Below are 69,939 nucleotides of genomic sequence, written 5' to 3' on the forward strand. Positions count from 1 at the left end.
GATAATTTAGCAATTATATTTAGAAAGAAATGCAGATGCAAGAAATTCTAATGGAAAATGCACCTTCACATGACTATGAAATATTCAAGAGGAAGCATTCAAGGCCAGGTTGGACAGGGCTTGGAGCAACCTGGTCTAGAAGAACGTGTCCCTGTCTGTGGCAGGAGATTGGAACTGGATGAGCTTTAAGGTCCCTTCTAACCCAAACCATGCTATCATTCTATGAAAACATAGACCTGGATATGCAACACACAACTTCAGAGTTCCTCACTAAGCTTTGAACGAGCTCAACCACCAACTCCTCTGCATCACATTGCAGGACTAATGGCTACTTTTGAAATCTCTAAACATAGCAGCTTGTAGGGTAATCTCAACCAGAACCAAGAGGAACTCAGATTTAGGTTTGAATAGTAAAGTACTTTTTAGACAGAAAAAAAGGCAAGGCAACTCATTCAGACATGCAATATACCACTACACTTTAATGGTGAAATGAAGGGAAAGCATGATGTATATCACCTCTGAGCTTTAGGATTGTAATCTCACCATGAACACCTGAATCCACATTTGTTTAAAACTACCTCTAATTCCACACTGTCTGGAGGGGTTAAAGCATCTAAGCTGGTTTCAGAAATGGACACCAGCAGTGAGAACTAGATCCCTAGACTCCTTAGTCACTGATAGTTAATCTCTTGCCTCCTGCCTTTTTCCCCACTTAATTCTCTCAAGGATCAGCTTCAAAGGGTGCAAATGAATAATTTCACAGGCTTCAGTACTGCTTTCTCCACATCAGATTAAAATAGTGGCATGTCAAGAGCTCAGGAAGAAATGTTGTATAACAAGAAAGGGATGCTTAGGCTCTATCGCTACAAGACTTTCTGTCCAGTTCTGAATTATTTTCCAAATGTTTAAATATTTGATACAGCATTAGAGATTGAGAAAAAGAAAAATTGTATAAAAATTTGCAGATTCAGTGGTGTTTTGAAATAAAATTGAGTAAGTGCTTCTAAGTACATTACCATGTGTTTGTAGCACTCAGTATGTAGCATTTCAAAGGGACAATTGAAATATGCAAGAGAAAACAGACCAGCATTTACATTGCTAGTTACTAAGATCCATACCAAGCACGCATGAGTTTCCCACTTTAAACAAAAATTGATAATAACTATAATAATAATAATAAAAACAACAACAACAAAAAAAAACCACAACGACCACACGTAACAAAAGCTTTAGAGCTACATTCACGTGCTTGGATACTCAGGTCACCCTGACCACAGAGCAGTTCAGAGGTTTTCAAACCCAGGTAAAGCCTTATAACAGAATGAGGCTGCTTCCTCAAACACACAACTACTATGTAAGTAACTGAGTGCACTGGGACCGCTTTGGCCCTTTGTTCAACTTGACAAAAGAAGGAAACCTGTCCACATGTCTACTGTAAATATTTACAGAAGGTGCACATTCTGTAGGCAACAGAAACCAAACAATAATTCTGTGATACGTGGCTCACCAAGGCTGCAGACACTTTCAAAGCAAGATTCTGAGAATACAGTTTTTGAGAGATTTGAAGGTATCAACAACCGTCCAACCAATACAGCTTACATGAGAAAAGGAAATGCAAATAGAGCAAAAGAATTACTTATCAATCCTACTGACTGCTTCTGTCTTAAAAATGAATTACCTTTAGGACCCAGGAAGGGTGTTAGGCCAGTTCTGGCACACATCCACTGTGCTGGCCAACTGGGAATTAGCAACATTTAATCATCTACCTCAAAAGCAGGGTTTGTTTTTCTTCCAAAGGTAAGACCCACTATTTAAACAAACCACAGTCACATTTTATGTAACAGTAGTGATGCTGTTATTTCTACCATGTGTTTTTAATCAGTTCTTAGCCTCTTGCATCTGTAAGGAATCTGTAAGGTGATAGCAAGTGATGCTTTCTTGCACATGTAATTAACGAAGCCCTGATCCATCTTAGTTGCAAATAAATATTGTATAGAATAGAGAGTGAGAGTGGAGGAGAGTGAGGAGGAAAGAATGAATTATAAATGCATCTAATTAGGCTGCACATTTGGACTGAGAAGAGTCCATGGCCCACAGCGTGTATGCAATTTGCTAATAATTCATATCTGCAGCCAGCCAAGATGCCACCTACCCAGGTAGCTGTGCTGTGTTCAGACATTAGTTAAACAGCTACTGCTTGGCTTTGCCTAATATGGCTTCTCTTAAAATTTCAACAGTTGGCTGAATGCTATAGTAGGTTTTAACTAAACTATTGCAAGGTTTCAATTTTCATCTTAAGCCTTGCAGGTAGGTACTTAATAGTATTATGCTAATAAATAACCAGTGTTTCATGGTCAACAGAATAAAGGGATCAAAAAATCGTACAAATAAAAAACATAAAGAAAAGTCTTAAGCAGGTGCAAGTTCTAATTTATTTCACATTGATGTTCACTGTTGACCAAATAAAGGCTGCTTTGCTTTCATTTCTACCATTAATTTTGATATCCAGAAGTATTGTCACTAGCAGGAGGAGAACATCAGTTGTGACAGAATATTTGCTTTCTGAGAGCTCTTAAATTCCCCAAATGTCCTCACTGCCTCTGAGTATGCAATGGTAGAGATATACCTGAAGCAAACAGAAACCTCAGAAAAACCTTATATGTTTTCCATACACAACCTTACTGTCTATTCAAACAAGCTAGAAAGAACAAAACATTTAAGAATATCTGGCTGTGAATGTTGCTATGTCAGAATATTACAATAGTATCATTTACAAACATAGATAAATTGATAGATCCACAAAGACCTAGAAACCTAAATATTTTATTAGCAGAGTAGCTTATGTCCCTTCAGAACTTGATGCAACATAAGAATGTGGCTCTTTCTGCTGCAAATGCATAGGACCTGTCACTTCAGTTAAAGGTGGATGTACTTATAACGTTAGAGTCTAATACACACATGTATTATAAGATTCCAGGCAACAGAGGAGAGCAGTATTCTCACAGTTGTCAGCTTACAAATCATATTACTGCCCAAACTAAAAAGCTTTGCTGTCTCTATTAAACCAATGTGGTTACAAATTCTTTAATGACTTTACAAATGTTCATAAGCACAGCTGCTGATTAATAACCAATCTGCTTGCACCTGAGATTTGTCTGCAGCTGGATATGGCTTCCAAGCATCTGGATCTCTATTGGCAGCTTTGAGATTAGGAACTAAAGGTTGCCAGGATTTGGTTTGTAAAATTTTCTCTCAGAAATATTTTAGTTATATTCCATGTCACATTCAGTGCTGGAGAAGAAAATCAAAGTAAGGTACTCAAATGCATGAATCCGATCACCTGATCATGTCTTTTATTCACTGTGTATATTCTAGCTCTATGAAAGTATACACATGTAAGTGACTGTGTCTATATGTATGTATCTAGCACCAGCACTGGGATGGAACTAAAAACTTCAGTTTTTCCTTAAAACTGTTAACAGTAATTGAATCTCGTTCCCACACTGCACTTGTATGCACTCCACTAGGGAACTCAGAATGAAGCAGCATGTGACAGCAGCAAGCTCCAGGGGGATGGGGTTATTCCACTAATAAATCCACCTGGATTTCAACAGATGCCACCTCAAAAGTTATTAGGAAACATTTGATCATTTGCTCCTGTTTTGTTTACCATGTACAGCAGAATCAATAAAATTACTTCTCAAGTAACACTATGATTCTATGATTCTTTAGATATTACAATTTTTATCCCTACACAGAACATTGGCCCTCCTCATTTTAAACACCGCGGGTATAGGAGGAATTTGCTAAACTAACCCATCCAGGCACTAGAAGACCCAACCAACTATGCTTATCAGTCCCATCCAGCAATGGTGCATTTGTTAATCACACTGCTGTCTGTACTTCACATGGTCACTGTCTCCAGATAGCTGTGAAGTATCCATCTGCACACACATACAGACTCACATAGCACATATCTGTGTAGCAGCTGTATAACAAAACTGTGGAGTGAGCTGCCAAAGGTCTCACCGAAGGAGAAACCTAATCTGCTCAGGAATAAACAATACATATACTTGGAGCAAGCACCAAATAGCTACTGCACAGTGCCACTTCAGAGAGCCACTTCCCACCACTCATCTGCTAAGTGAAGACTGCTAATAGCACAAACCCTAGAAATCACAGTGGATGCAGAAGAGTATGAATTATTTTTCACCTGCCCCAAGTCATCACAAATCTTCAATACAAAAAATTCTTCCTATTTTATGAAAGTCAAAGTACACTAATTATGATAACAGACACATTCACCATACACTGTTGCTTTACCTGTCATAAGTTTCTACTCCCAATACTGTATGTTAAAGACATGGTTAGCATGACCACTCAACAAGATCTGGGTGAAGATCCTGACACACTCATTGGGCACAAGTATCATCTGAACAGAAATTTCAGGCACAGAACTCAGCCAAACATGAGTTGTGCCCATCACACTTTGAGCTTGCTCTGTTCAAAAAGACAACATTGCAATAACCTTGGGCCTTTAACACAACAAATACTAATCACCAGCTGACACCAGCAAGTCCTGATTTCTAGCAAAGTGCTTCCTTTTCTGTACATGTCATCTCAAGAATCATCACATTTTTAATTGCTTCATTCACTGCAATGATGGTGCCAAGAATCCTTATATTGAACTTGTAAATCACTGGTCTTGCTATGCAATATCACAAGGAGATGCTGCTAACCAGGGCTAAACACTTCCCACAGTACAGCTGTCAGACAGAAACATCATTTCGATGTTTTATATGAAGCAAGAACAAATTTATTGAGAAAAATTGAAACTGTAGGGCTTTATTGCTTCATATTCATTTTCTGCTATCTGATTCTTTCCTGTTTGACTACACACACAACTGCCTATAAACATCAATGGGAAGTACATGACAATGACTTGAGGAGAAGGAGGAACAACCTTCACTAATCTTCCCAACAGCTTTTAAAGTAAATTTTTTTTCCACTTGCTTTTGGATAATTTATGTGGGCATTAATTATCTGTAAAACTGTAACCTTTAAACTCTCATATTGTAAGCTGGTGTGTATTTTCTTATAGCAAAGGGTATTACCTCACTTAACTAGTTTTTAGACCAGCAAACACTTATGCCAGTAAATATTACAAAGAGGGCAGATGATGCAGTCAGTGACATTAATAGCCACTAGGAAATTGTAAAACAGAAGGAAAGCACAAGTGCTCTAGGATTAACAGTTTGTTACAAACACCTCAATAAGAGATTTTCTCAACTCTGGAAAGCCAGTCATCAAAAAAAGAAAGCCCTTCCCAAGAAAAATCCAAAACCATCAAAGAACAGGGCAGTTGTCCCACATCTGAACTAGACTCAGCTTGATTTATCACAAGACACCAGGTGGCATCAAAATTGTCTAAAAACACAGTAAAAAAATGGAACGGGGTGGTTGGCCTGTGTTGCACAGATGCACAAGGTGTCATGCACTAGCTATGCAAGATAAAAACAGGCACAGGGCACTCTGAAGGCACTTGCAGCTCACAGATGATACACGAAAGGCATCCACATTACTGGGAAAATTATTCCCCAGTAGCTACCATTTCAGATTGGTAACACAGACAGCCATAAACCTCTCTCAGAATTACATTTATCTTTTACATCTCAATTCCAATACAAATAAAAGTTACAGTTTTCTACCCCTGTGACTGATGTGGGTTTCATGTGGGTCCAACACTCTACAAGACCTGACAAAGTGGGAAATATCTGTATCACTTTACAAATATTTTGCATAGCTCTGTTTGACTGTTTGAGACAGACAGCTTGCTGTAGGCAAGATAAAAGAGGAGTGTAGAAGGAAACTGAGAGGAAAGAAAAACTATGACCTAGATAAGAAGCATCCCAACAAACATTCAGACTACAAGAGACAGGCAATTATTAGCTGTGAAGAAACACCCTGCCTGAAGCCAGTAGTTACATAACATAACATTGATCTGTTAAAGGACGGGATGAGCAGAGCCAACACACTGACACTTTCAGAGCATGTAGTGGTCAGCAGCAAATGTGGCCTGCAAGAGCTGGAGTCAGCTGGCATGCAAACACCACAAAGAAAGGTAAAAGATGCAGTAAATGCAGAGGCATTTTTTTCCTTTGGTTACTTTTTACTATTGGGTGAAGAAATAAATCAATGTTTTAGGCTTTGCATGGATAAATCACTTCGTTTTCACTACTGGGAAAAACTGCTCTAGCAACACTTGGCAGGTCACCTAGGCAGATGTGAAAGGTAGTGTTTGCTGTAATGTGAGAACATATTAGCACTACAGACAGCATCATAGCAGCACATTAGCAACCATGCTTGAGACACTGAGGCAGTCTAGCCATGCAGAGCAGAGCTCAGCCACAGTCAGCTAATGTGAAATACTGCCCACACATGCACCAAGGCTGGGCTGTGCACACCAGTCCAACTCACAGCATATCGCAAGAGCTGGTCAGAATCTAAACTGGTTGTAGGCACCCAGTTGGGTCCTTGCAACTCTCTTCATACAAGCTGTCAGAGAAAGGAGAGAGCAACATTGATCTCTTTTCTTACCCATTTCCAAGTAGGTGCAATAAGCATACAGGTGTCAACTGCTCTCTTCCCTACCTGCTTGCCTTCTGCAATGGACAGTACTATGCAATGACCACTTCATGCCTCCCTTGGCTCAGAAGCAACATGATGACTATTATCTGACCAACACGCTTAATCTAGCCTAGAAACCTGTCAAGTGCTTCTCATTGCAGTGCAGACTGATGCTTACCAGGATAGACAAAAGTTTAGCCAGTTTCATGCTTGCATAATACAAATTTAATAAATTGAAATATGAAAAAATAATAAAATTAAAATTATATATATGTGTGCGTGTGTGTGTGTGTGAGGTTCTATTGAAATGTGCTTCCTTGTCATGTACCTCCCCTAGCATTCTCTTTGCTGCTCGGCCCAGGGCCAGAATGGTTCTGCTTTCCAGATTTCAATCTTGTTTTTCTTTGGATGAATATCAGAGTAAGCAGATTGACAAAGGACAGCACAGTGAAAACCTCTTTAGGAGGAATGAAGGTCAAAGCATTGCATGGCAGCAAGTTTTCTGCTCCACCAGCAGTAGTGGAAACATTATGACATGTTCTGCATAGATAATGATTGCAGTTTATATTCACATACTCACATTTGCAAACACTATCTTGGTAATATGACGAACAACATATGTGGTTCCCCTCAATGAACCATGCTTTGAAAGCTGCCTTCTCTGAACAGCTGGAGGAACTCTGGTCTCCCAGTCCTCAGGCTTGTCATAAAACATAAGACTTACTGACAGCCTAAAAAAAGCTCCATTGCTGTACTACACAACAGTCAGCTTCTTACAATCCATTGCCAGTGCCGTGTTGCATGGAGATTTTTATGCTGTCAACTTAATAATGCAATAAAAGGCAGAAGAGAGCTTTAGTTATAAGTATCAAAATATAAAATTCTACTACAGATAGTGCTGGGAAGATAGTCTCTTCTCACAGACTAGAAGTGACAGCTTTGAATTAGAAAGCAGCAGGATATTCAAAAGCTCCAGGAAAACCTGTAGTAAAAGCACCAAAAATCAAAGTGCAGCTGCTCTTTTTACTGTTTAAATCATTATATATTAGCAACAAATCTTGTTGTTGGCCAACACCCAGAAATGGCATATGGCCAATAAAAGGCTCAGTGGAGTTTTCCATCTGTCACTGAAATCAGCTATGGCTCCAGCTCATACATAGTAAGTTTAGTGTCATAATTATTTGTGTACTAGACGTCAACCATTCAGTCTAACATAATCATTTGACTACACAATTTGCTAAATATACTGCCCAAGCAAAGCACTACATAACCACATAACTGAAATGCATGAGATTCATTTATAATATATAACACTAGCACTAACAGGAGGTAAGCATGTGAATAGAGGGTGCTGTCTTGCCACAATAGACTATGCAAATAGAAACACGCTAATGTCTCCTCTTTATATGTAACAAAACCAGCATGAGGCAATGATGCCCTTCTTAAAATCCAAGTCAAATGTATGCAAGACACCCAGTGAGTGGTCACCACATCTTTTTTTGTACCCCTGCTTTTTCGTTACAAACACTAAGCATATGGAATTACTTTGCTGTCTTCACTGTCCTGCCCTCACAAAGAAGGCTGTCAGACTAAGCTTTAAACTATTTTGTTTCACTATAGATTCAGGAAATACCTTAGTAAGAGCACTGTCTGAGGCTTTTCAGAATTCTTTCTACAGTGTTTTCCATCGGTTTTCAGCAACTATGGAAAAAACAATGATATTTTTTCTCCCTCCCCCACAACACTGTGTTGCTATGAATCCTGCACTGATGGGTCTTCAGGGCTGTATTTAGATCTGGATTTTCCAGACACCAGGATTTATATTTCAATCAGCCAAGAGTCACAGTCTGCTTGGCCCCAGATTTGGGTGCAGGCACAAGCATATTTCAATTTTCTATTTCAGTCAGAAAAATGTAGCATTCCCAAAAGCAGAACTTTAACAAAAGGGGGGGGAGGGGGGAAGTGTTTTAAACTGTGCTGGAAGTCAAAAGCAAGAACAATCTTGGTTGTGCAAGTTTGCCACAGTACTCTTTCTGCTCCCTAAGCCTCAGTGCTCTGCACCTGCTCCAAGAAAACTGCCAACCTAGTTTAGGGCTACTGGATCCAACCTGTTGCTGGTTTTTAACACTAAGAACCTGGGAAGCTGAAGCATGATGAAGAGGGATGCATGAATTCACTAAAACTCTTTATAAAATATAATAACAAGCCCTCTGTGGTTTGGTCAGAACTGGCACAACTTCACAGCAATAAGCTCATTTGCACAGCAATGGGCTTATGGTCCCAGCAGATGACAGCAGTTCACAAGAAACATTTTTTTGCTGCAGACAAGGTTCTATCAGTATTGCTGTTCTGCTCATCAGATCATGGAGGAGAGTAAAAACTTAAAAAACAAGCAAACCCACAAAACCACCTCAAATAATGCTAAGAAGTGCTTAAACATCAGTTATCTTGATTAGCAATGGAACATTAGAGTACCCAAGACACTCACATGAGGCTAGCAGATATAGTAGGCCCAATTCCAGAGAAGCAGATGGAGAATAGGTAGGATACCCTCAAGCATCCAAATGTCAAGCACCCACAGTTATGGAAATGGACTGGATTCTGTAGCATTCAAATTCTTGGTCAGCAGATACCCCATTAAGCAGATCCAGTATTCAATATTTCAAGGACAATTAAACTGAACATTTTTAAAGCCTGTTTAAATTTGCATAATTTTTCTTTATTGCCTCTGTAAAGTTGAAAGAAATATTTAAATCAGAAAGCATATGAAAAAAAGCATTTCCAAGCAGGGCTTTTGAAAGCCTTGAGTCTTGCGTTACCCATTGTTCTGTCTTGAAGGTCAGAGATTGTGCAAGGTGTCTTACCAAGAGCATGAACTCATCAGGCAAGCAGATTTAACTAGGACAAAAGCTCAAGGAAGTCCTTCGAGAGGAGACAGCTTTAAACAGATTCCAGAAAGGAACCAGGGAATACAAAGTTCATGCTGTAAGGACAGTATCCCTCACCTCAAATTAGACAGGTTTTCAAAACTAGGAATTTAATAAACTGAGCACAAGAATCAAAGCACATCCAATGGTCACTTCAAGAGGGAAAATCTACTTGAAAATTACAAGTCCTGAGACAGCTGGATATTGCAAATACTCTTGTACACTTCATTCATTAGCAGAATTCAGGTCAGTGCCCCTAAATTCCAAGGGAGCATAGATGTACAATCTTCTCTAGGAGACACTGCTTCCTCCTCCATGTTAACTAGAGGATTGTATTTGACATCTCAAAGTTTTCACAGGAAACACAAGAACTCACCTAAAGCCACTCCTTGATTCCAAGTGATTTTGCCTTGGCTTCAGTGGGCGTAAACACCAGAAAAGCACAGTTAGAAGCTCCACACAGACTTAGCCTGGCCCAAGCTCTTCAAACACTAACAAATAAAGATGTATTTCCAGCTAATAGAAATTATATAGTTGGGGAAAGGGTGGAGGTGGTTCACAAAGCTGAAGCTGTTGCCACTGCTTGTGCTCAAACAGATAGGAAATTAGGGTGAAAAAAATCCTATAAATTTAACCACAAATTCCTCAGTGTGGCAGATGAAATTCAGCAGCAACAGACATGAGAAAGGAAAATACTTGCGTTACATCTATAATGCCCTCTGAACCAGTTATTCAAGTTGAATGTGCAGGGGTTCAGCAGTGCACATTAGAGCAAAAACTTATGAAAGCAGATTCACTGTCTTCACCAGTTGTTACCTACAGAGTGCCTATTCCATTTCTAGCTGACCTGCTTCCTTATTTCCCCACCATTTTTTATTCCCTGCTGGTGGCTTCCAGCCTGTTATGCTGAATCAGCTATTAATTCAGTCAAGTTCTGGCTGAAAAATCTTTGGCAATGGATGGGAACATCTAAAAGTGATCCAGGAAAAGGTAAACCAGGAAGTGCTTGTAAAAAATGTTTATCAGTAAATCAGTCAGTACTGAAACAGCTTTCTTGGAAAGCAGGAACAGGACAGCAGCTGGAGACCTGGCTGCCCTTTCCATCCCCTGCTTACAAGGAGAATGGTCCATGGAAGAAGCCATGTAAATTTGCACACACTATGCACACCATCTCCATGGCTGATGATTATGTTCATTAGTGACAAACAACCACAATAAAATGATGCTTCTAGTGGCCAGGGAACGGATGCATAAGCCAGAAGCTTTTAAAATAGATGAGAAGACCCTAATTCATAGAGTTCATGATAGGCAAGAATATAAGGAACTAGTTTTAGTGACACAAGGATATAATAATTGTTCTACCCTGAGGGGAAAAAGTTGCAGCTCTATCACATCAGTTCCCCTGTCAGCACAACCTGTTTCTTGTGAAAGATACAGTATTATCCATATAGTCTGTGCTAGCAATTAAGACATCAATATGTTCATTTTTTTAAGGTCTGATAAAAACTTAGATGTTGCCTCAGAATATTAAAAATGTTATGTTCCAGCATATATAGCAATGACAGAATTACCATTAAATGTGTGAGGTTCTAATTATTCTACATTTCACAGTGGAGCTTTTTAAAGCTAGCACTGTGAAGGAATAATCAGTAGTAACTCGACAACAGTTTATGTGAGCTTGGGAGAAGCCAAGTCCTCTGGCCAAACACAAACTGCATTCTGGTGATGAGACCTCATGAGGAAGCAGTGGGGGACTGCACCAAAGCTCTCTGATAAGACACATTCTCAGAGTTTGCAAGAATTTTATGCTGCAGTTGACTGCACTGCTCAGTTTGAGCAGTAATAGTTCTGTCATCTCCTCAGCAGAAGCACAGGATTGATTTTGTTCCTTTGTCCTCGTGTAAAGCATACAATGTTTCAGAGAAAAGGCAGGTGTTTGCACACATGTGTAACTGGTATATTAGCCTGGATACAGTATACATGAACTCTACACCAAGTATAAACTGGGAGAATCAATTTATCAAGAAGTTCCAGCTGAATTTCAGCCAGTTTTCATAAATTCCATGTTGACAGAGCTATCTACCCAGACCATCTTTCTGGCATGCAGATGCCCAGCTATGTTTACCAGCAGCTTCTGCTCTTCTATTTGTTGTCCCAACTCTTCACTGCACAAAACACGAGCTTATGCTTCACTGTCTAAATAGGCTGCCACAAAGACCCCTGCTCCAGCGGAAACTGTTCTCCACTCTCCCCCTTTTTTCCTCCTAAGCAAAACACAGCCAAAAAAAGCAACTGAGCTGTTTTCCTCCTGGCTGGCCTCACCCCTGAGGCTGCACAGTGTTGAGGGGAGAAGGAGAGACTTTCCAGAAGCATACCACAACATGCACAAAGTGACAAAAAGTTAGCATCACAAAACCTGGAGATACTTTAAAATGCAAGGAGTTGCCTCCAGACTGATGCACAGTAACATAACCCAACATGTACAAGTAGTATTTTGCAACACACTGTCTTTTAGCAATTTTTGAAACAGAGGAACATCCTCAGATCAACACCTATTACATTGTAAATAACATTAGTACATGCCGATGTTATCTGGTGAAACGACCTTGTAACCTATAACACAGAATTAAATGTGCCTCTTCTCTAGTATGTCAATAATAATTATTTTTCTAATGCTTGTTCAGTTATAGGAATACATGAAAAGAAGCAACTGCATTGGAGAAAGCATGATTTTATGTTGTTTATATAGATACTTATGTATTGTTATGTAGAGTTTGTTTTATCTCCTGAGATATCACTGAGGTTACAAAACTTGCAGGCAGTAGCCATAAGAATAATACCATAATAATAAGAATAATAATTTGCATTTTCTTTATGTAAAATGTAAATTCCTAAGTACTTGCATACTCAAGGTCAGCTGGAAGTTACCAGCGCAGCCAGACTGTTTCATTATCAATGTGATGAAAAACAACAGCAAAACTTCAACAAACCCAGCAGCCTCTCTGAAATCACGGAGGCTGTGACACAGAGCTGCAACACACATCTTGATCTCCCAATCAGTTCAGGAGAGGTACACTGAAAAGATGGCAGGCAGCAGATTAAGCCAGGCCTCAAGACAGCCAGAGTGAGCGCTAAAGCAAAGAAAGCAATAGGAACCCAGACTTGAAAGAATGAGAATAACAAGTGTACACACCAGAGTAAGTACAAGTGCAACTGTTTCTGAACTGTCTGTGACAACAGGAAGAGGAAAGAAAACGTGTGGAAGCAAAAGTCACTGAGAGGCACCAGAACTCCTTGGTGCAGGGAAATACAAGTTTAGAAGCTGCAGGAAAGGAAATAGCTTTCTGCTCTTTAGTCCAACTTTGTCCACAGAAACAAACCCTGCATAACAGGGGGGGAGGACATATGAGGGAATGAGGACAACACACGAGCTTTTATCAAAGAAATATATGACTCATTGCCAGCTTCTACTCTCACATATGTTTTGTGATGTATTTACCTGCACCACCAACATAACAGTGCATTAGAAATAGAAAAGGTGTACGTGTATTTGGTTTATAACATAAATGGCTGAAGGGATGGAACAGAGCAATCTCAAGTGGTCATGGTGAAATGTTAGTATTATCCATAGGACTCCCCTCAGAAACAGAACATTTTGCTCCATTCTTTGACCCATCCTCCATGCAAACACCTGATATACATGCTTAAAGCACATTGGCTCTGTTTGCCAGAGCATCCACAGTTTTCTCTCCTTTTTATAATATGCACAGCCTTCTGAGCTTCACAGCCTCAAGATGTTCTAAAGGCAGTGGGTTTACCGAGACACCAAACAAGAAACATACAAAGGAGTTTCTCTTCGGTATTATTACTGGCTAGCAACAGCCCTGCTCTCCTGGTATCTATAGGTGCAGTTCATATATTTACAAGATATCACAAACACTGACAGTTACAATACATTCCAATTGTCTTAATGAGGACTTTTAACCACAGGAAAGCAGTTAACATGGAGGAGCATTCACATACTACTGGACAGGTTCTTACTTGCTTAAATCCTAAAAGCATTTAATCTGGAACATGTTTCATTTTCAGTTTGAGAGATTTCTTTGCTGTCCTGAACAGATGACCAAACCACCCAGTGAGCAAGCTAAGACCATGAGAACTACTGTAGAGCTTCACCAAAGAGACAGCAGATGGAGTGAGAGAGGTCTTCAGCCCAACAATGGAAGCACAATTCTGTACACTTGAACTACTGGGAAAATAGAAATCCCCAGGCAGCAGAATTAACAGATTGGATCTTCTCCAATCAGCAATAGTACACTGTCCTTTCAGAGGTCATTCACTTGAGAACAAGCAGGCAAAAAATCCTGCCAAACAGTTTCTACTTTTTTTGTCTCTCTGAGCAGCCCTAAGTCAAGTTAATGCCTTTGTCAAGCTACAACCCACACTATCACAGGAAATGAATTTACTCCACAGTTTACTCTAAAATTATTCCACAACTGCAATCCCTACAGAAGAGAGCAGCCTCACAACTCCCCACCCTCACCTGCCTCCCTTAACTATGCAACCTGAAGGCATCCATGGTCTGCCTGCCAAAAATAACCTTATCACTTACTCTTAGTGACTGAAATACAGCTGGAGGCCATCAGCGCAACAGAAAAGCTAGAAGCTTCTTGCATTTAGCTCAAAGATGCATTAACACTGAAGTCTATTTATGGACCATCTAAAACAAACACTATTTACAACTTCACAGTTTAGAGTCAATAAGACCATATCACTGCATGTGCAAAGTTGGGACTTGAAGGCCAAGAGTCCTAGAATAAATTTGACTCACACAAACTACCACACACCATTCCTCCACAGCTCAGCAGCTTTCCTGGTTGTCACCAGCTACTGCAGTTGAGTTGCATCTTCTAATGATCTTCAGAGGTATTCACACCAACAGCATTTGGCTCTTGTGTACTTCAGGGGGTTAAGGGTCAGAAATCAAATCCTTCCATTTAACATTGTTCTAAAGCTATGAATTAACGTATCACCCCTTCAAGTCATGAGATTAGCTTGAAAATAATACTGTCATGTGTTTATTTGCCTCCAGCATTACATGTTCAGATTCCCATTGTCAAGCTTTCTCTGAAACTATTTATTTGAAAGAAAGGGAAAGGAAGCTAGGAATCTTGTGTGGCTAATGTACACCAAGCTGATGCTTGAAGAAAAAGAGCTGCCATCATGAGAGTTGGCAACTCTCAAATTGCTGGTTATGGAGGAAAGAATATAAAACAGCTATCATCAATCTATCTAGATCCAGGAAGTGAGCCATGAAATGCTGACAAAGGGGAATATCTGGTCTGACAATGACAGTATATTTATCTTTTAAATGAAGAATAATGGAGTTACACTGGAGAGACTCATTTTAACTTTGCAACAGTAAAGTATCTATCTCATCACCTTAGGGTGATATCTGAGCACCTCATGGTGAGAGAATTTATTCTATCAGTTCTTTTAGAGACCACCATTTTACACAGATAATTACTGCAGCCTCCAAGGAAGCCATATGAGCAGCATGAACAGAACAAAGGGAGCGTAGAAACACTGACATGAACAGCACTAGCACAACCTCCTGTCGCAGCAGTAGGTCCGTTCCCTTTTCATCCTCAGCTTCTTTTCTGCTAAGTAGGGATAACACCAGATTATCACAGGAATGTTGGAGCTTGGGTTTTTTTTAATGTATCTACACTTATATGGTTTCCCAGCACATTAGGCCTTGTGACTGGGAGCATAAATGGTGTATTGTCATGGGTTCAGCAGTAGCTCATGCTCTGCCAGGGAGGAGGGAGAGATAGGGCGCCTGGTCTGGGCTAGTCGGGGAGGTATTCCATACCACAGCACGTCGTGCTCGGGGAGGGGACTGGAAGCTGGCCGGGAGGGAAGGGGTTAACACTGCGGGCTGGGCTCGGGGAGGCAACTGGAAGCTGGCCAGGAGGGGAGGGGGGAAGCTCTCTCTCTCTTGTGGGCTGGCCTCGTGGCGGCGGGTGGTATTGTATTCTCTCTCCCTGTTTGTCTCCTCTAACATTGATTTGTTATTGGTACCGGTAGTTATTTCTGTTATACCTTGATTGCTGGACTGATTTTACCTCAATCCGTGGGAGTTGTCTTCCTCTGGCTCTCCTTCCCATCCCTCAGGGACTGGGAAGGTGAGGGGGGGAGGGGAAACAAAGGGGGAACTGTGCAGATTTATTTTAAACCACGATAGTTTTTTGGCACCCAACGTGGGGCTGCAAGCCCACGAAATAACAACAAATCTGACAGGATTTATAGTCATTTGTCACAATGCTGTTTTATTGGCTCTCACAGTTTTTTCTCTTGATCTCACGGTTGCAGGACTTTACCAATTATTTTTCATATATGTTAGCTGTGTTAGTGTTTATCAAGTATGGGGTTTGGGCTAAGGTTCTTGTCTCATTGTACTTTATGTTAATGACTTGTAATACAATAGAAGCATTGATCATGAAACTGATCTGGTTTATGCTCCCGGTATGGTCACCAACTTTATATTTTGGGAGGTATATAATAGAAGTGCTTAGGAATTTCTTTTTTCTCCTTCTCGGGTGGTCAACCTGTGAAGGAGACATTCTTCTATCCTCCCAGTGTTCTCTCCAGATGGTCTACAACATCATTTGAGGGTTTTGAAGTTTTTGAATGGCCTTTTAATACTGTTGAGACTTGTATGCTGATTGTGATGGGGATCACCATAGTAGCACGCATACAGAGTGTGTTTTGCTCACAGTTATTTCATCTGATTTCAAGAGTTAAGCGGAGTCAGGTCTGGTCCTGTTTTGGGGTTAAACGACGAAATAGGAGGACCAGGAGATCTTCCCAGAGGCTGGACAGTCATGAGTGGCAGGGTGTGTGGGATAGTATGGGCAAGCATCTAGGTCAGTGGGCCCCTCCAGTACTTTGGAATTTTACTCCCGAACAAGTGAAGAATCCGGAAGAATTAGTAAAACACCTAAATGAGGTGTGTGGTCGTCCTGGCCATACCAGAGATGGACAAATTACAGCAACGTGCTGGGGCTTGGCCTATGCCTACAGAGCCTTGATCAACACTATCCAACACCTTCAAAAGGAAAAAAATGTCCCTGGATCTGAGAGCAACACAGAAGTCAGCATAGCTGTTCCAACTCCAAGTACAGCAGCTACACCATCCCCAGCGGCAAGTACAGTTGCTACCCAAACTTCAGCTGTGACAGACAGTGCAGCTACCCCAGTAACAAGTACAGCGGCTATTCAACCCTCGACTGTGACAGACAGTGCAGCTACCCCAGCAACAAGTACAGTTGCTACTCAAACTACAGTGATTATCACTGCATCTGAACTAGAGGACCAATTCGTACCAATATCGGTTGCTCCTGTACACAAGAGAAAAACCAGAAAGGAGGCAAGAAGGAAGAGGCAGGATGAAGAAACTATGCATCTACTACCTGGTCTAGTATCTGATCAGGGGTCATCATCACACGACGAAGAAGAAGAGGTGACTTCTCGATCTCGGACCTCAACTGAGCTGCGGAATATGTGAAAAGATTTCACCAGTCAATCAGGGGAGCACATCATCACCTGGCTGCTCCGATGTTGGGATAATGGGGCCGATGGTCACGAACTAGCAGGTATAGAAGCCAAGCAGCTGGGGTCACTTGCTAGAGAAGGGGGAATTGACAAAGCAATTGCAAGAGAGAAAAAGTCCCTCAGTCTTTGGAGGCGGCTTTTGGCAGCTGTGAAAGAAAGGTTCCCATACAAGGATGATGTTATGAGTTGTTCGGCCAAGTGGACTACTATAGACAAAGGCATTCAGTCCCTGAGGGAATCAGCTATCATAGAGATGATCTACCACACCAAGCCGAATAATGGGAATGTACCCATAGACCCAGATGAAGTCGAATGCACATGACCCATGTGGCGAAAACTTACACGAAACGCACCGTCGTCATATGCCCATCCATTGGCAACGGTAACCTGGAATGACATAGCACCACTAACAGTGGATGAAATGGTTCATAATCTCCGAGAATTCGAAGACAATCTTACCCCTTCCATCATCTCAGCTGTGGAAAAACTGTCTCATGATCTCAAACAGTTGAGGGACGATCTGTCTGATTTATCCAGCTCCTCACGTGTGCCAATACGCGTTTCAGCTATTAACAAAAGGCGTCCTATTGCTCGAGAGAGAAAATATATAAGATACACACCACGGGCCACCCTATGGTTTTACCTGCGGGATCACGGAGAAGACATGACAAAGTGGGACGGACAACCTACTTCAGCCTTGGAGGAACGTGTGAGGGAATTGAAGAGAGGAGCAAGGGCCATGACTGATTGCCCCAGGAGAGCTGCAGCTTCAGTCTCTGGTGAGCAGGTTCCCAGATGGAGCGGAAGAGCTGATTTTACTCCAGCTCCTGTGATAAAGAAGAATAATCCCTTTCAACACGACTTAGGTGTCAAAGATTGTAACGACGATGACTATTAGAGGGGCCCTGCCTCCAGCCAGGTGGGGGTAGGGGACAATCGTATTTACTGGACTGTGTGGATCAAATGGCCTGGCACATCAGCCCCACAGAGGTATAAGGCTCTAGTTGACACCGGTGCACAGTGTACCCTGATGCCATTGAACTGTCAAGGGGTGGAACCCATCTATATTTCTGGAGTGACAGGAGGGTCCCAAGAGTTGACTGTACTAGAGGCTGAAATTAGCCTGAATGGGAAGAAATGGCAGAAGCACCCCATTGTGACTGGTCCAGAGGCTCCATGCATCCTCGGCATGGACTACCTCAGGAGAGGGTACTTCAAAGACCCAAAAGGGTACCGGTGGGCTTTTGGTATTGCTGCTTTGGAGACTGAGGAAATTGAGCAGCTGTCCACCTTGCCTGGTCTCTCAGAGGATCCTTCTGTTGTGGGGTTGCTGAAAGTCGAAGAACAACAAGTGCCAATTGCGACCACAACACTGCACCGGCAGCAATATCGTACCAATCGAGACTCCCTGATTCCCATCCATAATCTGATCCGTAGACTGGAGAGGCAGGGAGTGATCAGCAGGACCCGCTCACCTTTTAATAGCCCCATATGGCCAGTGCGAAAGTCTAACGGAGAGTGGAGACTAACAGTAGACTATCGTGGCCTGAATGAAGTCACACCACCATTGAGTGCTGCCGTGCCGGACATGTTAGAGCTGCAGTATGAATTAGAGTCAAAGGCAGCCAAGTGGTATGCCACGATTGATATTGCCAATGCATTTTTCTCAATTCCTTTGTCGGCAGAGTGCAGGCCACAGTTCGCTTTTACTTGGAGGGGTGTCCAGTTCACTTGGAACCGACTGCCCCAGGGGTGGAAACACAGCCCCACCATCTGCCACGGACTGATCCAGACTGCACTGGAACAGGGGCAAGCTCCAGAACACTTGCAATACATCGATGACATTATTGTGTGGGGTGATACAGCTGAAGAAGTTTTTGAGAAAGGGAGGGAAATAATCCAAATCCTGCTGAAAGCTGGTTTTGCCATAAAACGGAGTAAAGTCAAGGGACCTGCACGGGAAATTCAATTTTTGGGAATAAAATAGCAAGATGGACGTAGATATATCCCTACAGAAGTAATCAATAAGATAACAGCAATGTCTCCACCAGCTGATAAGAAAGAAACACAAGCTTTCTTGGGTGCTGTGGGGTTGTGGAGAATGCACATTCCAAATTACAGTTCAATCGTAAGCCCTCTCTATCATGTGACCCAGAAAAAGAATGATTTCAAATGGGGTCCTGAGCAACAACAAGCCTTCGAGCAAATTAAACGCGAGATAGTTCAGGCAGTGGCCCTTGGACCAGTCCGGACCGGTCCAGATGTGAAAAATGTACTGTACACCGCAGCTGGGGAGAATGGTCCTACCTGGAGCCTCTGGCAGAAAACTCCAGGGGAGACTCGAGGGCAACCACTTGGTTTTTGGAGTCGAGGATACAAAGGCTCGGAGGCCAGCTATACCCCAACAGAGAAAGAGATATTGGCAGCTTATGAAGGGGTTCGAGCTGCTTCGGAGGTGATTGGCACTGATGCACAGCTCCTTTTAGCACCCCGCTTGCCAGTGCTGGGCTGGATGTTCAAAGGCAGAGTCTCCTCTACACATCATGCAACTGATGCTACTTGGAGTAAATGGGCTGCACTAATTACACAACGAGCTCGGATAGGAAATCCCAGTCGTCCAGGCATTCTGGAAGTCATCTTGGACTGGCCAGAGGGCAAGGATTTTGGAATGTCACCAGAGGAGGAGGTGATGCGTGCCGAAGAGGCACCACCATATAATAAATTGTCAGAAAGTGAAAAGCAGTATGCCTTGTTCACTGATGGGTCCTGCCGTATTGTGGGAAAGCATCGGAGATGGAAGGCAGCTGTATGGAGTCCTCAGCGACAAGTTGCTGAAACTGCTGAAGGAGAGGGTGAATCGAGTCAGTTTGCCGAGGTGAAAGCCATCCAGCTGGCCCTGGACATTGCTGAGCGAGAAAGGTGGCCAGTACTCTACCTTTATACTGACTCATGGATGGTGGCAAATGCCCTGTGGGGGTGGTTGCAGCAATGGAAGCAGAGCAACTGGCAACGCAGAGGTAAACCCATCTGGGCTGCTGCATTATGGCAAGATATCGCTGCCCGGGTGCAGAAGCTGGTGGTGAGGGTACGCCATGTAGATGCCCACATACCTAAGAGTCGGGCCACTGAGGAACACCACAATAACCAACAAGTGGATAAAGCTGCTAAGATTGAAGTAGCTCAGATGGACTTAGATTGGCAACATAAAGGCAAAATATTTTTGGCCTGGTGGGCCCATGACACTTCAGGCCATCAGGGCAGAGTCGCAACGTAGAAATGGGCTTGTGATCGAGGGGTGGACTTAACAATGGACACTATCGCCCAGGTTATTCATGAGTGAGAGACATGTGCTGCAATTAAACAAACTAAACGGTTAAAACCTCTTTGGTATGGAGGACGATGGCTGAAGTATAAATATGGGGAGGCCTTGCAAATTGACTATATCACACTCCCACTAACCCGCCAAGGCAAGCGCTATGTGCTTACCATGGTGGAAACAACCACAGTATGGCTGGAAACATATGCTGTGCCCCACGCCACTGCCCGGAACACTATCCTGGGCCTTGAGAAACAGATTTTGTGGCGACATGGCACCCCAGAGAGAATTGAGTCAGACAATGGGACTCATTTTCGGAACAACCTTATAGGCACTTGGGCCAAAGAACATGGCATTGAGTGGGTATATCACATCCCCTACCATGCACCAGCCTCTGGGAAAATTGAACAGTACAATGGGCTGTTAAAAACTACACTGAGAGCAATGGGTGGGGGAACTTTCAAGCATTGGGATACACATTTACCAAAGGCCACTTGGTTGGTCAACACCAGAGGATCTGCTAACAGGGCTGGCCCAGCCCAGTCAGAACTTTTACATACTGTAGAGGGGGACAAGGTCCCTGTAGTGCACATGAGGAATTTGCTAGGGAAGACAGTCTGGGTTACTCCTGTTTCAGGCCAAGGCAAACCCACTCGTGGGATTGCTTTTGCTCAAGGACCCGGATATACTTGGTGGGTAATGCAGGAAAATGGGGAAGTCCAATGTATACCTCAAGGGGATTTGATTTTAGGGGAAAACAGCCAATGAACTTAATTATATGTTGTTGCTTGCTGTGTAATATTTTTATAGTCCATCAACTAGATGTCTTCTGGTCACCAGCGACTGGCCCTGACTTCCCTCTAACCATCGTCCCAACAGAGAATGAACTTTGAGAGAACCAGATGAGTTCTGCAGTAAAGGGAGGATCAACATCGGCAGGCAACAATCCAGCACTGCACACAGTTTCCTGCTACAAATGACTATTACAAACTTAACATCATGGACCAAATGGACTCAATTGCATTATAGGGATTGGTCCATGTATTAAGAAATGATTTCTTTCTATCTGTCTGGGTATACGTGGATGTATAGATATACAGATATATATATCTATATGATGGTATATTGAAAATGTGGGATCTGAGCATGACGTGAATGGTATGGAATAAGGGGTGGACAATGTCATGGGTTCAGCAGTAGCTCATGCTCTGCCAGGGAGGAGGGAGAGATAGGGCGCCTGGTCTGGGCTAGTTGGGGAGGTATTCCATACCACAGCACGTCGTGCTCGGGGAGGGGACTGGAAGCTGGCCGGGAGGGAAGGGGTTAACACTGCGGGCTGGGCTCGGGGAGGCAACTGGAAGCTGGCCAGGAGGGGAGGGGGGAAGCTCTCTCTCTCTTGTGGGCTGGCCTCGTGGCGGCGGGTGATATCGTATTCTCTCTCCCTGTTTGTCTCCTCTAACATTGATTTGTTATTGGTACCGGTAGTTATTTCTGTTATACCTTGATTGCTGGACTGATTTTACCTCAATCCGTGGGAGTTGTCTTCCTCTGGCTCTCCTTCCCATCCCTCCCAGAGTGGGAAGGTGAGGGGGGGAGGGGAAACAAAGGGGGAACTGTGCAGATTTAGTTTAAACCACGACATGTATACAAGCACAGACCACCAAGGTGCACTCCTGTCAGCCCTGGGGCTCTCTGAGCATACTCATCAAACCGAGTATGGGCTAATTTTCTCCAGACCACTACCAGAACAAGCAAATACAAAAAGCCAAAACCACAAGGAAAGTATGACACAGACACTGAACTGTGACTGAAACAGTAGGTAGCAGCTTGAGTTAGAAGAAAAAAAGCAAGTGCATTTGTAACTAAGGAAGCCAGTTAAACTCAGCATTCCCCTCCAGGTACCTACAATCACCTACACCTACGCTAGCTACAGATCCCTTACTACGATCTCTACTTCACGAGAAAAAAATGACGTTGTTGTTTAAATCTAGCCATGGACTCATCATACCAGCCCCACGTCTTTTCTACGTGAGGACTAGATCCTACTGATACATGGGTAACCAATGTACAGGGGGGTAATACAGAGAAATTGTACAAGGGAGTTAAAGGAATTCCTTTGCTTAAACAAAAGTATTGTCTGTCCTAAGTATCTGCCATTGCCACCTTGCCAAGGCATTGATTACTGCTGGAGGGAAGAAGCAGATGCTAGTTCTGCTGACAAAAGCAGATGAAATGTCCTGCTGGTAAGCCGGGGAGAAGCAGACTGGGCGATCAAGCCTTAAGACCATGACAAAAACACAGATGTTTGTTCCTACTGATAAGTGGCAGGAGAAGCAGACTGGGCGCCAACTAACCCTAAGTCCATGTCTGAAGATTAAAAGGTGAAAAGGTTAAGAAGAGGAAGACTCATTTACTTCATCTGGAAGACCCCTGCCCACAGGAAGAAGACTCATTTACTTCATCCTGAGACCCCTGCCCATGACCAGAAGGGGCACTGCGCAAGTGCAAAGGACCTTCTGGCTCATTATAATACGAAGCGGGGATAGATAATACATATGTATAGGCGGATTGAGCAATCTCATGTCTATGTATACCTTAAGAGAATAAGTGTAAAGGGAGAACAACCCTGAGGCGTGCATGCTTTGCAGGAGCTATCCCCATGCACCTCAGCGCTGAATAAAAGCATACCTACTTTACAACTTTAACTAGTTGTGGAGTCTATCCGCGCATCAATTTGGCGAGCCAGGCAGGAGACCTCTGTCCGGCTGCAGGATCGGCCAAGGGGTGGACATCCTCGGCGCCACAGGCTGTTTGCCTGGAGGAGCTCCGCTTCTCGTCTGCTCACTGCGGGGACAGACAACAACCTGTGCCGGCTGCGGAGAAACGGTATGCTTGGGGTTTTGGTAATTTGGGTTTTGGTAATTTAGGTTTTGGTAATTTAGGTGGCCTGTAAGGTGTACGCGTGGCCCGGGGCTGCTGGTAAGGCGCGCAGAGACGTCTGGCGCACAGCGAAGTTCCCCTTGGTTGGTATGGCTTGTAAGCGGGGGGCTCGCCGACCGATAGAGCGGCTGCTAGCGATCCTGGGAGCGGATCGGGTGAGCCCGGGTTTTCGCTGTATCCCAAGTTTTGGGAGCCAGGACGGACCTGCTAGGGGGGCAGGTGAAGGGTAAGCGAACCCACCAGGTTTCTGCTGTATCTCAAATTCTGAGAACCGTGAAGAGGGTAAGCAGAACCATAGTGTGAGTGGGGGATCCCATGTGTAACTTGGTGTTTCTGTGTGACTGAGACGTAGCATAGCTACGAAGCGAGTGTGGAGTCCCAATCCGCGGTTCCGTGTCTCCGCGAGGAGAGCGGCCGGAGATGGACGAAGTGTCTATGTTTTGTGGTCCTGTGTATAAGATTAAAAAGAGAGAAAAAACACAAACTGGAAAAAAAAAATTGTAAAAAATGTAAAAAAAAAAAATTTAAGAGGCATGATTGCAAAGGTTTTCTGTAACTGAAACTTGTGTAGGTGCTCTCATATTTTCATAAGTGCATTTGCAGAGCACTGAGAAGCTATAGAGATCTGTAAAAGATTGACTGAAATGGGAGCCGGTCAAAACAAGGAAATTCTGAGGAAAAGCCCATTGGGTTACATTTTGGCTCATTAGAAAGAACTGAGAGGATCTTCTGGGGCCTCTGTAAACAAGAAAACGTTGGTAAAATATTGTAACCAATGCTGACCTTCATATACTTTGGAAGATGAAGGAAAATGGCCCAAAAATGGAACTTTGAATTATGATACATTGTTATAATTAATGTTGTTTTGAGGTGACAAGGAAAATGGAATGTATGCAGATGTGACAGTGCAAAATTAATATACCTCTTCCTGATCCCTTCATTTTTGCTTTGGAAAAGAACAGGAAAAACTAAAAGCTAAAGAAATGTTCAGATTGTGATACTGGGGAAAGATGTTTAAAGTTAAGGAGGGAGCTCGAGCAGCTCCTGTGTTTGAGTATGGGATGGGTGCCGGGATTGACAAACAAGTGGAAACAGACATGTTGATAAATGCGGACTGGGAGTAAAGGAGGAAACATGGAAAGTGGATAAAAAGAAAGCGGTTGCTTTGAAACTGGTGGAGAAGGAATGTTGAGCAGAGGTGGGGGAGCAGGCTCTTCTGTGGAACCAGATCGGTGTGTGCTATGGGGAGTCTGGACCCTGGAAGTGAGACTGCCCTGGAGGGGAGTGCCATGGGGTGGCTGCGGTGAATGAATTAGAACTAGAATGACATAAAAGCTGGAAAGAAGAGAGTTTATCCCCTCGTTGGGAGGGACCATTTCTTGTTCTTTTAACTACAGAAACGGTGATAAGAACTGCTGAAAAAGGTGGACACATGCGTCATGGATAAAAGGATCCATAAAAGAATGGAAAGTTGTGACTGAACCCGGAGACACCAAGCTGACCCTCAAGAGGACTTGGATAAGTAACTGAGAGAATTCATATTGACTCCTGTAAATTTGATATGGGAAATGCAGATATAGTTGAAATTATTTTAAGAGCCAAGTGTCCCAGTTGTTTGAAGTATATTATTGCTGGTAGGGGAGACCACGAATAGTTTTTGAGAAATCAATTACAGTTCTTTTTGCATTCGGTGTGAAATTACCACCTCGTTGGAATAGTTGTTGTGGGGTATACCTTTAACCTACCAGAGAGGGCAAGACCGGAGGGAGTCGGTGCTGCAGCTGAAAAGGTCTGCCAAGGGCTGCAACCCCTGGGGCTGTGACCGCTGAGCACTATGATCCTGACTGGACCTCTTTTGGTGTCGGTTCTGATAGGAACCATATGGGAAAATGCCGTGGCTTTTAAAAACATTCACAACAACTGTAGTTGAATGCATTACCACAACTAGAAGAAGGAGGATAACCTCTAAAACCTTGGTCTATCACACTGTTTATTGAATGCAAAGGAACAAAGATAGGCAGTTGTATATATATAATCAAACTCAGTGAGAACAAATTCAGAAGAAAGAAGGTTAATTGGAATAAGTTATAATGAAGTTATAGCCAATTTGAGTACCTCACTGTCAATAATTTTTGATGCATGTGATATTATAGATGATAATTTAGATACTAATTGTGGAAGTTTAGAGTGGAGGTGGTACTATAGTAGCCAACCAAAATATATTTGCCCAGGTGGATACCAATGTCACATAAATCCTGATGATGTACCTAGTCAAACGGCTAGATATCAGTCATCACACCTCTGTGGAAGAAAAGGATGGTCTTGTGTATGCTGGAATACTGCAGGCTGGAGATATGACTATCAATGTAAGACTCTATGAAATTTAATAGCAGGAATAGCTGTACAACCCGTGCCTGCAAGCCAGTAAATTTAACTGAAATTTAACTGAAAAATTGGAAACAAAAAAAAAAGTAACTAAAATTGGACTTAAACTGGAGAAGACCCAAATGTGATTATTAGTATTAAGATCAAAGAAAAATATAAAGAGTCAATACAACATCATGTATTAAACTGGAGTCCAATATGAAATTCCCACAGTTGCTAAAAAAATCTCTTTGTAAAGCATTGAATGTAACTGTTGTGTTTTTGGGGGAACTAACCGGGGAGAGAGATGGCCCTGGGAGGCAATGGAGAGTAATATAAGTGACCCTGCGGTCTGGAAAAATCTAAAAGGGAACAAATGGACCAGGCCAACAATGGCAGATTGACTTTACAGAACTGCCAAGGAAGGGGGGTATAGGCATTTGTTACTAAATTGAATAATAATCAAATGGTTTGCTGTCTTGGATTTAAAGGACTCTTTCTTTGCTTAATATTGGCCAAAGAAAACCAGAATTTATTGGCTTTTGAATAAGGAAAATCCTGGCACTGTAAGGAAAACTCAACTAATTTGGACAGTACTACCTGAAGGGTTTAAAACCAGTCCGACGAGTTTTGAAATCAGTTAACACTGGAACTAGAAACATGGAATCCACCACTCAGAGGGACTCTCTTACAATATGTGAATGACCTATTAATTGGTACAGGAACAAAGGAAGAATATGTCTCGTTAATGGTGGGATTGTTGAATTTTCTGGGACTGAATGATTATCAGGTATCCAGACAAAAGGCCAAACTAATTCAAACCTGAGTTTCCTACCTAGGATATGAAACAACAGGAGAACATAGAAGTTGGAACTGCTAGAAAAGAAGCCATTTATCAAACACCATGACCATCAGCCATCAAGGAGTATGTACCTGGGAATGACTGGATGATGCAGACATGGATACATGATTATGGTGTTCTGGTAAGACCACTATATGAACTGTTAAAAGAAACCTCTCTCTTTGGAATAGACTGATTCTGTAGAGGAGGGCTTTAAAACAGAGCTAATGAGAACTGCAGCTCTGTGACTTCTGGATGTGACTAAATCATTTTGGCTATATTCCTATGAAGAGGGAATAGCTTTGGTCCTTGCTCAGAAACTAGGACCCTATAAGAAGACAGTGGTGCATTTTTCAAAACAGCTGGATGAAGCAAGCAAAGGATAGCCCAGATGCCCAAGGGCTGTGGCTGCAGTTGTCATGAACATTGAAGAGGCTTGCAAATTTACCTTGGGACAAAAGATTACTGTACTAGTGTCTCATGTTGTATTAGCAGTTCTGGAACAGAAAGAAGCCCACTGGTTATCTCCTTCATGGGTTTTTTTTGGTTTTTAAATTTAAGCTGGTGACTCTGATCAGGAAACTGGAAATAATTTGGCCAATATTGAAGCCAAACAAGAAGCTGAACAATCTAAAATCATTCTTTTAATCCCTGATGGCAAACTAACAATTGAGAAATCTAAACCTAGATATTCAAAGGAGGATAGAAAATTGATTGAAGATCTCAAAGGACAGGAAAAAAGGGGGTTGGGTTCAGATACATGATGGGCGAATTTTAATTCCCTGTAATCAATTCTGGAAGATACTTCAGGAGGGCAAATAAATTTTCCTGAGTTACCGAGAACAGGTTACCAATATTTGTTGGTGTTAACCGATACTTTTTCAGGGTGGTCAGAAGCATTCCCTTGTAGAATAAATAATGTAAGACAAGTAATTGGAACATCGTTGTATGATATACCTTGTTTTGGAGTACCAGAGGCAATTTCTTCCGACCGAGGCTCGCACTTTAGAGCAAAATAGTTACAAGAAACTAGCAAAAATTAGAAGCTGATTGGCAACTACATGTACCATACAGGCCCCAGGTCAGTGGGCAAGTAGAAAAGATGATTCATCTGATCAAAACATCAGACTGGTAAAATATGTCAGGAAATAAATTAATATTGGTACCAAGCCTTACCACTGGCTCTATTAAGGCTTTGAACTAAACCTCGGTCGAAAGAAAAGGCTAGACCATGTAAAATTTTATATGGAAGACCATATGGAGTCCAACAGGGAGTGCCTCTCCAAGTGGGAGAAGAAAACCATGTGGCTGGAACTCGAAGCAGAGGACTGGAGAGTCCAGTACATAATATACAACCTGGAGATTATGTACACATAAAATCTTTCAGACCACAGAGGAAGAAGATCTTGAACCAAGGTGGAAGGGGCCGTTCCAAGTATTACTCACAACTTGCACTACTATCAAAATTAGAGAACAAAGAGTCTGGATTCAAAAAAGGCTCCAAAAGCTCCCTGGAAAATCACATAGAGCGGTAATAACAGACAAATTTGTTAACACAATGTTGCAATTGTATTCAGAATATAAATCCAGGTATCATTTACTACCTGAATGAGATAAGGGCAGTACAAGTGCTGCGCATACTACATGAAGCTTGGCCTAATTAGGTGTATACCTGACTGCTAGTGTCCATTTGGTATACACCCACAAGAGGCAACAGGCATCCAGTGGTTTACAGTCACAGGGGACAGTGAGCATCTTGTGGTTTGGGTCCGCAAGACACAGTGGATGTCTTGTACAAAAGGTTTTACGCACGAGAGGCAGCGGGCATCCTATGGTTTACAATCACAGGAGGCAGTGGGCATCTTGTAGTTAGGGTCCTGCAAGACACAGTGGGTGTCTTGTAGAAAAAGTTTTGGTTTTTAAGCAGCAGGCATCTGGTGGTTTGAGTCCTGCAAGATATAGTGGGTGTCTTGTAGAACAGGTTTTGAGGATTTCAAAGGTATGTGCTGCATGAACGTAATCTGACCATTCTGAATCAATCCATGCTAAGCTGGGAAAACTGCAGGGGAATATGCAAAAGCTTAAAATTGTTGGAAGTGGATTGGATGAGGAGTTACTGGATGGTTCAGAGATATACTTAACCAAGGCCTTCTCCAGGTATAATTTTAAATCAATAGAAGGAACATGGATAGGTCTGTCATAAATAATAGAGTAAAAGAATTTACTCACTTTATAGAAAAAGGGGGGACTGATACACGGGTAACCAATGTACAGGGGGGTAATACAGAGAAATTGTACAAGGGAGTTAAAGGAATTCCTTTGCTTAAACAAAAGTATTGTCTGTCCTAAGTATCTGCCATTGCCACCTTGCCAAGGCATTGATTACTGCTGGAGGGAAGAAGCAGATGCTAGTTCTGCTGACAAAAGCAGATGAAATGTCCTGCTGGTAAGCCGGGGAGAAGCAGACTGGGCGATCAAGCCTTAAGACCATGACAAAAACACAGATGTTTGTTCCTACTGATAAGTGGCAGGAGAAGCAGACTGGGCGCCAACTAACCCTAAGTCCATGTCTGAAGATTAAAAGGTGAAAAGGTTAAGAAGAGGAAGACTCATTTACTTCATCTGGAAGACCCCTGCCCACAGGAAGAAGACTCATTTACTTCATCCTGAGACCCCTGCCCATGACCAGAAGGGGCACTGCGCAAGTGCAAAGGACCTTCTGGCTCATTATAATACGAAGCGGGGATAGATAATACATATGTATAGGCGGATTGAGCAATCTCATGTCTATGTATACCTTAAGAGAATAAGTGTAAAGGGAGAACAACCCTGAGGCGTGCATGCTTTGCAGGAGCTATCCCCATGCACCTCAGCGCTGAATAAAAGCATACCTACTTTACAACTTTAACTAGTTGTGGAGTCTATCCGCGCATCACTACCAACAAAGACTCACACTCTCTTTAAGTTCTGATAAATTCACCTACTTTTTTCCTCACTATCCATGTCCTGTCTGTTAAAAGTATGAAGAAAGTGGGGAAGAAATACCTCAAACAAGAAGAAAATTCACTGCATATAGAATAACTCTGTCTTTGACTTGTACAGAAGTGCTGAAGTGCCAAACCACTCACAAAGAAATGAGTACCTGCTGTGTGCAGAAACACAGCTGCTCACAATGAACATTTTCTCCCACCTGCCCCCTAAACAGCACACAGCTGGAACCAGACCTCTGGACAGCCCAATTCCTTTTGCTTTAAGGGACAGCAAAACAACTTCCTGTCCTTGGTCAAACGGGGCATTCAGATATAGCCAGTTCACACTGGAATATGGTCACTAGGACAGGAGCTGCAGCTGCTACCTCACCCTTCTTAAGCAGTTTGTGCTTGGGCACCCATAGAACATCCCTGCGGGTAACAAAGCATTAGTATTAGCAACCTGAGTAGTGAACAGCTGCCCTTCTCCTTCAGAAGCTCCAAAAAATTTATCTATTACTTTTACTGCTAAGGAGAGTAGGGCTTTATCTTGACAGCAGCCAAAAAAAATGCAGCAGCATGCATTGGATCTGTGCTATTAGTTGACCCACCTCAGCTTTGCAGAATGCTCTCCCAGGCTGAAATAGGCCAGGCAGCCAGCCACACAGAGGCTTTCAGTACTTCTGCACTAGGTCAAGCATGCAGATAGGTAGCGCGTGGTTCCTCGTGCTGGGAGACTATGGGTTTTTCTGCTTGTGGCTCTCTCCACTGGTGTGCTTGGCAAGAAGGACATGAGCACAGCAACCTCACTCACAAATTCTCAGCAAACTAAGTGGGCTTCGTTCTTCAGCAAGATCAAAGTTCTGGCTTTGCTTCAGCTATGTGTGGAGAGGGGGTGCCTATAGAAAGGAATTTGAGCTTGAACACAGAGCAAGAGCAGAGCATACTGAAACCTTCAAATCCTGAAAGCACATGACTGAGCTTTCCTAACTACACAGCAAGAATGTTGCTGTCTCAGAGAACCCATTCCCATCAGAATGGCAGGATTGTAAGTAATTCAAAGCAATAAAAAAAGAGCACGCCATCAAAAAATATCTAAATTGAAATGAAGCAGCTGATATTAGAACACTGTGCTGAGGTTTTAAGGGCAGGCAAATGATAAGTTTTAAGGAAGAGAGGCAGTGGCAAGGAAACTGCTTATCTTAATAACAAAATTCTGTTGAGCTGTGTAAGGGGAGAGCCACCATTAATTTATACAGGAAGATTCAGTGTTTTACTCTGCTGAAGAGTGGGATTCTGAAGAAAACCCTTAAATCTTTCCAGAACAAAATGATTTATTTCCTCCTGCAAAGCAGGAGACAAATCAGCAGCTGCCATATTCTACAGCAGTCTGCTTTTCAGGGAGGATGTAGAACTCCTGTCTGAACGTCAGTTCTCATCCCTAAAAATCTTCATCATGACAATAATTTTTGCTCTGCTAGAAGTCATTCAGGGCCACAGAGGGGTCAGAAATAGGCAACAGCAATTGTGAGAGGGTTTGTTGTTCCAGAATTTTTTTTTTGAGAGCTAATGTCCGTACCCTAATGATGGGCATATGATTTTGTTTAATACAGAAAAAAAGAATCCATTTTGTTGCCTTATCTCCTGTATCCTAGAATGAGGCTGATCACATACTAAGCCAAGCACCACAGATGCAAGGAACACAAAGAAGTTAGAGGGATTAGATGAACTGAAGCAAAACAGTGTTTTCCAATTTGCACTTCCTTCTCATCAGCCCTGCACCCCACAAACGGTTAGTACTAACATGGGCACTGCCAAATGCCATTTGGCATAATGGGGTTGGAAATGTTTATGAAGACATGTGAGTGAGTGACCCGATGGAAACACAACTCCGTCTGAGAAACAAACTGGGGGCCGGGGAGGGGCCAGTCTTGCTAAAAGACTGTATTTTTCTGTTTAATCCCCAGTTATACACATGACTTCACTATGGAAAGGTCACCAGACAAAGGAGTGCAGTGAGCAGGGGCTGAAGGGAGGGATGGTGTGGAAAGTCCCAGCTTTGCCCGTGCTGAATCTCGGTGCCCGTGCACCTCAAGGGCACGAACATCTCCCTCTAGGTACCCACACGGCCCAGCACCGGCACTGAAGTGCTACGCTAGGAATGGATAAACTGTCACAGCACAAAGAAGGCGCAGGGCAATAAAACCTGCAATTCACCTTTCACCGCTTCGGACGCTCGCCGGGTATAGCGGCCCGCAGCGGGCACCAAAGCACTTTGGTGCGTTCCCTCGCGAACACAGAGGGCGGATGGTGGCGCACGGCACATCCCACCCGCAGAACCGCAGCCGGAGGCGAAGACCCCCTCTGCCGGGTAGCGGAGCGGGGAGCACGGCTGACCCTTCAGGCCCCGCTTGAGGGCGCGGAGCGGGGCTGACCCTGGTGAGGGGAGCAGCCGGAGCCCATGGGGCGGATGAGGCTGTTGTGAGGTGAGGGGGGGGGGGGGGAGCACGGGAGGCGCGGCCCCCACGTGACCGGTCCAGCCCCAGCGGCGGCAGCGGCCCCGCGCTCAGAGCGGTCCCGGCGCGGCGAGATGCGGGCGGGTACGCGAACAGCGCTGCTACTGCTGCTGCTGCTGTGGGGCTGGAAGCGCCCCCGGACAGCGCGGGCCCAGCTCCCGGCCGTGGACGCAGGTAGGGGCGGGAGAGAGCGGGGGTCCGGCTCAGGCAGACCAGCACCGGCCACCGTCAGCCCAAGGTGTGCTGCAGCGGCCATTGACCTGCATGGCATAGAGAGCTCCTTACAGCTCTAACCCGCACACCTGCCGCAGGGAAGGGAAAGGTAGGAGCACGTGTAACACCTTTGTACTCCATTTCCAGGCAATGGGACGGGTTGTGTCGTTTCTTCATCAGAGTTTCCTGAAGGATTTTTTACACCGCAGGAGCGAAAGGATGGAGGAATCGTTATCTACTTCCTAATTATACTTTACATGTTTTTGGCTGTGTCCATCGTGTGTGATGAGTACTTCCTACCTTCTCTAGAGATCCTCAGTGAATGTAAGTGAACATCTTCTTATTTGTCCTGTAAAACTAACCCGCTTAGTGCAGAACAACCTCTTTTAAAAAGCTTCATAGTTAAGAGTTTGGAAACAAAACTAGACATTCCAGTCTCTGTGCATAGACTTATCAATACAGCATTTAATCTGATACAATGTATAATTATTATGTTGTAAAAACCATACTCTGATAACACTTTGCACAAGCGTTCATTTAGAATTTGCTTTCCTTGTGCGTGGAGGACAACCTGAAATGTTGCTGATACTGAGCAAACCTTGCTCAGTATCAGCTACCCTGGCAATAAAACTCTGGGTTGAGCAGTTGTACATCCAGCTTATTAGCAGAAGGGTGGTGGGAACCAAACCAAGAAAACCTCTCCCCTATTAAAACATGGGAATTAAGTATCTTGCTTGAGTTTCTGTAATTCTCTCGAAGTACTGGACAAGGTTCAGGCTGAGCTACCATTTACCCATTAAAGGTATGACACAGAGGGGAAGGAGTACCACAGTTAAAATGCTTCTATGAAATCTAATCAACCTGTAATAATTCCCCTGGTTTCAGCAGACCACTGAATTAAAGAGACGGTCTTGGCTGAGAGTTCAGGTTTTCATTGCCAAGAATTAAAAACCAGTTCCCTAAGGAAAACACTCCCCAGACCAGAACACTTACAGAAAATGTAAGCTTAAACATTGCTGCAGAGCTGATATTTTTTTATTGATGATAAATAAGCATTTGTCAGACTTTTTCCATAGTTAGCCATACGTCCCTGTTCTCAGTGTGTAGAACTTGATCCAGAGTTACATTTCAGAAACAGTCCACTTACCAGAACAAAAATCTTATTCATTCAAGCAAGACACAGGCTCATACATTGTCCATACGAAGAGAAAATCTGATTTTAAGATCGCAGCACTGGTTTGAATTTAACTAGTATTTCTGGTATGTGAAGACAAAGTAGCATGGATTTTCCTGGAAGATAGACAGACTTGATATGGAGCATGTAGCAGTATCACACCTGAGTCCAAGGAACTTCCCCACAATTACCCAGCAGTAAAAACCCATATACATATGCCTATTTTACATATAGTTCACTCTATTAAAAAGTTCACTCTATTAAACTGTAAAGTTCACTCTATTAAACTGTAGCAGCTTCTAACATTATATACTAATGCAAGTAAAGGGAACAGACTGCTGAAGTATTTATTTTTTCAAGCAATTCTTTTGCTCTATCCTCAGGCCTTGGCCTTTCTCAAGATGTTGCTGGAGCAACTTTTATGGCTGCTGGAAGCTCTGCTCCAGAGCTTGTCACTTCTTTTCTAGGTAAGCAACATAAGGTGACTCCTCCTCAGAATCTAGAACTCTTTTCCTTGTATGCCAAACTGAAACATACCAGAGTCATTTCCCATATAGGAGTCTTCGTGACCAAGGGAGACATCGGCATCAGCACCATCCTCGGATCAGCAAACTATAATCTTCTTGGTATTTCTGCAGCTTGTGGGCTGTTTTCCAGCGTGGTAGGTATCAATTTTGATAGTTCTGCTCCTAAGAGCCAAATGGTTATCCTTTCTGATTTGCCAACAAAAGCCAAGAGAGACTTACTATGACAACTGCCAAGTTTATTATTTAGTAGCAAAACCAGCATGTTTTAAGGTAACTTGCTATGAAAGTTTTTAAAAACATTAACTTGTTAAATATCATACTCAAGTCATTCCTAAGAATCTTAAATTTTTACATTATATAGAAACAACATATTGATGCAGCATTTACAGCACTTGGTGAAAGTATTACAGACAAGTTCAAGAAAAGGAAATGAATCTGTGTTCTGCAGGTGTCAAAGCTATCCTGTTGGCCGCTGTTTAGAGACTGCCTGGCATATACAGTTAGTGTGGCAGCAGTCCTTGCGATGATATCCGACAACAGAATTTACTGGTAAGAGCACAAGTAGTGTTGGAATTCATGTTGACTGGAGATTAGCGAGACAATGGTTTGAAAAACAAACCAAAAACCCCAAGCCCCAAACTTCAGGTAGCCTGAACTACCATTCACTAACAGAAATAAACATCCTGTTGGCTAATCAAAAACAAAACCAAAATACAACCAAGAAAGTCACAATGCTCATAAAGATTATTACCTAAACATTCAAACCCTGCATATTTATAAAGTTTACTCTGCATAGGTTTGTCTGTAGAGACTTCATAATTTCTACCACCACTGTTCTGGCATAGCAATTAGTCTTCATACTCTACTCCTTTTCAGCCTTTATCTACTAGAAGTAGATCATGAGCTTCTGAGGTTTTAACTCTCTTCCAGGTAAACTGAAATTCCCAGCTGCCTCAACAATTCAGTCATGTCCCATACAAAGTCTGCTGTTTTCAACTCAAAATAGCACACACTATCTTCTCTATAACCATTACATGAAGACTCAGTTTCACAATCAATAAGACGCTGTTCATTAAGATCCCCTGGAAGACAGGCAGCTATACAATACACAGACAAGATTCTGCAGGGGAGTGGAATCATTCCAATTGCTGAAAGACATGGGGACACTCACGAACTTTCATGAGATCAACCATACAACTGCAAACAGATAATTTGGGTGTTTTCCTTTTGCTACTCACAAATTTTCTCTCTCCTTACACCAGCCACTTTAATGAGTCAAACAGTTGTGAGTTTTTTGTACTATATGTTATGTAAAACCTGTTTCTCATTCTAGGTATGAAAGTGCATCCTTATTATTGATATACGGGTGTTATATTCTCATACTATGTTTTGACATTAAAATCAACCAATACCTCATGAAAAGGTTCAGTCCCTGCTGTGTGTGTTTTACAAAAGCTATGGAAGAGAATGCTGAGCAGCAGCCACTGGTTGGGTGGAGGGAAGAGAGTGGACCTCTAATCCGACAACAGTCAAGAACAGATAGTGGCATTTTTCAAGATGAGCTGGACTACTCTCAGCTTTCAACCAGCTTGCATGGGCTTGATGAAATCTCTGAAGGTAGAAGTATTATTACAGTTGTCTTTATATTCTGCATGCCTGTCTGCATCATTTCTAATAAAGAGTAGATTCTGAGATAGTATTAAGATTTTGTTCACAAAAGAACCCCAGCATTGTATTTAAGTAAAGCATTATTCTTCCCTGGAACATAATATCAAGTAAAACCAGAATGGTGGTTCTTAAATGAAGTTAGTTACTAGAGGAATGCTAAGATAGTAATTCATTTGTGTCATATTAGAACAGCAGACTTCCATCAGTCTTTGCTGTGCACATTAGAAACTTCCCTGCAATGCTGCTTGTAAGATATAATCAGCTGAAAGACACACTGGTACTGTACTAATACTGTTTTCTTACGACAATTAGAAAAAGCGCAAAACATGCATTACCATCAGAAGTACAGAAATAGCTATGATGTGACCACAGATCATCAGTTTCCTCTTCACTTAGGCAAAAACCATCAGCTGGTACTTACTCTTGGTAAACCTTTTGTGTAGACCTTTATAGAAAAGTTCACCCACCTTAGTTCTCTCCTACTTGGCATGGTAACAAAGAACATCTGATTTCAGAGTTTCACCCAGTGTGATGTAGGTACTGGGTAAGACTACAGCTTGAAGTATTTTTAACCTGTTTTCAGTATTCTCACAAGTAGATGCCAGTAACATGGCTATGTTATGGATTCAAACCATGCTACAATTTAAAATAGTGTTTTTCCTCAACAGATCATCTAAGTGTCTTCACCATGCCTGAAGCAGATATGAAGAGAATTGTGTGGGTGTTATCCCTTCCTATTATTACACTACTCTATTTGACTATACCAGATTGCAGAAGACAGTTTTGGAGGAACTGGTTCATGGTGACATTTTTAATGTCAGCAGCATGGATTTCTGCCATAACTTACATCCTAGTATGGATGATAACAATAGCAGGTAGGTACCTGAAGTGCTGCTGCTAGACACAGACTCAACCAATTAAGAATCACTGAAAAAAAACCACAGTTTTTCCCCCTGTGAAGAGTTTTCCTTTCCACAATTAACACTCAGTTTAGCAACACATACTTTGCTTAAAACAACAAACCCAACAAAAACATGTTTGACTGCTTAACTTGCCACCTTCTTTCATCTAATGAAAACCACTTTAAAGTTTAGCTGCTTCAGACTGTTTACCAGCACATGAATGAGAATTTGTTTACATAGCTGTAAAAAAAATCCTGTATTTAAAGAGAAACTTTCATGAAACTTCTTCATTAAGTGAAATAATTAAATACACAAAAATAGACCTGTCAAGTTGAAGTCTGATAAACAATCCACCCAGACTGGAATTAAAGGTACAGAGTTCCATAAACAAACTATTATTTCTATACCTGTATTTTTGCTTGAGTACTACAGTAAGAGATTGGGTATTAAATTAATTGCCAAAAGCATCTCCTAGATTTCTGTACTATTTTATTACACCTATAGCATCACAGATTTATTAAACATTTTTGGTGTGTATGTATACCTCTTATAAATCTTAACCATAAAGTAGTAAAAGAATTGCACTGGAGTGAGATAAGGGGTAAGAAAATTTCTGTGTAAAAACGTTCTCTTAAAACTATCTTCAGTTATTAAAGATCTCATTTCATTGTTTCTCCAGTCAGCTTGAAAAAAAAAAACAAATCCAGTTTTTAATTTTAAGAACAAGCAGCAAATCTCTAAACAAGAAAGGTTACAAAGCTTGCTATTTCCACAGTAGAGCTCACTAACCCTACTCAAGTATTCTGCTAGTACAGCATCCTAAAGTTGTTTTCAACTTAAGTTTGATGAATAACTCCTTGTTCAGTGCAGAAACAGACACATTTGGTAAACCTTTGAGAAATGACTAGTAGATCACTGGAAGTAATGCCCACCAGGTTCACTCCCGGGTCAAAAAATTTTCTACTTGTATCTAGAGGCAAAGGTTTACTGTCTGAATGATAGAAGCCTTCAAAACAGGACTCAAATGAAAGTTATTGCTGTGCTAGAAAACAAACCACTAATCCATGTGAAAGCAGGTACACTGGAGATTCAGAGAGTGTATTAGTGTTAGTCCACTTTGAACAGTCATCACAAGCAGTATTGGGGTCTTTAACCCACTACTTCTAGGTCCAATATATTCTATTTACATGTTAAACCACTAAATAACACACATTCTATTCAAGTCCAGGTTCTTTTATGAAGGGTGACTCAAAGATTCTGTTGTGGCGTAACAGCCTATCAGAACATCACAAAGATATCATAACTGGGGACTGAATTTTGATCATCGGGAACAAACCCTAGTGACTTTTTTGTTGCTAGCAAAAAAAAAAAATCCTAACAGAATACTACTACTTATAGCAAGATATTGCTACTGATACACAAAATTAATTAAAGGCTAGAAAAATAAAACCATTCTCTATTTATGTCAGTTGCCAGAAAAAAAACAAACAACCCTTCACATTAAATAGAAAATACATCTATCTAAAATAAAAAGAAAAATTTAGATTCACCTGAGTTTAGATTCTATCTGATAACGTTCAGAGGGCTAGAAACCACTATTGGGTACAACACGGAGGGTTCATTCATATTTCACACTGGTCTGCTTGGCATAAACCATTATTTTCCACTTGGATGGTTTATAAAAGCTGATCTTCTTGGTCCCTCATCTTATAAATCTCTTACATTAGGAGTGATGGGAGAATAAACACTGGTACATATTCTGCAACAGGATCGTATTAGTCCCTTTGAACCAACAGTTTCAAACATAAATTTCCTTAAGTGATCCAGACTACGCTGGGTGGTACAGGCAAGCATTGCTTCCAAGCACTGCCTCTTACTTTAAGAAAACTGCTCTTTATTAGCGTCCACATATTGCAAATGAGAATTCAGATTTCAACCTTCCCCCCCAAAAAAACGTATCAAGATGCTTTTAGTGAACAGAAAAGTTAGAGAAAAACTAATTACTTAATAGTCTAAATAGAGATATCAAACACTTCAGCATATTGATGCTTGTGAATAGTACAACCACTAAAACAGTCCTGAAGAGCTAAATCCACATATTTTAAGTGAGAAATTAATATGCTTCCAGGACATGTGGGGCTGCTGTTTTAGTAACAATTTAAAACTTCTTAGTTTAAGCCAGTATTTATCTAAAGAAACTCACACAAGAGTAACTTGCACTTAAAAGTCATAAAAATTCTGCGTTATGATTCTTCCAAATCCAACTACACCCAACACAAAACCTAACTGGAGTGAAATAATAAAGCCATGTAGTTGAGACAGGATTGTAAGTAATGATCCTAAGGACCCTCCTCCCAAGAAAATTCATGTGCTTTTTTCCTACCACTATAGAGGGTGACTATAAGAGTTATTGCTTCATAAGACTTTTGAGCACCAATCATAATATGCTCAAAACCAGAAAATTTTCTATTTCCTAAAAGTTGGAGGGAAGTGTAAATTGTTGGATATTTAAACTTCTACTGTACCCAAAATAAAATATACCATAATTGGTATTGTCTTGACCACTGGAGACACTCCACTCAGGCTTTCGAGATACTTATTAAGCAAGATGATTACTACACTACAGTTCCTTTGTTATTTCATTGAAGAATATGGACAGGATGCTATTTCTTTGTTATTGTTCTTAACTATTAATGGTTCAGTCACTTCTTATTTAGTCAAGTTAGCCAACACATTCCTTTTAAAATTACTGTATGATAATTAATTCTTTCTCCCCAGAGAACAAAGTCCAAATTTTTTTGGATGAAACTTTAACTAAAAACATACTTGCATTTTCTAATGGATTTATCAACTGCAGGTGAAACACTGGGAATTCCAGAGTCAGTAACGGGTCTCACATTACTGGCAGCAGGAACAAGTGTACCAGATACAGTTGCAAGCGTGCTGGTGGCTAGAAAAGGTAAAGATTTTGGTATTCAGACTTGTTCTGATGGATGTTTTTAAAAGTTACTATTAAAGAAAAGAATTTTGAGTCAACACTTCCAAGGAATTCAAGAAGTAACTTCAAAGTTTCTGCTCCAGATTCTAGAGCTGAAGTGTACTACTAATAAATAAATAGCTTACCTGAAGAAGCTGTGGCTCAGACATTCAAAAACCTCTCATGGTATCTCAGAGAAGTATTCCAGATTGGTTTGATATGTTGTTGATCAAGTGTTACACTTTTACTGCAAAACACAACTGTAGGTCTTGGGATTTTTAACATGACTGGACTTTACAAGACTGTCTAGCTTGTTTTAAGCGCAACTGCGCAGATGCTGGTGATTTAGGGAGACTTTTTTTAATGCTTGTGGTACCCAAAACCATGTTCTGCAGAATTGTGAGTATAGCTCTTTCAATGAAAAGTCTGAAAAGGGTGCTCTGTGAGAGACTGAGGGCTGACAGTCTGCTGCTCCAAAACAGTTTGGCAATTTTATACAGTACAATTACACAGACTTATTTGTATTTCTTCTTTTACAGGAAATGGAGATATGGCTATGTCTAACATTGTAGGATCCAATGTATTTGATATGCTCTGTTTGGGAATACCCTGGTTTATAAGAACTGCCTTCATAAATACATCAGGACCCGTAGAAGTAAACAGCAGTGGTTTGACATATACAGCCATTTCTCTTATCTGTTCTGTTGTTTTTATTTTTCTGGCAGTTCACCTGAATGGGTGGAAAATAGATAAAAAACTGGGAGCAATTTGTCTTGCACTGTACTTAGTATTTACTGTATTATCAATTTTATATGAACTTGGTATCATAGGGAACAATCCTACAAGAGTCTGTGGGAACTAGTTTTAATCAGATATTATACTGATAAAAAAAAAAGAAAAAAGATAAAGACCAGTTTCTTCATCTAGTTAAAATAATAATAAAAAAAAATTCAAACTCCCATTGGGCTCTAACTCTTATTTACAGAACTAAGTCATGTCATTAAAGTAATATTAAGTAGAACAAAAACATTACAGCCTAATTGGAGCCCTTTCTTTTAGAGACAAGAATTACAGTATGAGGACAATGCACATGTAAAACCAAAATTCTGGAAAAATGAAAGAAAAAGACATCTAGTTTTTACATTACAATGTTGATACACACTGGGGGGATAAAAATAAGAAGACACTAAACAAATCCCACTATGCAATCTTGAGATTAACAGAGAAAATGGCTTATTTTATTAAAAACAGTATAACCATTCATTTAAACTGAATGACTAGAGACACTTGGCCTAATTTTCCAAAGGCACTGAGCACCCAAAGCTTCCATGGCCTAACAGGGACCTGCAGGTGCTCTGTGCCTCTAAAAAGACAACAAAAATCAGGCAAATTGTCTTTAAAAACCAAACATCATAAGATTCATTTAACAAGTATCACAGTATATTAAACACTATACTGTTAAAGGCTGGTGGGATTTAAAAGTTCCTTTTTACAGCTTTTGTAAGCATACAATGTTACTAAAAATTACTTACTAGGATAGAGAAGCTAAACAGACATAGGAATGTTCCTGAACACACAGTTTTAAGTTATGCATTGCGATCCAAGCGTACATCAATTTCTCTGCCACTGATTTTTATGCCGTTCATTATCCTACAGGCCTTTTCAGCAGATTCTGGTGAGTCAAATCTGACTGTTCCACAGCCCTTTGATTTTCCATTCTCCATTTTTATTTCTGCAAACATTACATGACCTGAATAAATAAGTTAAACAGCAGTTATTTCAAGTGTTTGGTGCACTAACAACTCATCAGAAGTGATACAAAGCTGTTTAAAATATAATCTAGGGGGACACATGAAATTAGCACTTTCAGCCTCATTCAGGGCAGGTGACACAGGTCAAAACAGCAGTGAAGAATCCAAATTATGATCCACCATTTCAAATCTTTCTGTCACGCTACTGTAAGACGAAGCATACCTGTATTTATCCTCAAGTTAGAAACAAAGTACCCTATAAAGCTAAGAGAAAGTTTTGCGTTTTATCTACAGGCACAACCAGAGGTGTGACTACTGACAAGCATTAACTGCATTATAGTTCAGTGCAGTTCACCATGTTCATCACAACAACCTATCAAGCAATCACAATCAACAGGCAATTTTGTAAAGAAGATGCAGAGCAAAATTAGAGTCTTTAAACCAGTAAAGTTTCCAGGTTAGGAGTGATGGAAAAGTAGCATGTGCTATTCAATTCCTACAGTGTTTTCTTGAGGTTGAACACAACTCATGAAGCAACGATTTTATGTAGGTATCCTGGTACCTCAGAGAATGGAGTTTGAGTGTTCAGTTACGGTATGTTATAGCACACCACTCCTGAGCCCCTAAAATGCCACTCTAAACAACAAACTTTCCCTAAAATACATAGCTTTTTTATTCTTAAATATACAATAGAGATGGATTTTCACAGAAAGAAACTGAATATATGGAGAAATGGTCTTTGTATTTCCTCATGACACAGCATGAAAACAATCTGTTATTTGTATTTGTGCTCATGATTCTTAAAAACAGTGCAACATAATGACTACATCTGTTAAGTTGCCAAGCAGATAATGGAAAAAAAATAATTCTGAACTATGTGAAAGTTGCCCACCAGGCAGTTAAGACTTAAAAACAGGGAGAACCTGTCTCACTGTATCCTCCAGCTACAAAAACACACATCTGTGAATACCCCAAAAAATTCATGGTTGAATTGCAAGCTCTAATTTATTATTAATTATCTATAAAGTGCTGTATGAAGACTGTCTTAGGTATCAGAGAATGGAGACCTCATAGCAGCCTTCCAGGGGGGCTACAGGGATGCTGGGGATGGACTATTCATTAGGGACTGTCGTGATAAGACAAGGGGTAATGGGTTGAAACTTAAACAGGGGAAGTTTAGATTAGATATAAGGAAGAAATTCTTTACTATAAGGCACTGGAATGGGTTGCCCAGGGAAGTTGTGAATGCTCCATCCCTGGTGGTGTTCAAGGCTAGGTTGGACAGAGCCTTGGGTGACATGGTTTAGTGTGAGGTGTCCCTGCCCATGGCAGGCAGGTTGGAACTAGGTGATCTTAAGGTCCTTTCCAACCCTAACTATTCTATGATCAGTAGTACATTTTAAATGAGTTGTCTTTTCTTTCTCTCCAAAATAAGAAAAGACATCCTGAAACTCAGTTAAAGCTTTTCATTCTGAAAGTGCATTTTCAAAACAGAACAATCACATAGGTCTACACGCAAGCTTCATTCTTCATTTACTTCTGTGAAATGACAACTTTTCTGAATTGAATAAGAAGAGTTATTGGATATTCGTAGAAATCCTTTATCTTACATAAAAAGGGCCTTTATTTCTTAACATAAAGGGGAAGCACTGAAGCCTGCAAATATGCTAATCAGGATCATCTATTTGCATAAAAAAACCCAATCTGCCAGTTTGGCAAAACTGCTAACTCTGATTTGATGCAACACCATTTCTGGAAGTAATGCATAATCAGGACAGGCCCAGGGCCCTTAATCCATTTGTCTCACCATAAATGCTACACTATATACCCTGTATTGGGCAGAAGATACGTAATACCTGCCTCAATAAGGAAAAAGCTCCAAGAGTAATGTTATTAATGGAACGGGTTAAAGTTTACAGCAGATGAGCACTCAGAGCCTACGTGACTCGTACCATAACTTGGTCTCATGTGCTATGTCATGCCTAAGAATTATTTATACAGCTCAGAAAAGCTGGGGGGAAGTAAGAAAGATTAGGCTAGCCAGACTCTTCTTCAGGGTAAGGCATCAACCTTGTGTTCCTGTCCTTATCTAATGAACACTATATAAAAGTAGTTGATGGAGCTGAACAGTGACAGGATTCATGTACATACCACACTGACTGAATTTCTCCTTTAACTTCTGCCAGGTCAAGTCAAAAGGAAGCTAGAATAGAAAAGGATTACAAATAACAAAGTATTATAAAGTGCAAAAGAGCATGTAACCAAACATGCATGCAATATAAGCTCATGATTTTTATGTATTCAGATACTTACATTTCTCACAAATATCTGGTTGCCTTTATTGCTTAATCTCTCTCTCATGCCACTTCCCATTGGCCCAGGCACAAATCCTCGATCAACATCGATGTTCCTGTCCAAACCTCCACCCATAGCTGGTCCCATTCGATCAAAACCCGAACACATCCGATCCATTCCCATTCCTCCAGGCATACTGTTCATGCCACCCATTCCACCACCTACACAGAGAAAGGAAAGGAGGATAACATCAAAATGTTTCTAGTAATAAATGCACAAGTAGTTTGTCATTAAAAAAAAAAATCAAAAAATGTTTTGTGTCAGGAGAAAAATAACTTTAATAAAATTGTAACACAAAACAACTTCATACATGCACAGTGTACTACAGATGTAGTAGCATGGCTAATATTTTAAGGTGACGTATTAGAGGATACAAAGTGTCAGTTCTAAAAGAAAAGTAAAAACCAAACTGTATCAAGCTATTAGTCACACCATCTAATGAAGTAAAATGTTGAACACAGGAATTAAGACTTAAAGGCTGTCCAGTTTTATTCATAAAAATTTGATACTCTGTACCAAAAAAAAGAGATCAAGTAAATAACTATGGCAACACTACAATACAAATAATTTGGCCATATACACTCATTTATTTTGCTTCATGCATTCACATTCAGCTTTATTTAATGCAGCCATACCCACACTTAATAACACAATCTTCTAGAGAGCATATTTTGCAGAGAACAGACATTATTGCAAGTGCTGTGAAGAACATGGAGCTTACTATGATACATGCAAGGAAATACATTAGTGTATATTATATAAAGAGCTAAGATCAATGGCATTCAAATATCCTATAAGAATATTTCTGTATTCATCATTAAAAAATAATGTAAAGCAAAACTATCAACATCATTCATGAGGGGCCTTCTTTTTAAGTCTTATGCCTCTCAAGATTGCCACTAGCAAGATTTTAGCTTCTCATCTGCACTAGCCTGAGGAACTCCGATATTTGCCGTAAGACAAACACAGCTTTGGAGCTTTGCACAAAATTAAACTGAGTAATAATCTCAAATTCAAGGCTTATTTTTTATTTCAATAATGAGAGATTACTACCATTCAGCTTCATGATGTTCATGCAAATAGCTGTGCCTATTTTGTCTTTCATCTGGAACACGAGTTTACTTAAATCGCTTCTCCCTCCAAACCAGAAGTTAAAACCATTTCAAAACTAAGACTAAGGGAAGGACTGTTGTTAGCAAGTTTTCATCTGAATTTTTACCTCAACAAAACGGCTTTACAAATTATTAGACTTGCAGTTGCATGCAAGAGAATTCTGCTTCTTCCAACACTGATAAGACACTATGCTACAAGGAAACCCCCTGATATAATTACATGTACACTGTATCATTACATTGCCTATGCATTTACATTCTATTGAAACGAGTTAACCTACTCATTCCAGATCTTACTGGGCCCATGCTAGGTGCTCCCAATCCTCCTGCAAAAACACCAATCATTGCACCACCTAAACAGAAAAAAATAATATAGTGATATACAACAAAACCACCTGTTAATGACAACAACAAAGCACACACTGATGAAGTACACTGTTCTCTGTGTTACCTGGCAATCCTTTTCTACACAACACTTTAACGTGTGCCTTTATTATACAAATTAAATAGGAAACATCTAGTAAGAAACATCAGTCCCTCCTTCTTTATTATGTGATTTAAGTTATTCTGATTTCTTTCTACCTTTTCTCCCCTCTGACAATCCACCAGCAGCACAAACATCTTAAAACTAAATAAGCCATTTCCCACAATGGGAAGAAGAGCCTCAAAACGGAATGGTTCATCTTATTTGAACTTCATAGTACAAAAATGCCCCAGTTTCTCCCATTTTTAAGAAACCAATGCAAAAGCTAGGAGATGCTCTCCCAATGTCTGTCTTTACTGCATATGAAGGTGAATTGATGGAATCTGGTGGGGAAAAAGGGAGAAAGAAAGAGAATCAATGTTTAATAAAACCTGTTCATCAGACCCATGGGATCTCTAGAATGGTATCAGGCTGAGTCTATAGTGAGGTCATAATAACTCTTTTTATTGAAGTGCTAATATTCAGGAAAGTAATCTCAAGGGAGCTTGCAGAACTGTAAAAGCTCAAAAGAACTACTTAAGAACTACATTCCTGTCACTGCAGAACACAGTGCAACTGTCAGATGCATTTTTCTTGCTTGATTTTCATACCTAAAAGAAACTGGACAGTCTTATGGCAAAATAGACCAATAATTGCCATATTTAGGATAGACACCATTGTTTTAATATCTAAAAAAGATCACTGCTGAGTCTTCCATTAGAAGAAAACCTTAGCTGTTTGAATTATTGTCTCTTAAAAGGAAAGAAAACCCCATATCGTCCCAACAGTCTGAGATGCACTTCAAAAAACAACCCAAAACAAAGCCCACAATCTGAAAGCTCAAATAACACTAACAAGCAGGATTTCAGCTGGTTCTGATCTTAGAGACATCCTTTGCCTGTACCCATTCTATCTGTAAATCCCTACAATTTCCTTCCATTATTTAAGGATAAGTTGAAAAATTCTTATCTTGTTTCTCAGAACCATGTTTACATCTAACACTGCTGACAGGTAATGAAGTTGCAGCTTGCCAAATCTACTGAAGGAATAACTCTCACGTCAGTTTCTCACAGTGGCCATGTTCACACATTTCAAAACCAGTACGTGTTACCAGAAAACTCAAAACTCTATTGCTTATATGAATATTTTTAACTGAAGTGGCTTTGGCTTTTCATTCAGGAAAAAGATGTTTATCCTATGCTGCAAATAGACAAGAGTGAAAGCATACACTTGATTTCTAAGACATTAATTCCAAGGCCGTAACACTAAGTTTATTACGTTATCACTTCTACACAATTACCAATGCTCAAAGAGAAGTAGACAAACATTGCCCTATTATGACTAGCCCAAATGACATTAAAAAAATCCACAAACAAAACCAAAACAAAGCAAAAAACACCCACCAAAACCCATATCAACAAGTTTTAGACCAGATGATGGGGAAAGGGACAAGAATGGTGAGGGGGTGAAAGAAAACCTGTCTCCTATAATGCATTCATCCAGGTAACAGAATAATCAGAAAGTGCAAGAAGGCTCTACTGTTAAAGCACTTCCAGGCACATTAAGATTGAAAAGTATCTCATTTGGGGGAACTCAAAAGTAAGAAAAATTAAATCTGTCAACAAGACATCATCTATTAACTAAAGAAAGCTGGCTCAGTTAAAGTAGAGGCAAATAAATCCCATTCTGATCTGCTTGAGCTTCAAAAGCAGGAAGAAAACCAAGGGCACCAAAATTCACGGTTCCTAACCAATGCTACTTAATTTGCAGTAAGAACAGTTTTCCAGCATGCACTTACAAAAGCAAGCTCCTGGAATTTACAAAGGTGGTACAATGGGCAGCTTCTTTAGGTTTATCAGAAGCATTTACTTTAATATCCGAAAGACTTAGTACCTCGTAAAGTTAACAGTATGAAGATAAATGCTCTCCTCAAACAGTTTTGTTTCTATTTTACAGATGGTGGAGAAAAAAGAAAATCAACCCAAAATCTCACTTCATTCTCCATCCTAAGCAATGGCTCTAATAAGCACTCGGATTACATCCTTAATAACTAGAAGAAAGGAAACAGAGAGATGACCAAATGAAACTGAGTTCTTCTAGTAAAACTCTTCCAACATTATGCTGCAATTTGCCACAGGAAATTTAAGTTACCATACCCATCCTTCCAAAAGAATCTCCAAAACCACGGTTCAATGCCATTTCACCACGACCAAATTCTCTGTCCATGTTTCCTCCCATTCCACCACGGAACATTTCTATAGACAAAAAAGCAAAAAAACCATCTAAGCTGATGTTCATACAATACTTGTTTCACAGCTGCTTGCTCAAATAGAAGTGGGTTTAATGCACAGGTCAGAGACACTTTTGCCAGTTCCTATGCCTCCACTCATACCACTGACAGGATTTCCTCTGAACTTGTCTACATTACCCATCCTTAAAGGAAAGGTTTTTAATAAATAAATATAAGCAAACTAATAAGTATATGGAACAGTGTTCACCGACCTCCCATTCGGTTAACTCCAAATCCTCCCATATTAGGCATTCCTTCCATTCCACGAAGTCCAGCAAGTCCTGTAAAATAAGGAAGTGTTTTCTATACAGTATTTTAAGAATACTGAACGCAAAGAATCTCACTGTACTTACCGCCTCCCATTCTGTTCATTCCACCAAATCCTGGACCGTCTATTCCCATACCTTTAAACCAAAAATATAAACACCACTTAGAAGACAAACAAGATCCCAATGGACTTAAAAAAATGCAGAGACAGTTAACATCAATAGCACACTACACAAGACTTGTTTTGTCAAGAGTATGTTGTTCTTCCAAACATGGAAACAACAATTTTAAGCTTAAAGATCAGTAAAACTTATAAACTAAGAACACAGACTTACCTCCTGGACCCATGCTCCCCATTCCACTGCCCATGTTCAATTGTGTTGCACTGATAGGCTGTCCACCTGGTCCAAGTCCCATACCAATACCACCAAGACCACCTTGAAAACAACATTAAGTATTACCAAAAGATTTTCTTCTGTATCATAAAGAGAGCACAGTAAGCAAACGCACTACTAAGCTGTTCTAAGACTCTGTATCAACATATATTAAGTCCAAGAAGTAGAAAGCAGAATGTGCACTCACGAGGTAATTGTGAAGTTTTGCTGTCTCCAGCACGGAAGTCTTCATGAGGAACTGATTTGTCATCCTGATAAAACAGTGATGTCATCCTATGATCCCTTCAGTGTTTTAGCAGAGATGGGCAAGGCAGAAAAAATGTAAGCAACTCACCATTTTTACATGCATGGGTCTATCAAACAGGAATTGTCCATTGAACATAGCTGCATAAATACAAGTCAAGGAATCTAGCTACAGAAGACTATTTCGGAAGAATCACTGTAATAACTTATTTTACTTCTGTAACATTTTGGGGGCCTTATCTTTCCTTCTCTAATCCTTAGAAGGCCAATTCAAAGGCCAGAAGAGAATATACAAGCTGTTAGGTATATAAAAGTTTCATACATGTCATATTTCCACGTATTTTAACCTTGTTCAACATTAACAGGAAAATCTTTTTAGACAACAGCAGTAAATTCAGCCACATATTAAAAAATGCAATCTGCACAATATTACACTCTAGTCCCTACATACTAGCTACAAGGCAAATAAGCACCATCTGCAAAACTACACTGTCAGAAGCCATTCTAAGTCTAACCCATATTTGATAAGTTAATTTTCAAACCCAAGGATACATATTGCTTGAACAGCTTCAATTGCTTGTTCAAAGGTAACTGTTCCCATCCCTCGACTCTTGCCATCCTTATCTTCTTTGATGTCTGCACGCTTTACAGTTCCTGCAATGCTGAATACCTCCTTCAGTTTCTTCCAGCCAACTTTAAAGTCAAGCTTACACACAGGAAAAACATTAGTAATTTTGGTGCACATTTCTGTTCTACCATTATATTTGGAAGAGATTTTCTGTCTTCTTGTTAACTCTTCAGCTTTACAAAATGCTTGATACATGTAAATAGTAAGGATTTTCTAATATACACACACTGAAACAAAGTCCAAAAAAGTCAACTAAAAGAAACAATTTGTACTACATGTATGTATTTTACTTTAATATACTAACATTGGGAAATGGATGTGTTCTTATCAAGAGCAGCTGTACTCCCACCACAAGTCCTCTTGCAGAAATAGTATTCTTTTGTGCAAATAATGAACTTAAGTTCCAACAAATAGCTCAAGTTAGTCTAAAGTAATTAGCAAGATAAACTGAAGTGTATATTTAATTAAAAAAAAAGAAGTGCAATTGTAATTTCTGAATGCAATTGCATGTAACATAATCTGAATACATATCCAGCATTTTTAGTTCAATATACTAATTGTGAACTGATTTCCAATTTTCTCTTTATATTAAAACTGAACTATGCAGGAATGTCAGATGCTTTACAAAGATTAAATATTACAGTCATAAAATACAGTTTTAAACTTACATTAGCAACAAAAATAGTGGAACCAAGCCTGCCTGCCTGCAAGTTACTGATAACATCAGGAGGAATGTTTGGATTATTGAGAATAGAAGGTGGTAAATTCATTATTCCAGGTGCTACATCAGGTCCATGTCCTCCTGGAAACTGTCCTCCTCCACGCTGTAATGCCCTACGAGCATGTTCACCTTCAGGATCCTGAAACATGGACAAAACATAAAGCCAAGTTAATCATCAAGAGGATTGACAACAAGTAGGTACTACCAGAAATTCTACATAAACCCATCAAAATTATCAACTAACATCCTTGTCTGTGTCAGAGGGATCAAGAACTGAATTAGCTTGGAGACCCAACTCCCTCACCTCTAGAGGTGGGTCCTTTCAGATGAGGGTTGAGGCATATTGGCAAAGCACTTGTTGAGGAAGCGGGCACTGCCACTTCACATGCTGTACCTAGCCTATGGACAAGTAGAAAAGATTTCAATCTAAAGGACTGTCAGTCTGGCACCTTCTTCCAAGAGCTGAATTAATTCATTTAAGCTTTTTTAAGAACTTATTAATACTAATACTATAATTGTATAGTATTAATTGTATTGTATTGTATAATACTATTATTGTTACAGGACAAAAAGAACTGCAGACACAATCACATATGGCAATGCTATGATAAAAATGTTGACATTAATTTCACTCTCCAGTCAGCACAATTTCTCTACTTCCAGGCCCATTTTTGCATATATGTAGTCGTTCTGTGTTGTACTTTGAAGCAGATAAACAGTGTAAACATAGAATCATTTAGGTTGAAAAAGACCTGATGACACTAAGGTAAGAATGTGAAGTTAAAGAAAAGTTGTTTCAAAGAAAAACATTAGACTATTTCCATTTTAGGACAGACTTGTTGGCAGTTCATGTGGTATAGTATCAAGAACTTCTGCAAGCAAGCAGGCGCCTCAGCCCATTAAGAAAAGGTCAGTAAAAAATTAAACTGGAAATTACAAAGCTAAGATGCTCAAAATGCTGTATTGTCATTTCAGTACTTACAGTATCTTTACTATTTCAAATTAAAGCCAGAAGCAATAAACATACCTCTTTAATATTCAGGGGTCTTCCACTAAGATCGTATTTGTTCATAGTGTCTAATGCTTTCTTAACAAATTCTTCATCTTTGAATTCAACCACACTTCAAGAGAACAAAGTATTAAAATAAAGTTTAAATTGATAAAATTAACGGAATGGTTGGACAGCAGTGTGTTTCTACACACATAAAAAAAGAAACTTACCCACAACCCTGCATCCATGATGATTTGTCATCATAAAGAGAGGAGAAAAAAAGAAAAAGGCAGTCAGCACATATGATAGATCATTTAAGATTTCAGTTAAAGATCCCAGCTCACTGTTAAATAACTATTCAAGTTATTTTCAGTTTCAAAATCCATAATACAAGCTCTTTACTGGTAGCCAATCTGAATTTATCTTACTTTCTCAACATACATACCTTTCAAGTGCAAGAAAATACGTTATCTTTTATTCTCTTTGAGCCAAACCAGAATTGGAAAAATGCCACACAGATCCATGTAAGGACAATTGGGGAAAGGAAGGCTGGGGGTGAGGGGGGAAGGAGGGCAGAAAGAAAGCCACAACCAAATGCCAATCAAGACACTCACTGTGTCATTAAAAGCTGCCCACTGACTGCAAAGTTCAAATCTACCTAAATCAAGTATACCAGTATGATGAACAAGGAGTCTGAATACCTCTTCCGTATTACTAGCATAACTGAGAAATTACTTTGTAAGAAAACTTTATTGACTGCATCAGTATCCTTCCAATAAAGAGTCGAGGATTGCTTTAAGTAAAGCAAAGCTGACAGCATGTTTTAGTTTTAACAAGCATTAAAGGAAGTCATTTACAACAAAATTGATACAACCTAAGTTAAGACACAAACCTGCATTTCTCATAGCCTCACTGCAGGCTCAGAGCTACTGTTGGCCCAACTTTTTACTATTTTTAAGAAGACAATGGAGCTTTAACAATCTTCACTCTTAGTGCCTCATTGCTGGCACTCTGTTGGCTACTAACCATTTCCATCCAGTTAGTTTTAAGAAGGCAAATACATTAATCCAGTGTTTAGAGTACCAACCAAGCAAAGCTGTCAAATCAGGCACTTCAAACAGTATATTCTTAGCTAAAAGTTTTTACTCATTGGCCCCAAGAATACTATACTAACAAAATTTAAATAAAATCACTGGGTTATTGAACAACCTTTGTATGAAACAGATTTGTACCAAAACAAAGACATTGGCTAAAAAGAATTAACTAAATGCCATTTGTTAACATTAGCAAAAGTATTTTGTCCTTTACAGCCAGCTAGTCTGAAGTGTCAGACTACTTCTAATACAGAACCCTCAAGACTATCTTAATGAAAATCGGTGTAAAAATTAAACTTACTTTCCAATAACTGGTACAGGTATGATACAAAAATAAAACTGCTGAGGAACTTTTAAACCTCTAGCAGATTGTTGCCCACGGCACTTACCCTTGATTTTCCTTCAGCATCCTTAAACAGCTCCACGTATGTAACCTCACCAACTACATAAGACATACAAAGGGAAAATACCAAGAGACAATGCATTTAAACACCAGTATCTTTCTTTACTGTGCCCCTGTGCACAACTCTACAGAAAAACACCTATTATTCACCAACAATCAAAACCAGACCAACGTACCTCCTGTCAATGGCTATATAATTTAGCTAATTTTCAGAAATATGCAGCAGCCACATTCTCAAAAGCTAAAAGCAAACAACTATATTTAACCTAATTCATACTACAGATCATATTTTGGCCAGTATGATATAGTTGGTGAACAAATTCAGATATACACCCTTAACCTAACAAATGAAACGCCAACGTTCACTGGGCGTTTCACATTTATCATCCTACTCACAACACCTGTTTTAAGGTGACTTTCTACCTGAATGTCTTCAATCATAAGTTTGCCTTCAATAATAACCAAATTTACACATCAAATATTTCACAGCAAGCCACTCACTTTCTAAAAGAGGAAGTTTCAGTAAGTAAACCAATCAAATAGTCACGTCACCTTACAACAGATAAGCCAGCAGTTATGGGGGGGCTTTGGCATTTTTCACAGCCTAAAAGCCAAGTGTGCTTTGCATTACTTTTGAAGAATCAATTTTTCAAGGAAAACACAAAACTTAACTTTTTTTTACAGAATTCATGTATTAGCATTATTTCACCCCAAACTTAAATAAAGTAAAACATTTGGGGTAGTGAGATTACTCTATCAGAACTGCAACAATAGTAACAAGCTTTTAATACAAGTCTCCAGACAGTCATGGCAGTAGTGACAATGCAGACAAAGTTAATTCCACAGCCAGATTCCACCAAAGAAATACAAAACAACTTTTGAAAGACGCCCTTTATTATTCATGTTAACACACTAAATGTGTTGCTTAAATACAATAACCCTTTAAAAAAATCTACAAAGACTACAACTAGACAAAACCCAATCTCTTTAAGAAATCATGAGGTCATGCATGTACTCTCTACTGTCACACTAGAATGGCAGAAGACTGTAAGCACTTCATTTACCCATCCTACCCTGCAATGCAATTGTCTCAGATGAAAGAGGGGGAAGGGAGATAGATGTACCAAGTAAAGGCCAAAACCAAAAAAAGCCAAGTCAAATCTGTGTGGCTCAGAGGACATACACGTTGCATTTAAGTTCTACCCCTTTCTGTGTAAAGTGCGTTACAACGAATAAGTTACCTTTCTCTCTCATAAGATCTTTAATAGCTTGCCATTTCATGTCATATGGGATGTTGCTAATAAAAACTCTATTACGATTAACAGCCTTCTTCTCTCCAGTGCCTGCATTCTTGTCCTTTGAATAGGGGTGGAATCTATTCTTGCTTCCAAGAGAAGGGATTGCCTTCGGTTTTGCAACATACTTTTCTTTAGCAGGTACTTTCTCTTCTTTTGCTGTCTCATCATTACCCCTATATTAAAAAAAACAAATCCAAACAAAAAAAAATTAGCTCTGTGTTGGATCATCAGACTGCTATACCTCCCATACATACAGCTATATACCTCCTATACTACTGGAACTCCCAGGATGGCAAATGCTGCTTTTCAAATTAGGAAAAATAAATACACACTACCAATCTAATACCAAAATACCATGCTTTAGCTAAGACAAAAAATAATGTTATCATAGATTATTCCCTATTGTGAGTGAAGAAAGTACAACTTCCTGCTTCAGTTACATTCCACTTCCATTACGTCTGTCAAGACGGAGCAAGACAGTACTCTGAAACTACTACAAAGAGGCAAAGCAGAATGACTCGGCTGCAAAATGAGCTACAGCACCCATGACTTGGTGCTTCAATAATTTTTACATCGGGCTCAGTTGCACGATATTCACAACCACAGAAGTAAGAGTTGAAACTGCCTACCTTATGGAACGAAATGTCCTAAAGGACTGTCAGAAGTGATCGACTGTGAACACTCCTTCTCAGACGGCACCACTACCTTTACAGTTTTCCCCCACATTTCAGAAGACTTAGGCTTTAATCTTACTTTGACACTTTGGAAGGTTTTTGGTGTAAAATTAGCTGAAACAGGCATTTCAGTTTTACAACCACAACATATGGCAAGATCACTGATTCTGATTACCTGCAATGAGTATTTTCAGCTCTGCACATTTATTAACAAAACAGTAAGTAAGTGGCAGTCTCAAACCCAAAAGAACATGCAAGTAGCCTTTCACAAAGCTAAATATATTATCTTCTCCAGCCTGCGCACTTGTCAGGGAGGAATAATAATAATCCAAATACACCCATATTTCCCACACGACTTTTCCCCAGATTCTGAAGTATTCAAATGATACCAACTTCACAGTCCTTGTGTTTACAAGTGGATCAAGAGAGGATTCACAACTGAGAAACACACAGGCACTCTACTGGGCCAAGTATTTGTAGAATTTAAAACATTCAAAGTCAACAACACATTAATTGGTTCAAGCACCCTCCAACTTCCCTAGCATCATTCCTCCTTCACACCAGCATCCTGTCTGCTGTGGCAATATAATTGTGTGGCTGTGTAATGAAGGGAACAACACATAGAACTGGAGGGAACCAGAGAACTAAAGAGCAGAGCATCAGGTTTTCCAGTCAGATCAGTCCCTTCCGATCAAGTAATATTTGCAAAAGCAAAACTCCTGCCCAATTAGACTCCTAGCAAAACCTGAGTTCTACCTTAAATTTTAGGATTACAGCAATGGATTCTCTTTAGCCTTTTAAGCTCTTTCCTGCTTAAAGGATTATGAACCGTCTCTGGGTGCTCAATATAGCTCACAGGAAGAGCCAGGTCCCTACATACAGAATTCACAGGATCTATAAGACCTGGCTGTACAAACCAGTAAAACACAGAGGATACAAGTCTGGCATAAACTCTGTGAAGCATAAAACTGCTTCACTTAGCCTGGGGACTACAGTCAGTCTCCTGAAAATAGAGGATTATAAAAAAAAAAAAAAAAATCCTTCTTGCAGAAATCATCTGCCAAAACCAACACAGGCCAGTGAACAAGCTAGAGCCTTTTGTGGATGCAGGTCTTACCCTCTTCCTTGAGTATTAAAACATAATTTCAATCAAGTACATTCAAAGCAATGTCATGCTAGTGACCCACAGAGGGCAGAAAAGAGAATCTTAAAAACTATGAAATGACATATTCTTGGGGGAATAACAAGAGTAATTTCTACTCTTTACCTTTTGTATGAGGCAATAATTTGATACATTTCATTAACATGTGCCTGTGAAATCACTAGAAAATTTTTAGGGTTGAAAAGAGATGTCTACACTAATTTTTTTTTTTAAGACATAACAAAACCCATCCTCATAGATCAGAAAGAGCAATCTTTACCTTTTGAAAAATAACGTCTCTGAACTTCCATGAAGTTTCAGAAACAGAAGACAAGGTTTCCATACACAAAACTAGAAGCCTAAAAAATAATAAGCCCTAAAGCTGGTATTTTTATTAAGCAAACTTTTCTCTGCTCACTAGTGACCATACAAATAATGAGATCAGCAGAGACAGAAATGCAAGAAGTCCACATGTGATTCCAAAGCACACAGCTTTCTTATGCTGAGCAATTCCACTCCTCAATACAATTAATGTCGGGAAGCACTCCAGACCAGGATTCTTCTTCAATGTAATCTGAACGCTAAGCAAACCTAGTTACTGAAATACTTTTTAAAGTAGTACATTTCACCTGCGCACTGAGAGCTTAATCGTTTGTACACAAGTTTTGGGGAAGACAGGAAATTGCAGGGTAAGATCTGTGACTCTGTTACCAAGAACTTTGTATTACTTTCAAACTACAATTGTGATTTCTAGCACACAGAATGACTGGGATTTTTCATCTGCTTGCAATTTGGTTTGGAGGGAAAAGAAGAAATCTGCTGACAGGAGGAGGGATACACAGATATTGAGTCATTATTTTAACAGTAACGACTCCAAGACTCAATAAAACATTGAAAGCTTCAAAGGTGCAAAAGGCTCACAAGCTTCCTGTGAAAACGTATTGTAATTTGTGTAGTGTGGAAGCTGAGGACCTGGCTTAGGGGAAAAAAAACAACACCATAACCACAGTTTTATGGTAATGTAAAATTTATAACTTGTAAACTATTTGCATTTCACAGGGAGTCAAGTAAAAGCATGAAGTATGCCATTATTCCTCTAGCTTTATATTGAACTTGATCCCATGTGCATTTTTCAAAACCAAGAGTATCAGACTGGGCTACTTAGAACACGTCAAAACTTCACAGCTCTCAACAGCATCAATGCACTGCAACAGCAAGTCTACCATACATGCATCAAAGAATTGTTCAGGTTGGAAGGGACCTCTGGAAATATCTAGTCTTCCCTCCAAAATCTGAATGAGATTAGAAGGGACTGAAATTACGATTATATAAGGCCAAAGCTGGTTTACATGAAGAGTGACAACCCTCAAAGCCAGACATCAAGAAATACATAAAGTTACTCACAGCACTGCTCACCTACACTTCATTAAAAGTCCTTTTAGACCTGCTACGTAAGGCAGTTTGCATATTCCATATATCACAACATTACAATGTACAAGAAAAGTTTGTGCATATATCTGGGGCTTTTTATTTGCTTGTTTTTGAAAAGTACACCGCTACAGGCCTGTCTTACCATTCTCACATAAACGAATGACTAGTTCGAAGGCTTTACAAAACGCACCGCTACGGTAAGAAGTGAAATCGTAAAGAAAACCAGAAACGTGCCAGAGCACTTCTAGGAACGCGCCCCGTGGGAACTGCCCTGACCAGAGCGCGCTACAGCAACCCAAGGGCTCACCCCAGCGCAGCGCCTGCCGCTCAGCCCCTGCCCGAGGGGAAACTTCACCTCCTTCGAGCCCAGCTCACCGGGGCGTGAGGTGCCTGCTCCGCCACCCCACCGCCTCAACCGCCAGCCGCAGACCGGCGCTCGACGATCAGGCCGCACAGCAAGGAGCACCTCCATCTCCGGCGGAGGAGGAGCCCAGAGGGTCATGGGGAGGAGGGGACCGGCCGCCCTGCCCCCGCCACGGCCTAGGCGGGCCGCTGCATCCCCGCGCTTCCCCGGCCGCGCTACGCCCGCCACCCGGCCCGGCCCAGCACACACATTTTGACGCCATTAGCACTGCCTCCGCCACTCTCGGTGACTGCCGCTGTGGCTGCTGCTGCGGCTACCGCCGCCGCCTCCTCATCCCGCGGTGGCTGCTGTTGCGGTGGCGGCTGTTGCTGCTGCTGCGGTGGCTGTTGCTGCAGCTGCGGTGGCTGTTGCTGCAGCGGACGGACGGCGTTAGCGGCCTCCTCGGCTCCGCGCTGCGGCGCAGAGGGCGCAGCCTCGAGCTTGTCGTTCTCCGCCATTTCGTGGCCAGGCCAAAACCCCCCTACCGCTGTGTTTGAAAAGGGCCCGGAAAGCCTCGGCCTCGCCGAGCTAAGTCTCGCGAGAACGGGACTTACGGCGGAGGGAGGGGACCGGCTAGGCGGCTTTACGGGTTGCCATGGAGACACCGGTGGGCTGCCAGGCCTGCCGCCGCAATGACAGCGGCCCTCGCCGGAGTCGGGCTGAGGTGGTGCTGCCCGACGCTGGGCACCTCTGCTACCGGTGATTCATTAAGTCCCACCCCAATCCCCTAAATGACGTTGTTTGCCACGTGAAAACCCCCTAACTCGAAACCGGTTTCTTCTCGAGGTACGCAGCAACCCCTGCCCAGAGCAACTGCAGGGCAACGGGGCCCAAGGCAAGTGGCTGGTTGGGAAGCACAGATACCTCACAGAAACCAGTTTCATAAAGCTTACAAATACTGCAAAGTCGTAGGGTGATAACAATAAAAAATCTGCCCCACCTTTACGATTCTTACCACCACCATCAGTCCCAGCAAATGGCTGCTTAGCCCTTACTTTAATTGAGGAGGTCATGTAGTACAGTACGTCAATCCTGCTTTTGAAACAATGATGGGCTATCAAATGGGTGAACTAATAGAAAAGCAATTAACAGAAGTGCCTATAAATGCAAAAAAAGCTGATTTCCTAGAAACTATTAATTCCTGCATAAAGATAGGAAAGGTGAGTAATGCCATTGTATAGTTTATAATTTTCTACCTTTTGCCTGCAATAGTTGTTATTGTCCAGGGATGACATATGATGTAACTTAAAGCTTCATAGGCATGTGAACATACGCTGAGAAAGCTGGGGCTGTTCAGCTGGGGGAAGAGAAGGCTGCCTGGAGACTTCATAGAAGCCTTCCAGTATCTGAAGGAGGGCTACAGGGATGCTGGAGAGGGACCCTGCATTAGGGAGTGTAGTGGTGGAACAAGGGGTAATGGATTCAAACTTACACAGGGGAAGTTTAGATTGGGTATAAGGAAGAAGTTTTTTGCTGTGGGGGTGGTGAGGGAAGTTGTGAATGCTCCATCTCTGGCAGTGTTCAAGGCCAGGTTGGACAGAGCCTTGGGTGACATGGTTTAGTGTGAGGTGTCCCTGCCCATGGCAGGGGGGTTGGAACTTGATGATCTTAAGGTCCTTTCCAACCCTAACTATTCTATGATTCTATCTGTTACTTGGGGACCACCTGCATTCCAAAGGAAGCACTTTGGAATGGTCACTGCTTCTATTCTACTTCAGAAAATGGACTGTAATTTACTATTCAAACTTTATGCTAAGAATACTCAGTGAATTGAAGTAATGATAAGTTAAAATTTGCCTTGTAGTTTTCCTACGTTTATAGTCTTCTTCTGGAAATTCAATTATAGTTAGAGCACTGGGAGCTTCTAGATGGACATTTGTTTTATTTTTAAATATAATCAACAATAGCTTTACATATGAATAGCAATTCTGCTGTAAAAGTTCAAAATCACATAGGTCCATGCCACACACACTCAACATTTTGCTTTCTCTCTCACTCATCCTGGAAGATGTATTTGTGATATAGAACCTGCGACTTAGTCCTCTCAGCCTCTCCTGGCTTCTGCAATCCTGATTTCTCTCTGTCACTAGTTAGGGGAAAAGGTTTTAACTCGTATTTTTAAAAGAAAGAAAATCTGTCGTTTGGACAAAGGTTAATCACTTCACTAACCACAGGTACCAAAGTATTTCTAAAGGGGTCACCAAATGGTGTATCAACATCTATGATATAAGGAAAACCATTCAGTCCCCTGTGATGACTTTAGATCAGTGGCTTCTCACTGCTGACCTGCAGGAATCCACGCACTAATTTTAAGAAAACCATAATTGAATGTAGTAAAAACTGAGCAGTTTTTATTAATAGAGCAACAGAGGCTCCACACCTCTCTGTCTTTCTGCAAGAGACAGTTAAGAGTCACTGACCTGGATAAATATGGGGTTTGCAAGTTAACTCCTTGTGAGCTGCTGGGACTTTGTCCTCATGACTGTCACACCAGCTATTGGTAACACCTGAGATTTTGGAGAAAGCTCAAAGACACTGTGAAACACCCTAAAAACCTAGTAACTTACACCCCAGATGAAGGTAGAAAGGCATTCCTAGAGATCTGATAAGAGGTGTAATTCTGTTCACACATTAACCATAATTAGACAAATAACTTGGTATTTGTGATAATCATCATCACTGAAATGGTTAATGTTTACTTGATGTTGCTGCCATTACATTTTATAGCTCTCACTTCTCCAGCATGAAAGGAAGTAATTTGCATGTTCAGGTTAGTAAACCCCATTACCAGACCTCTGTTTGTGCTTCGCACAGGGCATCTTAAGTGTTGGAATCCTATACTCCCTAACCCAGTATAATGTCACCAAGCAGCTGATGCTGAATTCCTATGCCCATGGACCCATGGATGCTAGTAACAGGAAGAATTATTGACTTTCTTAAACACAGTTTTGCCTACTTGTTTCAAATAATCTACTGGCTATTTCAGCCATTGCTTTCTCAAGTTTGTATGTCTTTCTGGTGCATGTATTGGGAGGGTGAGACAGAGTTACTTTTCCCTCCAGCAGCCCTCATAGTGCTGTGCTTTGTATTGGTATCTAGAAAGATGTTGATAAGACACCAGCATTTGGCTACTGCTGGGTAGTGCTCCACAGCATCAAGGCTGTCTCTCCAATATCCCACACACCAGTAGGTTGGGGGCAGACAGGATGTTGGGAGGGGACATAGCCAGGACAGCTGACCCCAGCTGACTAAAGGGATATTCCATGCCGTATGATGTCTGCTCAGCAATAAAAGCTAAGGGAGGAAATATGTTTGTTACTGCAGTTTGTCTTTCAGAGCAACCGCTACACAAACTAAAGCCCTGCTTCCTGGGAAGTGGCTAGACATCATCTGGGGATGGGAAGTTGAGAATGAATCACTTGGTTTTCTTAGGTTCCACATGCAAACTTTGCTTTTGCTTTATTAAACTGCATTTATCTTGACCCATGAGTTTTTTCCATCTTATTTTCTACTCCTCCCATCCTCCTGAGGAGGAGAGTGATAAAGTGGCTTGGTGGGCAACGGGTCCAGCCAAGGTGAACCCACCACAGCCCAGCATACACACAGGTTTGTATCAGTAAAATTAGTTATCACTCAATATGCTTTGTAATATATACTGTTAACTGTACAAACCATACAGTGACAAATCTAAAAATGTAGAGGTGTTTTGTATTAGAGTTGCATAGGGACATAGTTTAGGATAAAGCCTGCAGGAGTGCTACTAGCTCTGCTCTGTCCCCTTTGCACCACAACTCCTATTTACAGCATTTTGTTTCCCTTGGTTGTCTGTGTTATGATTTTTATGGGAGTCTTGATTCTTTCCCAGAAGTCACACACATAATCACTCAGTGTATCTGTCTTCAAAGAACAATAAAAAATGGGAGAACAATACCACAAAGAGCTGTTTTAGAGAGCTGATGAGTGAATTGGGATTAAAAAGTGGAATTTCTTTGGTATTCAGAACTGTGTTAAAAGAAATTTAAGCTTTTCTCTAGGAGGATTCCTGTGTACAAAATAACTGAAATAATAATAATAAAAATCTCCATGGCATAGTAAGTGGAAAAAGGTAAAACCATACCTCTCTATGCTTGTGTATGTGCTGAGGAAGTCTCCTTCTGTTACACACCACCGATCCCTCCTGAGAATATTCTAAAATTATCTCTTTATGTATAGGCTTCCAACATCTCTTCCACCTCTGCTCATGTCCTTACAGGAGACAGATATGGTCTCTGAGGAATGTCCCTGTTAAAAGGAGATCCTTCATTTAGTACAGAACAGTTAAAAGCATTCTTGATCTACTGTCCTAATAAATTCCTTTCATTGTTCTTTAATGTAAATAGTGTTTCTCAGTTATGGGTAGAATATATGATATTATGGCTGTATATTCTTGGGAAGCAGAGTGTTGGTAGCACTAATGTACACAGGGAGTTGAGAATAATGGAATATTATTAGTGTTCTGGCATATATATGTAAATATAAGCAACTGTGAAGGAACTACTCTTGGAATTCTCTTGTACAAGTAGTAGTTACTGAGCTAAAATAATTACATGTGTTCTAAGTATCAGCATTTTTTCCTATACAGAAAATTAGAAGTCTCAGGTCTTCACTGACAAGTCATTGCTCTCAGCTTGCTAATGACCAAATATGCCTCATTATCCTTTCATTGGTTTTTGGTTCATCTCAGTATTGGTCTTAGCTTTGGTTCCACTTAAGTCATGATCAAAAGCAGTTCACCAACATGTCAGGTGGGACTTGAAGTTCTATCTTCTTGAAAGTCAATTTGTATGGAACTTGAGAGGATGGGATTTCTGAGCCTCATGTTTTAAATCCATTGAGTTTTTTTTGATAAATGACTGTTTTCAGTCAGACATTGTTCTTACCTATACAGTGCCTGCATGGTGAATGTGTTGCATGTATTTCTTCTTGTTTAGTTTGCAATGGTACCTAAATGTGCTTAGCATTTTCTAGACCCTGTCCTTTTCTGGAATGTGCAGCTGGAGAAGGGTTGCTTTAACAGATTTGCTTTGTAAATCATTTGACTTTCGCAGCTCATTTAAAGATTGCTTTTTGCACAGCCACAGGTATTTCCAAACCAGTCTGCACTGCCTAAGGCTGCTCCCAACCTACACTGCTTTACTTTGTGCTACAAGAAAATTAACCCTACTCTGCAACTGGCTTCCTCTTTTACACAGCTATACTGGACCTGTAGTAAAGCAAACACTATTTTTCCCAAACACTATCTTCGCAATTAAACATTTTATTTCCAGTCTGATAAATTATTTTGTTTTTTAACTTTAACAAACCATTTTACACTTCAAAAGGGCAGCTTACCAAGTGCAGCAGCCTGCTTGGCACCAGGCATCTCCCAGTCTCACTGCAGGAGAGCTCAGCCATCTCAACACCAGAGCCTTCGCACCTGCCACTGCAGTGCTGATTGCTTCTTCCATCGCTCCCAGATGGGTTTGACACCTTTCCTGTTTCCTGCTCTGTCTGTCCTGCCCTCCCTCCCCTATAGTGAGTAAGTCACAAACTGGCTCAGCCCACCCCAGATAAAAGATTGTGCAGACACCTGCTACAGCAATGAAGCGGTGTTGAGGCTTTTTTTCTGAGTGGTGCACATGTATAACCAGAAAAACTGTGCAGCATCCTATACCCACTCAGCATGGGATCCGTCACACAGTAGACCTGCTCCACTTGACCTGTAGGGACCTTTTCCCCCACTGAAGGCTTATATCTTCCTAAATCTCATTTTTTTCCCCCTTTTTTTCAGTGTTCTGCAACCCTTGACCAAAGCTTAAAAACCTAAAATCCCTAAAAGGCTGCACAACACCACCCTTTTGGGAGCACGTTTACAGGTTTTATGTTTTATAAACCACATTACCCTCTCTTCCTCCATATAATTACCTGCTGAAGTTACAAAAAAAAAAAAAAAAGAGCAACCCAGTTGCATTTTGGTCCTTCCTTCCATAACACATGTGGTCCTAATGACAGGCTGAGTGCCCCTCATATACCCACCACCTCCCCCCTTCACAACAATGTGAACACCTCCCTCCTGCATCTCTAAAGAGAATCCATCCATCCTAAGGCCATAGAAGCCTTTTGCACTCTGGCCATGGGCTTGCCCCATCCCTGAAGTGGAGGAGCTGGGGGTGCATCTGGGACATTTGCCCCCCTCACGGACCAACTCTCCTGTCCCACTCACATCAGGTGGCACTGCTGGTTTTCACTGTATGCATGCACTCTTCCACCTTCCCCAACATTGACACTTATGGGTGCTGAGCTTAAAAGCTGTGATTCTCAACCTTCTTCAGTTCTGAATCCCTAAGCTTTTCCTATTTGAAGAGTGGGCCTATTCAGATATTTAACATGGGGAGACTGCTCTGTAGAACCTGTTTTTCTGACTGCATTCCTGGCAGTCACCAGAGAAGTAACCTATGGACTCCCAGGACTGTACACAGCCATATATTTAAGCTGGTGAAGTCTGTACCTAATAAAAGCATAGTCTTTGGACAAGCACAAAGAGAGATTCAGATCTTTTAAGACTATGGAAAAAAACCCACCATGGGAGAACAGAGGTATTTATCCTTCTTAAGATGTTAAATTACTGAACTAGATTACATAAAATAATTCCCTCTTGCAACTCTTATCAATACATAAATTAATATATAATCCTCCCTCTTTCACTGTGACCTCTGTTACTGCTTTTATCTCCTCCATAAACTATTGACTTCTGAAGATGCATGTTCTCATAAACTTGCTTTGACTTGCTTAAATTTATCTGGGGTGGGGGTTCAACTTGATCTGTTTCTTTTGTACATAATATTCTTCATTGACTCTACCCTTGTCAGCCACTTTGAATTTCTAACAACTGAAGGGACAGTTTGTTTTCTTGTGAAGTAACACCCAAAGAGCTGTTTAAAGCTAAACTGAAAAGCAGGTTACTTATAACTCAAAATAGTTACATTTCCTTGATACTTACACCACTCAGATGACACTTAAACATGAAAAAGTATTCACCAGCCAATATCCCTAAGAGTTCCCTATTGCCTGTCACCCACTTGGCTTAAGTGTCTTGCCCAACCTTAAACTAGGCCAGTTGAATTTGCAAGGTCAATGAACCAAATCACTAGATAATGATAAAATCTCTATTTTTGTTCAAGGGCTCTCCTTTGAGGAAACACAATACTCCTTAAAATAAGGATGAAATCCATAGCAAATGTGACTGAAGTGGAAGTAATAGTTACTGTGCCATTGAACACAAGGAAGATGGAGCCTGATAAAGAAATGGAAAGTGAAGAGTAGTGAATGCGTCATTTCTCCATGTATCCAGAAGAGTTTCACATACACTGCTATTGTATTTGTCTTACAAAAAATCACTGTTCCTGTGCAAGAGTAAAACTTGACTTTCAAGTGAAAAAGCAATGAAATACAAGAAAAGATTAAGCCATTTCATCCCTTTTCCATTTTAAAATATCTTGAACAGAATCAAATGGTGCTACTTGTCTGCTGACAACTGGTAGCTAAAGAAGGAAGCTTATCCCTGTTGCTGCCTGTCAGTTTCTTTTCCAGTCTCACTTCCATGAAAAGTAGATCTCCAACACATGAAAAAAGAAGTCAAGTCTCTAACAAAGCACATGAGTGTCAGATTCCTAGGAATAATCAAGATTTCACCAACCTCTGCTATGCCATAGTATAAGAGAGGCAACCATTTCACAGTTAAAAAAAGGAATCTCTTAATACTCAATCCTACAGGAATAACAAGAGGAAAATATATCTATGGGGAGGAAAAATTTCCACGAAAAATTATAATGAAAGACTCACAGTCCATACCCAAAATCTGACAGAAGAGGCAAGATGCATTCACTCAGAGGTTATGTATTTCTGTTGTCAATACTGCCCCTCATTCCTAGCCAGAGCAAACAATGGTCCTGACTACTTCCAAGACCCACTTGCAGTAAGGTTTTCAAAGTACAGCAATGCTCAGTACTTATCCAAAAAGTCTGGATTTACGTCACTCTCACAAACAGTTGTGCTAGGTTGAGGGGGTACTGTGAAATTCTGAGCCTTTGTGTGTTTGTTAATCTCCAAATCCCAAACCATAGCTGTTTTCCTCCACCGAGAGACCTTCATGTGGTCCCCAGGTGAATCAGGGTCAGGGCTAAAAAAGAGAAAACTGGAGCTCCTTAGAACAGGCTCCTTATATACATATTCTGAAAGCATAATCTCACACTATTTAAAACAAGCTATTTATAAAGTCTTCGTAGATCTTTAAATATGAGGCACTTCAAATTAGCTTGACTTATAATTTCAGCACCAGACATTGTTTATGATATGACTGATGCTGCAAAATTAGAAGATCAAACTAATAACCTTTAGTAAGTGCATAGTTAACCATCAGTTTAACCATTATTTCTAGTAGCAGGAGAAAGCTTTTTATTGAGACTACCCAGTGCTGAGAAATCCACTGCAGACACCAGAAGAATCGGGTATTAAAATGGCAGGCAATGCAAACCCAATTCCCCAGTTCATATTAGGAAGAAAAAGCTTTAACCTACCCCAGCATTATTGCATTTAGCAAGAAACATGTGGAGCTTTTAAATTATTTTCTACATAACAAATTCTGCTAGTAGCTCTACAGTTGCCTCAAAAACCTCATGATGCATGGCACAATGATACAGTCCTGCTCCACTGCCCCATGTGCATCCCTGCATGGCTGTATTCACCAGGGTGGCATACAAATATAGAATCGCTATCATTTAAAACAGATTTGCTGTATATTAGTGTGACATACAGATCTCGCTTTGGGAAAAGAAATCCCTTTTCCTTATCCACCTTAAACACCTGCTGTTGTGGCAAATGGAAGCCTCTCTAGTATACAACCAGCATCAGCTAAGCATAGCTAATGAAAGGTATAAAGCGAGGTCTGAATTCCGCACTGGCCGGCTCCCAGCCGCATGTCACCCTATGCTCAATGCTCCAACATTATTACTGTTCAAGCTCCTGGGAGGACCCGAGGCCACGCTGCAGGTGCAGATTCGGAGGCATTCAGCTCACCCCACAAAGCAGCCCGGCTCCGCCGTGCAGACCCCGCTCGCTGACGGCGCGGTGATCGCTACACAGCGACACGCACCCAGCGCAGCTCTACAGGTCTCGCTCCGCACCGGCGGCGGGCTTGCGGCTCTGGGCGGCCGGGAGCCCTCCTCCTGCGGGCACCACGCAGCCTCCGAGACCGCGCTGCCCGGCCCGGGAGTAGGAGGAGGGCTGCTCCCGCGGCCGGCCGGGCCCTTACCGATGCGCAGCACGTAGTGCTTTGTAGGAAGTTTCGGTTTAATCCGTGCACAGGCGGGTTGGAGAGGAGCACAGCTGAACAGCGGTGGGAGGGGGCGGGGGGGGGGGGGGGGGGGGGGGGGGGGGGGGGGGAGGAGCAGGCGGCAGCAGGAGCAGCCGTTGTCGATTTTTTAGAGCGGCTTGAACATCTCCCGGCGGGGTGGCAGGGAGGGGAGCCTGGGCTCCCGATCGCCGGCGAACCGGGCCCGGAGCCGCGGGAAGCTCCGCGCACAGCCACCATGGACAGCAGCGCGGCCGCGAAGGACACGGGTTGGTAGCGCGGCCGGCGCGGGGCGGTGGGTCTGACCTTGTGGCACCGCCCAGCCCACACCCGCGGGGGCAGCGCTGGGGGCGGCCGGGGGGGTGAATGCGGGAATGTGCTCTCCCAGGGGATCCGGGCCGGTCGGAGCGAGGCGGTGCGTGCAACAGTTGCTTTGCAGGCGCTCAGCCCTCTCGCAGGCTCCATTCCCGGGGAAGCAAGCACCACTGGTCCACGTTCACAAGTTAAGCATGATGCGAGTGAACGAACGTTTCATTCTCCTGCCTCCCTGTATTACCTAAACCTAGACCACAAGCGTGAATTCGCAGCACAGGAGCTCTTGTAGCTGGAGACTCCAGGCTTGTGCTTTTAAGGAGGATACAGCCTCATTTCTGCAATCCATTGCTTGTCTGAAGGCTGGAACTGTCGCTGTCTGGCTGTTGTGTTGCAGGGGAATGCCGTTTATGAGCAAAAGTGTTGCTTGCACCCTGAGCTACCATGCCACACAAACACTGCTTGTTTCTGTGGGGATTTGCTCTCCATGCAGAACAGCTCACCATGCCTTCATTTGCCAGACATCCATGCCCTGGCCTTCCTATTTTATACCTCCCTGTATGTTTTCTCAGAAATCTTGCCCTGAAGAAATAGTCTTCTCCCAGCAGTTTAGAGAATACAGGCAAGCAGTGTAAAACTGAGCATGACAGGTTGGCTGTATGGTAACAGAGCTGGCTTCTAGCCATGTTTTATTAACTCAGCTCAGACTCTTAGGAGAATTCCAAATTCATACTGATTTCTATTTCATGATGTCTTCTCCATTGTCTAACCCTTTCACCTCCTGTGCCCAATTCCTGTAACAGCAGTCCTGGAATACAGTTCACTTTCCTTGACCAGATTGTTAAGGACAAACAAGGTGCTTCTGAAACTCTCAGAGACTGCCTGTTTATGTGCCTAACCACACCAACACCTTTTAAGTCAGGTTTGCTGTCTTTCACACACGAGCCTGGGACTGAAGCTATTTCAAGTACCTTCAGAATGACCATGCACCAGCAGCTGGGCTGCAGACATCCAAGGGGAGAACAGATGGCCACTCATTCGGTCCATTTTGTTATATGCTATCGTTTATGAAGTGAGCTTTCAGCCACCTGAAGATGCCAAGAGGATGAACGCTTTCAGCTCAAGCAGACATTTAAGGTACTCATTTCCAGTACTGAGCCATTACAAAAAAACTCCATGGTGGATTTTGTGAGGGAAGGAAACCCAAAATACAAGAGAGATCACTGAGGAAGTCCTTCTTTAACACTTACTGGATACTTCCTTAATCTCAGTATCTCTGAAAACATAAGGGCAAAAGCTAGATCTGAAAAAAGTGACACTCAAACCACCAAAGAGCTGGGGCTGGGATCTTCAATCTGCACCAAACACTGGCAGAGTTGAGCTGGTGATGCTGCTAGAATAAGGATTTCATCATCTTTCTTCTATCTGCCTTACAATATTTAGTGGCCATGGTGCTCCCCTTCATCCTCCATACGTGTAGCCATCACCCCTAGCTCATACCTCCATTCTCCTTACCTCAGTGGTCTGTGTGCTAAGATATTTTCCTCGTTCCTATTTTCCCTAGGAATCAGATTGTTGCTTCTGGCCTCACAAGGGTCTCCAAAGGCCTTTTATTTCACAGCAGGATGTTAAGGAGCCTTTCTTTATGCCAGTGTTTTTATATGGGGGATGAATCAAAGGATGACTAGAGTCTGACCTATAAAAAACATCAAGAGAGATTAGTCTGAGGCTAGCACCTACAAAATGACTCTGCAGATTCTAACTGATATAATGCCTGTCCTCATCATACTGCCCTAAAGGTTATCCTCAAGGATTTCTGGATCCAGGCCATGTTAGTTAATATTCAGTCTTCTGACTCACAACTTGACACATACATTGCAGCAAATGAAAGGTTATCTGACTAACTGGGAGAGGACATCGAACCTGCATGCAGCACTGAAATGTGAAAACAATAAAAAGGCACTCAAGGTCCTGGTACCACAGTAATTAGAGCAAAAAAGTTTTGTAAACTTTAAGGCTTAAATTACAATTTCTGAAATTTAGGACAAGGAAGAGAAGAATACAAAGCTGTATATCAGTTTCCCAGAACCAATCCCATCCACCCCCAGCAAAGTGGCCACTGGTTTCTGATGCAGCTGTTTTAACCAAACTCTTGCCAAATAAGACTAACATATCTATTTCTTACCAGTCCATGTTTCAGCACCAGTCAAGCTTTGCTCAGAGATGTCCCATAACATCTCCTGACAAGCACATCATGTACAAGCAAATCCCATTAATCCCAGTGTGTAACCTGCAAGAGTAGTAAGACTGGAAGTCATATTCTTTTCCAAGATGGTGAAGAAATGTCACCTCAAACACATACATATTTCTCTGGACTTGGCTCAAATGTGGGGTTCTTCATGGCCAGCCTGCCCCTAAGATTTCTCTGTCTTTCAAGATAGTAATTTTCTGGGGGGAGCTCTGGCTTCCCTAGGTAGTGTCTACATAGTATTTTCCCTTATAAGCCTTTAATATTAATTTTTACAAGCCAGTGTCCAGCACTTTTGGAAAGTATTTTTTCCCCTTAACCGGCTCTTGTTCAACTGATGTGTGACATAAATTTGTGCTGTGATTTCTTGTGTTTCCTACAGAAGGTCACACTTAAAAGAAACACTGGAAGTATGTCCAATACAAACCTGTACAGCAGGTGGGCTTTGATCTGTGATGTTTTCAAAAAGTAGATACTGATTGGTTTTGACATTACTTCTAATTCCTATAGGCCATATCTGTGTCTTTTCTCCAACTTAACAGGACTTACAACAGCAAGAGAAAAACAAAGGATCTCATACACAGCTCTATAAAACAAACAGATAATTGAGTTTTATGCTGTATTAAATGTGTAAAGAATGGGATAGGAAACCGTATTATTTAATACCTTATATAATGAGGGTTATTGCAAGAAGAGATGTGTCTTGCCCTTTTAATACTTGTTTTGAAATGTTCATTATTTAGGATAAAATTCAGAAATCCCACAAATTCTGAA

General features: G+C 41.2%; 3 protein-coding genes across 10 annotated transcripts in view; 2 read left to right on the forward strand and 1 right to left on the reverse strand.

Moving 5' to 3' along the window:
• The first annotated feature begins 32,156 nt into the window (after positions 1 to 32,156).
• Positions 32,157 to 40,666, forward strand: SLC24A5 (solute carrier family 24 member 5). Of its 2 annotated transcripts, XM_005145878.3 has the most exons (9): positions 32,157 to 32,291; positions 32,478 to 32,654; positions 33,888 to 33,971; positions 34,062 to 34,165; positions 34,480 to 34,580; positions 35,365 to 35,648; positions 36,368 to 36,574; positions 39,459 to 39,560; positions 40,118 to 40,510. In XM_005145878.3, exons 1-9 carry the CDS (start codon positions 32,192 to 32,194, stop codon positions 40,438 to 40,440), a joined length of 1,482 nt encoding a protein of 493 aa, XP_005145935.2. In that variant the 5' UTR covers positions 32,157 to 32,191; the 3' UTR covers positions 40,441 to 40,510. The 2 variants fall into 2 exon arrangements, with proteins under 2 accessions (XP_005145935.2, XP_033922307.1); XM_034066416.1 differs by having other exon boundaries at positions 33,888 to 34,165; positions 40,118 to 40,666.
• On the reverse strand, positions 33,348 to 57,846 carry MYEF2 (myelin expression factor 2). Of its 5 annotated transcripts, none has more exons than XR_004080160.2 (18): positions 57,449 to 57,696; positions 53,533 to 53,762; positions 52,278 to 52,330; positions 51,025 to 51,032; positions 50,831 to 50,924; positions 49,751 to 49,942; positions 49,007 to 49,160; positions 48,546 to 48,595; positions 48,399 to 48,462; positions 48,152 to 48,253; positions 47,903 to 47,953; positions 47,762 to 47,830; positions 47,416 to 47,514; positions 45,078 to 45,149; positions 43,643 to 43,845; positions 43,481 to 43,532; positions 41,111 to 41,328; positions 33,348 to 39,838 (listed from the first exon to the last, which is right to left on the reverse strand). XR_004080160.2 is itself a non-coding variant. In XM_005145879.3 (17 exons), the coding sequence occupies exons 1-17, from the start codon at positions 57,694 to 57,696 to the stop codon at positions 41,165 to 41,167; spliced, it is 1,905 nt and encodes a 634-aa protein (XP_005145936.1). In that variant the 5' UTR covers positions 57,697 to 57,842; the 3' UTR covers positions 39,263 to 41,164. The 5 variants fall into 5 exon arrangements, 3 of the variants coding, with proteins under 3 accessions (XP_005145936.1, XP_030902025.1, XP_030902026.1); XR_004080159.2 differs by having other exon boundaries at positions 33,348 to 33,620; positions 34,042 to 41,328; XM_005145879.3 differs by having other exon boundaries at positions 39,263 to 41,328; positions 57,449 to 57,842.
• Positions 57,847 to 66,779: 8,933 nt separating this feature from the next.
• The window catches only part of CTXN2 (cortexin 2), a 5,003-nt gene continuing 1,843 nt past the window's right edge, over positions 66,780 to 69,939 (forward strand). The window contains exons 1-2 of one of the 3 annotated variants that reach the window (XM_031046168.1): positions 66,780 to 66,874; positions 67,836 to 68,054. The gene's annotated coding sequence lies outside the window, so the exon portion shown is untranslated. Of the gene's footprint in view, positions 66,875 to 67,741; positions 68,055 to 69,939 lie in introns of those variants that run through there. The other 2 variants (XM_005145876.2, XM_005145875.2) reach the window with 2 other exon arrangements.

Source organism: Melopsittacus undulatus, chromosome 9 (genome assembly GCF_012275295.1).
Source record: "Melopsittacus undulatus isolate bMelUnd1 chromosome 9, bMelUnd1.mat.Z, whole genome shotgun sequence".
Taxonomy (NCBI): domain Eukaryota; kingdom Metazoa; phylum Chordata; class Aves; order Psittaciformes; family Psittaculidae; genus Melopsittacus; species Melopsittacus undulatus.

What these genes read in the sequence shown, in the direction of transcription:
- SLC24A5 (XM_034066416.1), top strand. Translation starts at nt 32,192, where the DNA reads ATGCGGGCGGGTACGCGAACAGCGCTGCTACTGCTGCTGCTGCTGTGG. An exon ending in ATGGATGATAACAATAGCAG is followed by an intron (nt 36,575 to 39,458) that starts GTAGGTACCTGA and finishes TATCAACTGCAG; the next exon opens with GTGAAACACTGGGAATTCCA. An exon ending in CGTGCTGGTGGCTAGAAAAG is followed by an intron (nt 39,561 to 40,117) that starts GTAAAGATTTTG and finishes CTTCTTTTACAG; the next exon opens with GAAATGGAGATATGGCTATG.
- MYEF2 (XM_005145879.3), bottom strand. Translation starts at nt 57,696, where the DNA reads ATGGCGGAGAACGACAAGCTCGAGGCTGCGCCCTCTGCGCCGCAGCGC. An exon ending in TGGAGTTAACCGAATGGGAG is followed by an intron (nt 47,515 to 47,761) that starts GTCGGTGAACAC and finishes TTTTGTCTATAG; the next exon opens with AAATGTTCCGTGGTGGAATG. An exon ending in CCCAGTAAGATCTGGAATGA is followed by an intron (nt 43,846 to 45,077) that starts GTAGGTTAACTC and finishes TTCTCTGTGTAG; the next exon opens with GTGGTGGAATGGGTGGCATG.